General features: G+C 35.9%; 1 protein-coding gene and 1 long non-coding RNA gene across 2 annotated transcripts; one reads left to right on the top strand and one right to left on the bottom strand.

Annotated features, from left to right (window-relative positions):
* Positions 1 to 15,661: 15,661 nt before the first annotated feature.
* Positions 15,662 to 43,516, top strand: slc6a3 (solute carrier family 6 member 3). Its single transcript, XM_007254533.4, has 15 exons — positions 15,662 to 15,867; positions 16,865 to 17,243; positions 18,738 to 18,869; positions 23,678 to 23,891; positions 25,466 to 25,604; positions 27,350 to 27,484; positions 29,501 to 29,604; positions 31,536 to 31,660; positions 33,791 to 33,903; positions 34,560 to 34,688; positions 35,698 to 35,797; positions 39,639 to 39,739; positions 39,884 to 40,051; positions 40,856 to 40,927; positions 42,572 to 43,516. Exons 2-15 carry the CDS (start codon positions 16,955 to 16,957, stop codon positions 42,593 to 42,595), a joined length of 1,845 nt encoding a protein of 614 aa, XP_007254595.2. The 5' UTR covers positions 15,662 to 15,867; positions 16,865 to 16,954; the 3' UTR covers positions 42,596 to 43,516.
* Positions 43,517 to 47,902: 4,386 nt separating this feature from the next.
* LOC103025934 (uncharacterized) lies at positions 47,903 to 58,519 on the bottom strand. Its single transcript, XR_007439641.1, has 3 exons — positions 58,350 to 58,519; positions 51,841 to 51,900; positions 47,903 to 48,355 (listed from the first exon to the last, which is right to left on the bottom strand). It is a non-coding gene; the product is annotated as an uncharacterized LOC103025934 (long non-coding RNA).
* Between the last annotated feature and the right edge of the window lie 6,285 nt (positions 58,520 to 64,804).

Genomic DNA, 64,804 nt, shown 5'->3' with positions numbered 1-64,804 from the left:
CTATAAATAGCAAAATCAGAGAAACTGATTCAGAAACTGAAGTGGTATCTTTATTTTTTCCCTAGAGCTGTGTAATGGCAGATCTTTTTTTAAATGTCCTGTGTCCTTCTGTGTCAAAATCCGACTCTTATTTTAACTTTTTTCTCATTTTATAGGGGCATAATTTTCCTTCCTGTTAATTTAATTGGAGAAGCATGAACTCTTTCCTAATGAAAGGTTGTTCCCCTATGTTCTTGTGCTTGATATTTTATTTTTATTTACTGATTGGCTTGTTGAAATTATTATGTGTTATTTTGGTTACATCATGATTGCAGTAAAGTGGTGACACATGTTTCTTTGGGCTCAAGACAATTTATACTCAATTTATGCTTAGATTAAATTGCAGACCCCCCATGTAAACAGGCTCTATGTGTCTGGAACCTCTGAAGCCCCTGTACAAGTTTGAGACCCAAAAAGCCTGTTTTCAGTTTGATGATAAGATCATGTTCCTATCTTAGACATATCGTGAATGGGTTAATATCGGACTACTCAGATCACATTAAAAAGGTGTTCAGAGATGGATCTAGTTCACATTTAATACAAGTGTAAACCAAAGGCATCTTCTGTTATCAGAGTTTGTTCCCTTGCAGATTAAATAGTCCAGTTTTTCGAGACTTTTTTTTTATTCCACAGTGATGTAGAACTCCCCATCCTTCCTCTTAATCTCCTGGATTTGGTCAATTTTGACAAGGAACCTATCTAAATACAAAATGCATGTTTACAAGCCACAGTGTCAGAAACTATATAAGCAAGTCTGCTTGAGATTAGGAAATTAATATTCTAATATGAACTATTTTTAATTCAAAATAAAGTACTGATTATTTCCTTTTGCTGTGAGTATACAAGGATACAGAAAAGCCTAATGCAGCTTTAGAACATGTTTGGGCTGGTCAGCTACATTTGGGGTAAGAATAGCACTGTATAAATCAAAATCTTAGATATTTTGTGTGGTTAACAATCTCTGAGCAGTTATTTTCCGGCTCAACACGCTGGCAGAGGCTACCAGGAGTTGCAGTGGTGTACGGAACAATTCATTTCTACTACTTTTACACATTGTGAACAATCGTAATACTTTCTCAACTTTCATGTACTGCAAATGAGCTGGAGTTCTAATCTTCGGTTTTCACTTCGCTTCAATTTTTTATTCTCATTAGTGAGTTAGTGAGGAATGTTTCTCAAAGTTTATTTTGATACTGAAACAGTTAAAAGCGCAATTCCTATAAAGTAAGGAGCTTCAGAGCGTACGGTTTTATATGATCTGTTTTTATGGTCAACTTGTTTTATGTGAAAGTGATAGACTTGATTTTTAAGATATATTTTTGACTATCATTTTAACATGAGAGAAGCAGGATTCTCAGTCAATCTCAGGCATGGAAGGACGATGCTCCTTTAATGCCTTACCATGTACTGCTATTTCTTCAGCTGTTCCACAAATCATTATTATTATTATTATTATTACTACTACTACATGTGATAAATTGCTATTGTACACTTTCCTTTCAGCCCTTTTTTTTCTCACTGAAATGAAATGCTGATTGATTCATTTCTCTGCATTTCTGTAACACACAACTACACTTGGACCATGTTTGTCAATTGAAGCAATATCTCACCAACGGAAATCACCCCACTATTCTTAACCAGATTTCTTACATGTATTTTGAATATTCCTTGATGCAGGGCATTTTGTGAATTTCTGATGTACATAAGAGATTTTTTTTGTTTTGTTTTGTTTTTCGGTTCTTCTTTTTCACTGCCATGAGGATCCGTGATCTAAAGTGTTGCTTTCGGATTGTACCACTGGCTGAATTGATGGAAAAGTAGCTCACCTGTCTTTGTACATTGTATGTGTTGTATTCCTAAATAACGGCAAATGATGAGGAATTATTACTGCAGATGATGATTATGACTTCTGTTGACTGTGTTTTGAAGCTGAGAAATCAGCTTCGAGTTTCCTACTCCAGATTATCGCTGGCCTTGAATTTCAGTGTAATTTCTATGATGAAAAGTGAATGTAAAGACAATCTGTCGCAAACTCAACAATTCCCAGTGAGTCCGTCCCCGATGTGCAGGCGCTGCACGCATGACGGGACGGATGACTGCCGCGCTCATTGTGGGCCTGCGAAACACATTCATCACCATTATTTGTTGAAGTCCAAAAGAGTTTCTTTGTGCTGGCACTTTAGACTTCTTTCTTCTCTTATTGTTATTTGTTTTTTTTTGGGTTGTTTCTTTCTTTCATTCCCTTGACTAGAATGTGACTGTAGTTCTGGATTGCATTTTGTGAGAAAGTAACAGGTGTTGCTGTTTCTCTGGTTAAGCTTTCAAACTGCTGAAACAGCGCTCCAGTGAAGGGGACCGTAGGGCTGTAGGCTGTATCATCTGTTCAGCCTGCTTTTTGGAAAGGGACCCAATGATTGTGGTGCTTCATCAAATACCATTCAAGACAAAAGGCCTGTCATGATAATCATTTTTGTTTGGATGATTGTACTGGTTAAAACAGTGTAGATCAGGTCTACTAGTGCATCTAAAAAAATATTGAAAAGTGCCAAGTCCTGCTGGAAAATGAAATTCACATCTTCATAAAAGTTGTTAGCAGAGGCAAGCATGAAGTGCTGTAAAGTTTTTCCTGGGAAAACACTGATATAGTAGATGACATGACTTTCAAAACCATCACTGATCGTCAGTAAATTTTACATTTAATTAAAAAAATAAAGGCACCACAGTCTGGAGGAAGAGTGGAGAGAGTGAAGAGTTCAAGCTGCTTGAGGTCTAGTGTGAAGTTTCCACAATCAGTGATGGTTTGGAGAGTCATGTCATCTGCTGCTGTTGATCCACTGTGTTTTATCAAGTCCAAATTCAGTGCAGTGTTTTACTAGAAAATCTTACAGTACTTTATGCTTCCCTCAGCTGACAACTTTATTAGAGATGTGGATTGGTCTTCTATAGTTTTCAAATTTTCTTTCAGGTTTTTATTGTCTGTAACCAAAATCATCAATAATAAAAGAAATAAACGCTTAAAATAGATCACTCTGTGTGTAATACATCTATATGAGTTTCACATGTTGAACTAAATTACTGAAATAAAGTACCTTTTCAATGATATATCAATTATATTCTAATTTTTTTGAGATGCACCTAGTACATATTATACGATATGGTGATTATCATGACGGGCCTAAGAACACACTCTTGAAAATAAAGGTGCTTTAGGTGTTTTTTTTTTTTTTGATGGATGCCATAGAAGAATCAATTCTGGTTTCATAAAGAGTTACTGAGAGAGTGTGAAGAACCTTTTTGTTTCTTTCTTCTTCACTTGAACCAAATTAATAGTTCTTCACACATACATACACTTTCAAGAGCTACCAAAAGTGCTTCTTCTGTGGCATTCCTCAAGAAACCATTTCAAACCCTTGTATCTTTAATACACTAGCTGCTGAAATCAGGCCTGTTTCTATGGCTAGTTTATGGTCGCTTACTATTTCATTGATATGGTGCAAATCGTTCAGCTCCAACTGAGCTTTGAATAATGGCAATTCATGCCTTACAGAGCTTCAGAGTTCAGTTGTAGTTTATATTTTGGAGTTGGTGCAACTTTGTTTTTTTTTTCAGAGCAGAGAAGCAGAGCTGAACCAAAAGTTTCAGTCTGAGTCAGTAACTGCATTTTGCCTCTATATGGCCCAACAGTCTAAACAGTCTGATCTCGGCCTTGAAAATTTCAAACTACACTGCCTCCTTTCTTTTCAAGCTTTCAGAAAGCTGTCTAAAGCCCTATCCGGACAGAATTAGTTTCTCAGGGGTTCTCTGTGTTTTTGTTTTTTTGTTTTTTTTTTCCCTCCCCCGTCCAGAAAGACCATGTATGTGTTTTTCTCAGACGTCCTCAGACAAAAATAGACTGTAGGCTAAATTACCTACTGTTTTTTTGCTGAACTCTGTGATCCTCCGGAAATTTTAGTCCTGTCCGGACGCAAATCTCTGAATTTAGTCACCTCACGTTTAATAAAATGGCTATTTGTCCACTGCCACGCATCGTGATTACACTTTGGATGCGCGTTTCCACGGAGATCCATGTTCAACACAAAAGCGAGTGGAAATGGAGGAGCTACTGAACGCGATGTCACGTGACTGAGAAACCCCCACAAAAAACTCTTTGGTCCCCCCTTTTTTTTTTTTTTTTTATTAATTGCAGTCTGGGTTGCAAGAGTTTTATCACTGAGTAGAAGTGTGAAATATTTTTTCCCCAGACGTCCCCCTGAGAAACTAATCCCGTCCAATACTACCTGGTGGTGAACTTGTGAAGCAAACAGACCAAAAACAAATAAATTAATAATAAATAAATACATAAACACATATGCTCTCTGTGGAAAGGGAATCATGTCTTTTCTAAGGGGGTCCACGGTGCTACTGTAGAGATCAGCTCAGCAAGGGATGGGGGTGTTTACTAGTTTGGCTTTGGTGGTTTTGTCAACAGAAGATCAGACTCTCTGCTCTCTGTTACTTTTCTCATACGAACAGATAAAGAGGGACACACGGTTATTGTCTTCTTTATTTAAACTCATAGCTTACTTTAAATACCTCACTTAAAGAAGCTCGTGACTATACGGCGGTCCCTAAACCGTCCAGTCACGTCCGCTCCTCCGCGTCCTGCCTCTGTGGGAGGGAGGCATGCTTTCATTAGCCCGAGCTGAAGACGAGAGACTTGCTCTCTCCGATGGCTCGACCCTGTCCACGGATAGACACGCGCTTTCTTATTTTTTTTAGTTTTGGTTTATGTTTTGTTTTCTGTTTTTTTTCTGCTTTTTTTTTTTGACCAGGATTTTATTTTGTAATGTACGGAGTCATTTTTACAAGATATTTTGACCTGTCTGTTTTGACTGCTATGAAATGACTCGTCATTCTGACTCTTGAATAAAAAAAGGGACACAACTAGGATGCTCGTCTCTCTTCCTTTTCTTTCTGTTGCACTCTCGTACTCTTAAAGGTACATTTGGGTTATTAAAGAATTAGGGGTGTGCCATATCGTACGTATACAATAATATTGCCAACATTTTTGAATATAGTGAACAATATTATACCCTGAAATATTGTGCCACATCACCCACCCCTAATTATCACATTAGGGTACTGATTTTTACTGGTTTTATCAAAAGAAAAAATCACATTCCCATTATATATCTACTAGAGAAAGATTTTATCTGTTCAGTATAATTTATTTTACTTTAATCCTGGATATATGGACATATTTGGAGTGCATTATTATTATCACGACATTCTGGATCACTGGCTTCTGTTACAATCTGATAAAATTATTGTTTTTGTTTTTTTTAATATCTCAGTTAGGGGTATGCCATATCTGATATAATTTTAGGGCCATAGCACCCACCCCTAAAAAAGAATTATTGTAGGTTTTAGGTAGGGAGCTACAGAGAGAAACAGAATTAAAGAACACATTTGGTTACAGATCTTGTAAATGTGTTCCTATCCAGTCCAGTTTATTTCCAATTAGCAAATACAGATTAAAGCCTATGTACCTTATATATGATATATGTGGCCTCAGTGGGCATTGAACCTGTGATTTCATAATTGCAGGCCTAACAATTTTTTTTTTTTTTTTTAGCCATCTCCAGTCTTTCCTACTGTCTGTTGTACACCCAGATCCTCCTTAGTTGCTTAGCAAGGAAGATGCAAGTTTCTTATTTTTTTCCTAATGTGTTTTTAGTACTATATACAGAGGCATTCAAACGTTCTCATAATAAAGGGATAGAAATTGTGTTTATATTAAGTGCTTCGGTATGCCCGTTGATATCTTTGATAGTTGATTCGGATCAAGACCAGATTATGTTCTCACCACAAGCAAACCGCTCCAGAGTTCGTTTTGGGACTGGACCGAGACCACCTCCTCTAGCAGGTCTGGGTCTGGTTGTTTTGATCCACACCTGAGTGCGATTACTATTTTTACTCCTGCTTAATCGAACCGCACTAAGGGTACAAACAAACCAGAGTCCACATTAACCAGGCCAAATAGTGCTGGTGTGAAAATGCCCTCAGAGACATTTAATGCTACTGAACATGCTGAGATCATCACAGGAGTGTGTGTGATTGTGCATTTGTTTATCTCTTCTTATTTACAGAATATAGGTATGTTTGGTTAGTTCTGAAGATACAACTACAAGTGTATTATTTGCTTCTACAGGTCTGTTCTAAACATTTAACCATTCAGATGCTTTCATTTATTCTTTTTCTTCCCAAATAACTAGTTCTGACCTGATTACTAGAAAAAATATTAATATAAGTAAAAAAAAAAAATGTTGTTGAGTCATTTGTTACATTGAGATTTTAACCTTAACATATTTACAGTCACAATAAGAAGCCCACATAAAGAAGCTGTTAAATACATTTATCTGATTTTTTTTTTATTTGGCATCAGTATTCAGAAGTGGGTCTGGGCTCTTTTTTTAATAAGCAGGACTGATAAAATTTTATTACTTTAAAGGACCACATTTGTAGCTATTAATGAAAAAAAGATGGTTAAGAGTTTTAGTGCCCCTTTAATATTAATATTACACTGGAGGTACAATGAAGCATTTTTATTTTATAAATGTCCAGAAGTAAAATTAAGGGTAAGAGTGAGCCCAGAACCTTCCATTGTAGAACCGTTATCTAGAAATGAGAGAACCCTCAGTGAGTTTAAAGCAGGGGTGTCAAACTCATTTTGGCCGAGGGCCACATTGGCATATTGGCTGTCCTCCGAGGGCCAGATGTAACTTATAAATGTAATAAAATGTAACCAAATGTAATATATGTAAATGAATGTAATTACTCCTTAATGTTAAATAACTCTCAATATATTATTTATTCAATCAAATATTACAGTTGCATGGAAAAAATGTTTGCTTGTTGCTCTATTAACATAAATCCTTTTAATTTGTCATGTCATGAAATCCAAAAACTCCATCAATCAAGAACCAAACTATTCAAGTGAATAGAAATGACATCAAGTTATATTAACTTTGAAATTATTAACTGAAATAAGGCTTAATAAATATAAAATCAAAAATTGTGAGCTGTTAAGAACATAGCATTTCCTCAGATTTAGCAGTTCCTCATCCAACCACTAGTGGGAGCTGCAGCAGCAGCACCACAAGTCTGCAGTCTTTACTGAGTCAGAGCTACAGCCCAGCCACGGGCTACAGGGCTCAGCTCAGCCAGTCTGGAGCGTTTTTAAAATGTTTAAGTTCTTCTGTGTATGAAATAAAGATTTTTGTAACCGAATAATACAGCTCTCTACAGTTCATCTTTCAGCCCAATCAGCTAACAGCAGCCGTTTAGAGCATGAGTCACTGCTGGGATTACATTATAAACAGGTCAGTTATCGCGCTGCTAACCTCATGATGTTTATAACTACGGAGTTTAGTGGACACACCATGGCTGCAAGGTTAGACTGTTGAAGGCTACTGAAGACTATTAAAGGCTATTGGAGGTTATTGAAAGGGTTATTGGAGCAGAAATTAGTAAAGGCTGGTTAGATAAGTGATTCACGTCCTCGTACTTTGCTGCGGTGAAACTGCGACTAGCGCTGTCACAGTGATGTTTATTAACGTCATTAAAACAGATTGTCAGCTATTGTCTTATAAATATTTACACAGAACTTATATCTCTCCTAAAAAGCGTATATTTTGGTCAGTAACACTCTTCGTAACACAAAAGGCATACCGGTCTTTCGCCTTGAAGCACAGCCGTCCGTCTGCATCAACTTCTCTTTTTCTGGACATTATGGGATGAACATTTATATGTCTCAATTCCACCCGCGAAGTTACACCTTCCCTCCGGCAGGGTTTCCACATCAATGACTACACTGCCGTGTAGTGGCAGTAAGCCGTAACTTTGCGGGTAATACAATCGACAAGCATTGTGGGAAATGTATTTTTTGGTCAAAGAACGCTTCTGACCTATTTATTATAGACACTAAGATCTTACAAGCTCTCGCGGGCCACATAAAAAGACGTGGCGGGCCACATTTGGCCCGCGGGCCTTGTGTTTGACACATGTGGTTTAAAGCTTTTCTGCTGTTCTGGTGTTTGTCTCCCTCTGGAGGAGAAGATGGTAACTGCTAAGAGACTGACTGAATTAAGTCTTTAGGAGTCACTAACATCCTAAAACACCCAGTACATCAACCCAGCACGTTCTTCATACTGTTGACAGACCAACCAGCACATCCAAAGAAATCAGCTTGTCAATTGGCACATCCCACAGTAATTGGCATTAAAATACAGAATAAGCATTTCATGAGAGCATTCGATTTGAAGAACATTGTTTATGAGGGTTAATTTTTTTACTTCCAAGTGATAATTGTGAAGTCTGAACAGTACTGGGACAGATCTGATCTTTCTTTTTCTCTGTTGATTTGAGGTTTAGTGTGAAAGATGTAGATAATGGTTTCCTACAGTGATTACTGAAATGTCGTCTGAAGAAGCTGGTTGAACATCCAAATCTGAATTTGTCTGGTGCTTGTCTTTATTTGATTCACTGTAGCTAATGCTTGTTCGTGGTGGAACGGTACATGCTGGGCACTGTAGTGGTAAATAGATCCCAAATAGTCCTCTATATTACAAAAATCAACATTACATATAAAGAATAAGATATCACTTTATTTTACAGAGTAAAATAAAGTGTAGTTTTGAGAAGATATACCTCTCAAAGGAGGGGGTAGAGTAAAGCTATGTATATTGAAAGTTCTGTACAGTTTCACAGTGAACTTGATGTTGACTGGTGCATGAAATCAACAAGGTATAGAAGAGCACAGAAAGACACAGTGGATTGTGTGAGGGCAGTGAATCTTGAAGTGAGTGAATTTGTGAGGAATTCGGTCCTTTTTTGTTTTTCTTCAGAACGGCGTGAGAGCCTACAAAAAGCAACTTTTTAGACCGAATCCATTAGGGCTTCTTTTAAAGGCCCATCCCCAACGTTTTTCACCAAGAAGATTTTTTTTTTTTTCATTTCTTCTATTATATAGTCTCATTCATCTCACTGGCAGATATTGTGTATGTCGTAGTGGAACAACAGAACAATATAGCTGATTGAGTTAGTACAGTGGGCAATTAAAACTGAAGAAAAAAAAACATGGTTTGTTTTAGCATTGGATTATCCATCCATCCGTCCATACATCCACCCATCCATTGTAAATACCATAGACTGTATATAAGTGTGAACAGGACAACAGCGGTTGACAAGTTAACCCTGCCTATTTCTATTCATTTAAATGAAAGATGACGACATTTTTAATCTAACATTACACATCCAGTATTTATTTCTTTTTTTTTTTTGGAAGTTGGGTTCTGTACATTTTGCAAGCCCCCCTCCTATGTTAATAACCCCTAGTGTTTTTTTCTTTTCTTTTTTTTCCCATCCCGTAATACCACAGCCTGCATGAAGCAGTGTTTGCATCGTTTATGCATACTTTAATTCGTTTCCATACTTTAATTGACTCGCACGATAAAGTGAAAGACCTAGCAAGAAATCTAAAGCTTAGTGGAGGGAGGACTATTTTTTATGATGTCAAACACCAAATACAGCTGCTTGAGTTGCCAAGCAGCCACCGCACTTCCCAATTACAAACAGTGCACACAAAGTACAGCAACAAGTTTCCACCCAAAAGCGAGCTCTTCAAGAAGCCCAGCTCAAAAAGCAAAGCTGCCACCGTAGCATCATTCCGCGTGAGTCGTGCTACAGCCAAGCACAAGAAATTGTTTCACATGGAACCATCTGCTCTGGAAGATGAAATTTAGATCCTGCGAACTAGCATTTAAATGAGGTCGAGGGCCTCTGCTGGGCAGTTTTGGAAGTTTTGCTGGCTGAAGAAAAAAATCCAAACATGAGAAAATGTGCCACTTATCTGACAGCATTTTTTTTGGATCAATCTACTTATGTGAATTAGCCTTAATTAAGTCCAGATATTGGTCCACACTCACTGATGACCACTTGGAAACCTGCTTGAGTCACCAATGATATGTTTGTGTTTGTGAATTACCCCGTATTGCTGATAATATCAACATTAACTGAAGCTTTAAAAAAATGAGGCCTGGTAGATTATCATGGCCTGTCCACTGGCAAAGTAGATCTCGGGCCAGAAGTGTGGGAACCACTGTTTTGGACTGTGGAAAAACGCATGGAAACCAACAAAATGCCTGGCCGGTTCCTGCGAAACAGAAGTGGCGGTGAGGTTTGTAAACAACTTTGCGACGGTGACGCTTGAACGGTCCACTCTTTGGAAGCTCACGTCACAGGTTCCCTGGTTCCAGACCAGCAAGACTGTGGGGCCAGAAACTGTGATTTTGAGGTGGAAAAGCACAGAACCGTTCGGGAACTTGGCACCAGCACCAGCACCATGCTGCTGGAAAAGCACCCCAGACTTGAGACTTGAACCCAAGACCCTATCTGGGCTGAGAGCCAAACATGCTAAACACCAAGCCACAGTGCCATTACTACCATTAGCTTTAAAGGATGGGTTATATTTGTATTTGATACAGTGCATTGTTCAGCCTGAAAAGACAAACAGATCCTACAGGGGGAAATAAAACATATTTTACAATTGTTGCACGTCACAATGTAATGCAAATGTCTGATTGTTTTTTTTAGAGTTGCATGGCCACATATTGTATAGTTATCTGACTAAGGCCCACATGACAAATTGCTTTCAATCAGATTTGAAAAGATGTATTTTTTTTAACACAGCTCTGAAAACAACAGCTAAAAAAGCATTAGATTTGTGGCATTCCAGCCTGTAACATCTCACACATTTTTGGAGCATAATCAACATATTTTAAAGCTCTTTAACTTTAACTTAATGCTGAAATGCGTTGTGTGTGTCTATCATGGGCATTTAATATCTCACTGGGAGATTTTCAAATACGCAACATGACAGTAGAGTGAATGCTCTCCAGTCTTTTAAATCTGTAATGTGGTGTGCTATCCAGTTCTCTCTTGTTGATATTTTCTGGCATAATATAAAGGAAGTAGAGGCCTTATCTTTTAGCAGGCTTATCGTAATCACCCGTCAAGTTCTTACCCTTTAGTTGTATTGCGTTGGTGTGAGAGCATGATGAGTGTGTGCGGGGTTTGTGATTTCCTCTAAAGGGTATGCTGATAACCTGCCTTTTGATCTCCGATTCAGCGAGCTCAATCCAGACTGTTGTGTCAGCCCAACAGATGTCTGCCTCAAATGATTAATTCCTAGCCTCAGGCGAAGCTTAATGCAGATTCACCGCAGAGCTACGAAATACCAAATTACCTTTTTGGAGAAATAACAGTGATGTGAGATAAATGGAATATGTATCATTGTGAGCTATTTGGTCGCTCAGTCAGATTTGCTAAGATAATGATGACGATTGTTAATATTTGAATGAATATTTAAATTGTACCTTTCCTTTTTAGCTTTTTGCACAAATATAGAAGTAAATTCTACATTTATTAAGATAAAAATGTTGATGCAAAAATAATAATAATAATTAAAAAAAACTAACAAAACATACATTTACTTCAGCGTTTAAAAACATGGATATGGATATTTTTAACAAACAAAAATTGGTGCAATTTCCAAGATACTTTCAACTGCACTGAGGTAAAAAGACGGTAAAGGCGGTAAAAAGAAAGGTGGTGTTTCTTTAATGTCCTCAAAAAAAAAAAAAAAAAAAAAAAGAGACGCTGGTGAAACTTGTGGTTTTGGTGGTCCAGCACAGATCCCCAAGACCAGGAACTCGTGATCAGCCTCAGCCCTCACTCCTTGGCACCATACCTTCTTGCACTGATGGCTCAGATTCCTCCCCAGAGAGTGGACATTTGGAGCTGTTGGCTCCTTTATCAAGCTAAGAGAGGCTCTTGCCAAAATTGCTCAACCTGGCTGTGATTTTTTACTCTGCCAGTGTGGATTTATATGGAAGCCCATTTCCGCCACCTGAAGAAAAAAAAACGTCCTCAACTAAGTCATAATTATGAGATAGAAAAGTCATAATTATGGGATAAAAAAGTCATAATTATGAGATAGTAAGTCATATTTATGAGATAGAAAGTCATCTCATAATTATGACTTTCTATCTCATAATTATGACTTAGTATCTCATAATTATGACTTTCTATCTCATAATTATGACTTAGTATCTCATAATTATGACTTAGTATCTCATAATTATGACTTACTATCCCATAATTATGACTTTCTATCTCATAATTATGACTTTCTATCTCATAATTATGACTAAGTATCTCATAATTATGACTTTCTATCTCATAATTATGACTTAGTATCTCATAATTATGACTTACTATCCCACAATTATGACTTTCTATCTCATAATTATGACTTTCTATCTCATAATTATGACTTAGTATCTCATAATTATGACTTTCTATCTCATAATTGTGACTTAGTATCTCATAATTATGACTTTCTATCTCATAATTATGACTTACTATCTCATAATTATGACTTACTATCTCATAATTATGACTTACTATCCCATAATTATGACTTTTCTATCTCATAATTATGACTTAGTTGAGGACGTTTTTCTTTCTTCAGGTGGCGGAAATGGGCTTCCATACATAATAGCTAAAGAGGTATACTTCATGTTAAGTTCTGTTTTAACCATTCCCAGCTTCTCAGGAGCTGTAAAGGAGTTTCAGTGGCTGACAGCTGGGCTCATCACTGAGAATCCTTTCAAGTGGTTGTGATACATCCAGACAAAATAATAATAATAATAATAATCCTAAATCACCACTAAAAAACCTCCCTCACTTCTGTGTCCTCCATTTTGGCCTTTCCTCACACACATTTTTTTTCTTTCTACTTGACGTAAAAGTCCTATCAACTGCTAAATTACTTTTAAGGCTGGGTCACATTGCTGCGCACTGAATATGCATCAGACTTCAATACCACATACAGCTCTGAAAAAAAATAAGATACCACTTCAGTTTCTGAATCAGTTTCTCTATTTTTGCTATTTATAGGTATATGTTTGAGTGAAATGAACATTGTTGTTTTATTCTATAAACTACGGACAACATCTCTCCCAAATTCCAAATACAAATATTGTCATTTAGAGCATTTATTTGCAGACAATGAGAAATGGCTGAATTAACAAAAAAAGATGCAGAACTTTCATACCTCAAATAATGCAAAGAAAACAAGTTCAGAAATTAATATTTGGTGGAATAACCCTGTTTTTTAATCACAGTTTTCATGCATCTTGGCATGTTCTCCTCTACCAGTCTTACACACTGCTTTTCGATAACTTTATGCCACTCCTGATGCAAAAAATCAAGCAGTTCAGCTTGGTTTGATGGTTTGTGATCATCCATCTTCCTCTTGATTATATTCCAGAGGTTTTCATTTTGGTAAAATCAAAGAAACTCATCCTTTTTTTAAGTGGTCTCTTTTTTTCCAGGGCTGGAACTAGACTAATGGGTGTGGTGGTCTGGAAATGAGGTGTGTTCGGGTACATTTCTGGTTTGTTGCTATCTTGGCAATGGAAAAAAGTAGGTGCACCACTAACAGATTAAAATCTAGACAACTGTCACCAGTCAAGGCGTTCATTGCTATCTTGGAAATGCAGGTACACTGCACGTGCTCAACACATACACCCCCGCTAGTTACACACACACAGACAGTCAGCAGTGCACAAACCCAACTTTACCCTTGCTTTTTATTAGATTAGATTAGTAGAGTTGGGCTATTGTATTGGCCTTGATTTAAGAGATGTTTTTTTCTTTTGTTTGTTTGTAAATAGTTGTAAATTTACTTGTGAATTTTAAAACTTTTTGAGCCTGGTCCTGAATGTTGATTTATTATTCTCTAGTGTGTATTGCTGGTTTATTGGTTCCACCATTAGCTTTATGGGGTCCAGAGACACTACCAGTGGTTTCTCTGCACATAGTTTCTTTGAACCACATTAAATCAACCCATTGTGAGCTGGTCACCCACTCAACCAGGGGTTTGGGGTTCACCCGGCTTCCCCCTGAGGTCTTTAAAGGATCTCCTGCTGAAGATGTCTGTGCACATGTCAGTTGGACTGTGACTTGCACATTTGTAGGGTTTTAGCAGCTGGATGTCCCCAGAACTCTATGTTCACTGTGTGCTTCTGGCAGGTTGCAGCGGGGAGGCCTTACTTACGCTCCTAATACATTTTTACTTGTCAGAGTTTATTTAACTGTCTCATTGAGCAGCTACATCTGGGAAATGACAGGAAAAAGAATCTTGAATCTGCTTAGGAACTGTGCATTATCTGAGACTACATATATCTGAGTATGTAGTTTTGATTTTATGTTATTTATTCATTAGTAAATTAATGAATGTTATTGCAGATTATGTCTATCCAACACAGCATTTTTTGCACATTTGTTTTGGGTAGTGGTTTGGGTCTTTAAACTTAGTTTTAAGTTTTTTATTTTCATTTGACACTGTAGTTGTGTCCTCCTGTGGACACATTTGACCATTTCTTTTGAAACAGAGTGGTTGTGACATTTCTGAAATATACAGCTCTGGAAAAAATGAAGAGACTTAAGTTTCTGAATCAGTTTCTCTGATTTTGCTATTTATAGGTATATGTTTAAGTAAAACAAACATTGATGTTTTATTCTATAAACTACGGACATTTCTCCCAATTTCTAAATATTGTCATTTAGAGCATTTATTTGCAGAAAATGAGAAATGGCTGAAATAACAAAAATGATGCAGAGATTTGAGACCTCAAATAATGCAAAGAAAACAAGTTCATATTCATAAAGAGTTCATAGGAGTTCAGAAATCAATATTTGATAGAATAAACCTGTTTTTTAATCACAGTTTTTATGCCTTTGGGCATGTTCTCCTCCGCCAGTCTTACACACTGCTTTTGGATAACTTTATGTTCATGTCTGATGCAAAACTTAAGCAGTTCAGTTTGGTTTGATGGCTTGTGATCATCCATCTTCCTCTTGATTATTTTCCAGAGGTTTTACATTTGGTAAAATCAAAGAAACTCATTATTTAAGTGGTCTCTTATTTTATTTTTTTTCCAGAGCTGTATATGAGAACTGTTACATCATTATTATCCTGCCAATGAAAACCTCCCTCACTGCTGTTGTCCATTTTTTCTTACTCACCTCGATTTTCCCTTCTTCTTGAGCCCAGTTTTTCTTTCTCCTTGATGTAAAAGTTGCACAAATTATGTAAAATCATTGTTCTTAGAGTTTCTTTAACTGTTTCCGTGACAGAAAAAGATTTTTCATATTATTTATCCATATGTTAAGAGTAAATTTGTGAATATTTCACCTTGGGAGAGCATTTACAAAAAATGATAATATTATATATTGTGACTTTTTTATACTTGTACATACTCTAGGCCTTTTCACTTTTTCACTGTCTGTTCCTGGATTTTAGCATTAAACCCCACGTTCAAATCTGTCCGATGTCTTTGTTTGTTTTCCAGACTGGATATAGAGACACTGATCACCCTCAAATCATCAAACAAGGGAGGGAAATGAGAAAGAGAAAGCGAGAGAGAGAATGTAGGAGGGAGGAGGGGGTCTGGGACACAGAGAGGGGAGGAGATAAGGGAAGGCACTTGCCTCTTATATTTCTAGTAGCCCCTCACTCTCTGCCCTGGACCACACTGTTTAGTGGAGAGCACCCTCTCTTCAGCTGCGCTCTGCGTTCAATGCCAAGAATTTGGTTGTAGGTTTCTGGAAATGGCTAATTTTACCTTCCAGATCAACAATCAGCAAACATACATGGAGAATTAATTTTATTTACATTGTTTTACACACCTGGACAATTTTCCTTTTATAATTCTGCTGAAGGTAAGATGTTTTATTAGTTTTTTTTTTGGTCTGATTCTTTATAAACTCAACAGGTGTTCGTTTCAGAATGCTCTTTTTTTGGTATAATACTTTATAGATTGTGTTTTTAACTTTTGTTTATTTTTCAATTACAAAAACAGACAGTTTAAGGTTTTTGTTTTATTTTATTTTAGAATTTCATATGTTTATCTGTTTAAAATTACATTTTATTTTGTTTTTAAATGTCTTCAATTTCAAAGAAATTGTATTAGAAAGCTTAAAATGTGATCCAGTGAAGCCCTGGAGGAACGTATTCTGTTGCTTGTTAGTTATAAATGTAATCTCAGACAGAATATTTCGATTTATGTTACATTACATCAATTATTAACTTTATGTAATATGATTATAATGCATTTTTTTCCAGAAGGACACATTTATGTTTTTATATTGTCTTGTTGCAGTAGATAATTTCATGGACCATCGTTTTAAATGTACTTGAGCCCTTCCAACAGATAACCATATACAGAATCGACCATTTCTTCCTTTTGGGAGAAATCTTTTTTTGTTCTTTTATTAAATAAATTGGACAACTTGTTTTTTTTTTACATAAAATTCTAAAATCTGCTTTATTCATATGCATCTTTCTTTATTCATAAAGATACCAAAAATTAAATAAAGACAGAAAAAAGCCACAGATTTCTTTCAAAAGAGAAAAATGGTTGATATATGATTATTCATCAGAAGGACTCAATTAAGCCATAATTACAATTACAATAATATACTGTACAAGTTCTGAATTACTTAAAAAGCCCTATTTAGTTGGTCGTTTGTGCAGAAACGCAGGTGCGTAGACAGCAGTCTGTCATGTCAACGATGTCTCTGGTTGTAAATGATCTAACAACATGGCCGCCTCGCCTCGCTCCTCCTTTCCCTGTCACCTCCCTTTCCTCCCTCTATTCATCTTTCTCCTCTATCTTGTGGTCTTTTTCCCTCTCTCTCCGCGCTCGATCTGCTCTAGTTGGTTGGTTGGTTTTAGAGAGGCTGTTGAACCCTCTGCAGGAGGCACCGTCTCCGCCCTGCCGTCTCCCAAACCCCAGGCCAGCACCCCATGCTCAGAGGCAGACTGCCGGCCGCACACATGTCCTCCGTCATCGCACCCGCCAAGCCCTCCAGCAGCATGGGCCCTAAAGAGGTGGAGCTGATCCTGGTAAAGGAGCAGAACGGGGTGCAGTTCACCTCCTCCGCCCTGGTCACCTCCACCGGCCAGACTCACCCGTCCGGCGAGCAGCGCGAGACCTGGGGCAAGAAGATCGACTTCCTGCTGTCCGTCATCGGCTTCGCTGTGGACCTGGCTAACGTGTGGAGGTTCCCCTACCTCTGCTACAAGAACGGTGGAGGTAAAATACACACAGACTGAGACATCTTGACCTTTTTTAACCCTGACAGAAGGTCCAGACTTAGAAGAAAAATTTATTTATTTTTAACAAAGATGCAGAAATATTTAATTTTTTTGTCCGAATCTAAAACTGAACAAAACATGTGGACGAAGGCCAAACACTGAATACTAATCTATAATGCTGCAACTTATGATTATTTTGGTAGTCAACTAATCTGATGATTATTTTTTTCCATTAGTCGATTAATCAACGATTATGTCTAAAAATGATAAAAACAGCTGAAGATGACATTTAAAAGGCATTAAATGCATAGATGTTGTTTAAACATGGAAAGTACTGATATTTAATGAGTAAATATGTAATCTGTTGTGTTTAGACACTTTTGGAGATAGAGACTAAGCTGAGTGCAATCTGTGTGAGTGAGCCATTTACCCATCTCCCATTGCGCTTCTGTCCCCAGCACTTTTTGTAATGAGGTACCATTACAAATTAAAAATTAATCGACAACGAAATTTGTAGTCAACAAATTGAAATAATCAACATTGTCAATATATTGTTATATTGACTAATCGTTGCAGCCCTAATAAACTACTGTCTTTTTTCAATCACTGTATAAAATAATTACCCTAAATGTATTTGTCTTTCTTTTCAAAGCAAATTACAATCCCATCACTACAATTTAAAAGTATTAAACACTGAACATTTTAAACATCCCAGCAATCATACAAAAAAAAACAAAAAAAAAAAAAAAACACATAATGACTTATCAACAAAGTACAAAGTAAAACCAAATTATGTTATTATAGGAAGAACGCCTCAATTCATGCTGGTTGCATTTTGATTGTGTCATCCAAAATTTCATTGTTCAGTAAATTTCTTTATAAAAGTCTTTTTTACCTATTTGACCGAAAACACACAAAATTTAATATCTGCCTCATTTTTATATATTATATATAAGATTTTTTTGTAAATAAATAAATAAATATATATATATATATATATATATATATATATATATATATATATATATATATATATATATATATATATAGTCATTCAAACGTAACTATGCAACAGCATATTTTCCATTTTTACAGTTTTGACTTTCTCATACTTTGAAGCAAGATATTGTTATTATTTAATTTTTATTTACACAAGTATATTATATTTCTTTATGTAATGATATGTGGATCACTGTCTTCTAAAGGAATTCAGCACATTTTGTAATAATAAAATTGCAATTTTATGGTGCCCTACTTTAAAATGTGAATCTTTTTACAAAGTGTCAACATTTCTTAATGAATAGACAAATTCAAATGCTCCAATATAACAAAATAAAAATCTTATAGTAACTCAACTTTTACTGAATGTCAAGAAGGTTATTTCTTATTTTTGTAAAAGTGCTATTTTAAAGATACTGAATGCTGAGCTTTTACTGGGCAGCAACAATAAACTCTATTTTCAACTGTTTTTTCTTCTTCTTCCCTTTTCCAGGTGCCTTCCTGGTGCCCTATCTTCTGTTCATGGTGATTGCTGGAATGCCGCTGTTCTACATGGAATTAGCTCTGGGTCAGTATAACCGGGAAGGAGCTGCAGGAGTCTGGAAGATCTGTCCGGTCTTTAAAGGTAACATTAACGTGCTGTTCTCCTGATTGCATTGTCCTGTGTTCAGCTGCAGTGTAAGGCAGATTTCAGCGAGGTATCATTGTTAAGCCTGTTGGCAGTGTGTAGTGGGTGGATGAACGCAGGTGTGTGAGAATAGAGTGTTTTGTGTCCCTCGTCGTCGAAGAACGTGGCCAGTCATCCGACAGACAGGTACCGTTTATCTCCGGCTGAAAACACTCGCAGTCAGATGGGAGACAGTAAAATTGGCTTTTAGTATCAAGTCTGATCGCTGTGTCTTCTCCCTTGTTTGGTTGTAAGCAAATGTTCTGCCACTCCAGCTGTGGAAGAGGTGTAGGATTAGAATGCCTGATGGGGCGTTGGCTCCCAGCGACCTTCCCTGTCGGTTATTATCCAGAACTTGTATCAGCTTGTATCAACTGGTGTCGGTTACTGTTGGACAGGCAGATTTGTGTTTACACACTTCTTCTCTCCTGGTCAGGCTTTAAAACTGAGTCTGATCAGCCGCAGAGACAGTTAAGATTCTTCAATAGTGTTAAAACAAGGTCTGTCTTTCATGATGTCCTTAGACATTTAATAATTCACAATTTAACAATTTAATATCATGGTGCCAGTTTAAAAAAGGCTCCTTTATAAAAGGTTTATAAATAGTTTATAAAGGAGTTTATTCATGTTATTAACTAGGTTATAAACCATTAATCTGCAGTTATAACACATAAACAGGAAAGACAACAGTGGCCTGTCGTTTACCGAATAGTGATTCCACATTCATTTATACTGTTAAACCTCAGATCTTACTATGTGTGTATTTTATTTTCTCTTTTCCAAACGTCATCATTATAATTCCTGTATATATATTTTTTTATTTTATTTAACTATAAGAGCTTATTAAAATAATAAACTGAGTTTCTATATTATTTTCTTTGATATGTTAAAAAAGACATTTTCACTGTTGTTTTTTCTATTTATGTGTTGTAATTGCTTATCAATGTTTTTAAGTAACTTAATTAATAAACTCCTTTATAAACTCCTTTATAAACTATTTATAAACCCTTTATAAATTTTAAAGTGATACCAATATCATTTATATAATGATAATAAAATAGCATAATAATAAAAAAAACTAAATTTTAAAGAACAAAAATGTGTAATTATTAATATTATGAAGGAACTGTTACTGATGCATTGGCCACTGCGTTCATTCAATTTGTTGTCAAAAGGTTTTTCTACTTGTATATGTTTGTTTTTTTTTACTCAAATAAAAAAAATATATTATAAAAAACCTAGAAACAATTCATATAGTATTTTAGAGATTATTAACAGAAACAGATTTTTTTTATCCAAGACTCATGGCTTATACACAGCTTATTATGAATTCATCAGATACCTTTAGGTCAAAATTTATGGCCACACCTACTGTCAGCTGATAGCAAGCTGCATGACTTGGATTCAAACGACAATGGATCTTCCAATCATAGTGGCAGTGCTTTAGACGCTCCAGCTGTGGAACTCTTAAAACTTTATGAATATGAACTTGTTTTCTTTGCATTGTTTGAGATCTGAAAACTCTCATTTCTCATTTTCTGCAAATAATTGCCCAAAATGACAATATGTTTACTTGGAATTTGGGAGAAATATTGTCTGTAGTTTTTAGAATAAAACAACAATGTTCATTTTACTTAAACATATATCTAAAAAAAGAAAAATCAGACAAACTGTTTCAGAAACTGAAGTGGTCTTTTTCTAAGGTTGTATGTTCATTATTAATTGAATAATTTGCCCTTAATGCATTTAATTTAATGGCACGCCTCTCTGAACCTTAACTGAAGGAAACACTAGACTTACACTGATTAAAGCGTCACTGTCTGTCACTATGCAGTGAAGATGTTTCCTCACTGCAGCCACAGCAAGCTGTCAGGCAGGAAGACAGAGAAAGAGAGAGAAAGGGAGAGAGAGATGGACATGTTAATCACCAGCTCCGTGTTCTGTGCGCCTGTCACTCTGCAGGAGATTACTGTAATTACTGCTGATCAACACGTTCACTTCCTCAAGATCGATGCTCTCCAAAACACTGAAAATCACACATGTGCAGCTAATACGGGAATTCTGTCTCTATTGGCAGCAGCAGAGACTCTTCTTACAGCTAGAGGGACTGATCAACACAAGGTGTGTTTGTAAACAGGGGTCTGCTCAACTTGCAATGTGGATGCAGGGGATGATCTGGATTAAAGAAGGGATGATGTGGATGTTTTGTCTTCCATTTTCCTGTGCTTTAGGGCACCTTGATTTATCAGAGCCACTTTAAGTTAGTGATGAAATGCAGGAAAAAAGTTTAGGTTTAACGTTTAAAAATGTGAATTTTAAAGTGACGAGGTTTGTAAATGTGAAGGTATTAACAATAGGGCTGTCCCTAACGATTATTTTTTAAACGATTATTCTAACGATTATTTTTTTCGATTAGTCGACTAATCTATTTATTGAGAAACATATTTAAATAACTATTATTTTACGTTTTAAAGCAAACGATAAATTACTATATTTATATATAATAACAACAACAACAACAACACAAGCCTACTAAACCAAACCCCACACTTATAATCACTTACATGTACAACACGTTGTTTAGATCTATTACGCTAAAAATGGATAAGCTCCCATACACCACAACCGTGTGTTGTTTTCTGTGACCGCTAGATTTTGTGACCACTGGCAAGTAGTTCTCAGCAGACCGGTGCACTGGCCGATTCGAAACGTGTTCGTTTCTAATGTTTACCCCGACTGGCCAAAACGGTTCAGTTTAGGGCTGAGGGTAAGGTGTAGGTATAGAAAGCTTCTGTTTTGCCAATGAACGCTCATAACCGTGAGCACTGGTCACAAAATTCCGACGGTGACAGAAAACGGTGTAACACCGCAGCGCCGACGGCTCTAGCTAAAATAACTTAAGGCAGCTAGCTTAGCTAAACACCTGAACTTATGAATAATGCTACTGTTTCTGGAAACTGCGAAATGCCATGCACAAATATAAACCAAAAATGTATAATTTCTGCCTGTGGCAGGTTTAAAACCTTTGGTAGACAGCCTTAAGTCTTTTTAAGGACACCCGCGGAGACCCTGATGTAAACGGTAACTTACTGTGTGACTCTGTTGACATAGTGCTCCTGCATAGCAGTTGTGCTACTGTGATAGACCATCCCCATTTTGCACATATGGCAGAGGACCACATTGTTGCCCTTTTGCGTGAAATGCTCCCAAACTTTAGATGCCCGCTGGCGTTTTTTTGTAGCTGGAGATCGCTCTCCGGAGTCCATGCTCTCCACAGGCACCGCCATGTTTACGACGCGCCGACGCGCGTTATGCAAATCGATGTATTTTCGTAATCGATGACGTCGATTATGTCGACGCGTCGCCCCAGCCCTAATTAACAATAAGGTCTAAATGTAATGTTTACAAATGTGAATTTAGAAGCAAAGAGGTTTCAGAAATAAATTTGAAAGCAGTGAGGTGTAACATTTTAAAACAACAAAGCCTACAAATGGGATTTTAAAAGCAATTAGAATTTTAAAATGTGACTATAAAAGCAATTCGTTTTTTTAAATGTTATTTTAAAAGCAATTTGATTTTTAAATGTGATTATAAAAGCAATTGTATTTTTTAAATTGTATTTTAATTGCAATTAGATTTCATAAAATGTGACAATAAAATCAACTGGATTTTTAGAATGTTATTTTAAAAGCATTTTGATTTCTTGAATGTGACTTTAAAAGCAATTAGATTTTTAAAATGTGACTCTAAAAGCAATTAGGTTTTTAAAATGTGATTTTAAAAACCATTCGATTTTTTTAAAATGTGATTTTAAAAGCAATTGGATTTTTAAAATGTGACTTTAAAAAAAATCATTGCTTTTAAAGTCACATTTTAAAAATCAAATTGCTTTTAATGTGACTATAAAAGCAATGATTTTTAAAATGTTATTTTAAAAGCAATTACATTTTTAAAATATGAATAAAAGCAATTGGATTTTTTAAATGTGTCTTTAAAAAAATTCATTTTTATTTTAAAAGCAATTTGATTTTTAAAGTGATAATGTGTAGCATTGATTTGTAAAACATGAATTTTAAACCAATGAAGTTTACAAATGTAAATAAGTAAGCAATGAGGTAAAACTCTGAATATAAAAGCAATGAAACTCAAAATCAAAGAGGCCTATAAGACAGAATTTTTAGGATGCATAATTATTTCTTTAACATATATACTGTCCAAGCTCTGTAATTACAGTTTACATGTGGAAACTAAGCTGCAACACACTATGTTTTTTATAAAACAGGGGAGCCAGTGAAAACGAAACTCATTTACATACACTATCCTTAAAAACACAGTAACTAAACAGTCTATTTAAGTGATAGAGAGCGACAGAAAAAAAAATCACTTGAAAATTAGGTACAACTAAGCCTGCACAGGTAAACGTAGGATTTAGGATAAACTGCAATGAAATCATATTGTTTCTCATCAGGGAAGGAAAAATCCATTGATGGAATAAGCTGGTCTATATTCAGTATACTCAGGTAGTCACCTGACCTCGTTCTTTCGGCACATACTGTTGCAGAACCCAGACCTGACCAACTGCAGTAATTAACCCAAGATCATTTGCAGTGTAGATATACTCCAACAGTTATACCACGCTTAAAATGACTAACATAATTTTTTCCCCCATTCTGAATGAATTCTTGGACATTACCTGAAGCTATAGTGTTGGGAGTGTATATTGTAGTTCAGCACAGTGAAATTAATTTACAATACTTTTGTTTCAGGTGTGGGCTTCACAGTGATCCTCATTTCTCTCTACGTGGGTTTCTACTATAACGTGATCATCGCCTGGGCTCTGTTCTACCTCTTCTCCTCCTTCTCGGGCGAGCTGCCCTGGGTCAACTGCAACAACACCTGGAACAGCGCCAACTGTTCCGACCTGAACGCCACCTTACTGAACGATTCCCACAAGGTCACCCCCGCCTTGGAGTACTTTGAGTAAGTCAAACTGTTCAGTCACATCAGTAGGGATTTCTGTATCTGTAAGTCTGGGTATCTGCAGCACAAAATGCAGGATTGGACAGAGGATCAATTCAATTCAATTCAATTCAAATGTTTTTATATAGCACTTTCACGAAGCAGCTTTACAGAGATACTGGTCCAAGACTCTTATAAGCAAGAGGTGGTCGCAACAGCGGTAAGGAAACACTCCCTCACACTAGTGGAAGAAACCTTGGAAGGAAGTAAGACTCAGTAAGAGGGACCCATCCTCCTTTGGTCAACCCGGACAGCACACAAACAAATAACAGAATAAAAACAACTGTACAGAGAGACAATGTGGAGCTATAGCTAATGTAGATACGGAGTTCTGAGTGCAATTAGGTGAGTAGGACACATAGTGTTTAGTGTTAAAGTCCAGCCAGTTCAAGCATCTTTATGTACGTCTACAGAGTGTGAGAAAAGGATCAGTGCAGAGTTCCAGAGCAAGACTGCATCACAGCAGAGGGGAACTCATAGAGGGAAATCACTGAATCTGATGAAATCCTGCAAAAAAATTGACCCTAAAACTACACACTGACACTCGCAACTTGTGAAATTAGGTTATTAACAGTGTGCTTTAGTTTACACCATGGTTTTTGAGTAATAATAAAAAGGTAACAGTTTAGGGAAGACAAGACAAGCATATTTTCCTACTTGTGTTGGACACAAGAGTTTAGCGTACATTGAGCACATGTGCTCAGAGCGGTGGGCATCAATCACTGTGGTGCCTGGAGAGCATGAGGATTGAGGGCCTTACTCAAAGGCCCAACAGTGACAGCTTGTCGAATACGAAAAATCTGTATAAAAAATTTAAAAAAAAGGAAAAATCCATTGTAAAGTGGATCCTTTTAATGCAGGGGAAATATTGAGAGAAAACAAATTGCTCTTAATGGTTTTCTGAGTGATGATAAAGAAAACTACTACTTGTTCCATAAAGAACCACATTTGTAATAGAGATGTGTGAGTAAGAATCTATACGTCAAATGAATGCTCTTTATTACTATATTATTATAAATGCTACTATTACTACTGTATTAAAAATATGGGTCTTTAGGAACCAAAAGTGGTTTTACCAAAAAAAAAAAAAAAATATATATATATATATATATATATATATATATATATATATATATATATATATATATATAGTAGGAGAATAAACACTGATGGCATAAAAAGGCTCACAGTCCTGGCTCTAATGCTATGATGAAGTTTAGCCGATATGTTTTTGGTAGGTGTCGACCTGGCACAGAGTGACACGATGGTAAGAACCTACAGTGAGCCAAATGTGTGCCAGCACCACAGCGTAATGACATTTTACTAATATCAGGACGTCACTGCCTTCCTAGAAAATGTATGTGTGCCAAAAAAGAGAGATCTTAATAGAGATTTCTGATAGATTTAAAAAATATATATATTCATACAATGATGAATAGTATAGTAGTAGAACATAAGACACCACAAATCATATGTCAGGATTTCAGGAGCTTTCAGAAAACTGCAATTGCATTGGCTTTATTATTTCATTACAGGCGTGGGGTGCTGCATATGCAGGACAGCAGGGGGATTGATGATCTAGGTTTGCCGCGGTGGCAGCTCACTTGCTGCCTGGCCGTGGTCATCGTGGTTCTCTACTTCAGCCTCTGGAAGGGAGTCAAAACCTCCGGGAAGGTAGATATTTGTTCCTCATATTAAATATAAAACAGTCATATTGTTACACACTAACCCAGTATGTGTCCCACGACTTTTGCCATGTACCATAGAGGCTAAAGAACACTTAATTACCCTGCAGGAATATTCAATTGGGGCATCCTGCATTCAATGTGAATTTGAGTCAGACTGACTGACAGTTCTACTCGGGTGTGGCTAGTCCTGATTGTTACCACCAACTGCGCTGTCCACTCTAGGTGGTAATGCCTATGACCCATTCCCAGTACACGCGCAACACACAGGTTTTGCACCCAAAACTTCAAAACACAAAATAATTGAAATGTTCCATCCACCTGGTACCCACCATCAGTCACTTACTCAAACTTTATTAAACGCCATTGGTTTGGCAAGAGCACACCGGCCAGTGTTCAATCTCACTCACAAGACAGCACCTCATAATGTATACGGGTGTTGTGGGTGTTTTCAAGCTGTACCATGAGGTAACACTTCATGAACTGCTTTTTCAAGACATTTAGAATGTCAGTGTTGTCTTGTGTAGTGTATTCTCTATGTACTGTATGTCTGTATGTCAGATGAAGCTGATGTCTTAAAGGTGTTCTTCCACTAAAATCCACTTTTTCTTGTTATTTGTGAAATACAGTAACTCTTCCTCAACCCCCAATGACTGCAGTAGCTAGTAAAAGAAAATATTCAGAATAATGAGTCAGTCAGAAAAAGCTCTGTCTACGTCAACTTGTAAATTAGTATTAATGGCCCACAGGCAGCGCTGAAGCCAGGCAGTGACAGAGTCTCGTCAGATAGAAGCTAACAGCTTTAAGAACAACATGGCAGTTCATTCCTGTGTTATTTGCGCAAATAACACATCAGTGTTATATGCTTTGCCCAGTAATTCAGAGCTAAGGAACAAACGTTTAGAATTTGTCTATGGAACAACACCAGTGAAGCACAGTTGAGCTAGGTAGGTTTAGAACAGTTCTGTTCACACTAGTTACTTAGCTAGCTAGCTATATTGTGTAAGCAGTGGTGGGTAGTCTAGATCCAGAAAGTAAAAATCCACCTGGGGTTTTGTTCCAACTGCCTGGCGGCTCTTCTGCAGCCCAGCCAACAAAATCCCAGGGTGGATTTTTACTTTTTGGACCTGGACTTCGTGTTTTACAGAGACTCTAAGACTAGGTCAGTGGCTGAACTGCACTTAGCAGGGTATTACATGTTATTATGTTGTAAAGTAACATATGACATTGCAAAGACTGTTATTAGTGTAAAAATGGCTTTATTTTAAAGCTTTTTAAACTGTTGTCCGTCTCACTGCCTCCCGATGTCTTGCATGGTATTCATTCATACTAGAGACCACAACTAGACATTTAAAATGAATTAAACCAAAAAATCTCTAATCCCTAAATCATCACAAACTCAAAAGGAATTTGACATTGTGTCCAGTGTCTTATAGCTGTATAGCTGTGGGTGTGGCCTGCCTAGACTGGGAATTAAAACCTAGGCTGGCATTTGTAGGCTTGGCATTGTTAGTCACTGTGCTCACATTCAACCACAAACCTACAAATGTGGTATAAACTGAATGTTTTGAAACTGGACTTAATTAATATTAATATAAACATGCATTCATTACAGGAAGTTGTGCTGATTTCTGAAGGGCAACTGAAAGGAAATGTGTGCAAGTCTCAAGTTTAGTTTCTATGCAATGTGTTTTTGCCTGTATGGTGTGTGTGTGCGTGTGTGTGTGTGTGTAGGTGGTGTGGATCACTGCGACCATGCCCTATGTAGTCCTGACTGTTCTGCTGCTCCGTGGTGTCACCCTGCCTGGAGCCATCGATGGCATTAAAGCATACCTGAGTGTGGACTTCCTTCGTCTGTGTGATGCTCAGGTACACACACACACACACACACACACACACACACACACACACACACACACACACACACACACAGACACACACAGACACACACAACAGAACAATCTCCAGTGCTCTGACAGCCACCTTCATTATGCCTCCACAACATCCTACAAAAAACATGAGATTCTGAAAAGGCGACCAGTGTCTTTAGTTTAATGTAATATAAAATATATAAATATTAGATTCTCATTTGAACAATATTGAGAGGTTATACCACAGTAAGTTCCAGTTCTGCAATGGAATTGGCGGTGTCATTATCAGCCGGTAATTAACGAAGCTCTATATGTATTACTCCGCTACATACAGGTAAGTGTTTTAATATTAAAATTACTTTCTTAGGTTGTCTTCTTTCTTTCAAATGACTGTAGATATCGATGTTAGCCAGTCACGGGCCAATAATTGATATTATGAAACACTACGCTAATTGTATGCAAATTACTATTCTTTTTTTCTCTTTCATGTGCCACATGTTTTTTTATTGCTTCACCTATACTGAATTCTTCCCTTTGTCCCGTCCTTGTAATCTATGGTCAATTCAAAAATATGTACCATAGAAAAGCTTGCACTTAATTGCAGGCTCTTAATTACATACTCTGAACACCACTTGGAAAGATTATAACTCAAAGGATAATGGGAACATGCCAATAAAAAAACAAAAAGACAATGAAACTGAAGCTTAATGGGATCTGTCTTTCAGTACAGAGTAGAATGGGCAAGATTGTCCATTTTACTCTGATGCCCCAGGTGGATGATCTTTTGCTTTCCAAACAAACAAACAAACAAACAAACAAACATGACTACATATTCGAATCATGATGCTAAGATCACGATCCGATTTTATCACGATATGAAAAAAAAGGGAAATTAATATTTTTTTTCTGAAGTGTAAACTAAACAACGTAAAACGATGCACATTTCCTTAAAAAAAAGACTGCACTAAAAAAGTCCTCTGCACTTAAAAGTGATTACCAAGAACAGAGATTTAATATTGTACACAGAATGCTCTATTTTGGTTTCAGCATCTTAAATAACCAAGTGAAAATATTAAATATTTTTTTTGAAACATTTTTCTTTTTCTTTTACACAAAAAGACTCTTAGACTTATCTGCAACTAAAAGAATGAAGACCTATCTTTAAATGATGCTACTGCAACAAAATATGCTACTGTAACAGATAAAAAACATTACATACTGCAGAAAGTGCTGCTGCCACATGGATGGCTTAAATAGGACTGTCTGTATGTTATCAAATATACACTGTGAAACATGATATGCGTAAAAATGAGGAAAGAAATGTATTATGCTTCTGTAATAGTAGAAGCTTGCCCAGTTGGTAATTATATGTTAATCACATTACCAAGAAGGAAAATGCAAGGGAGGCTTTGTAATGAACACGTAGTCCTTTTGATACATTTTGCAGATTGTATTGAGAATAAAATGTGCAAATTTATATTATTTCAACTTAACCCCGTAAGGAGCCGATATTGTACATTCCTCTTTTGATTAATTGGTTTATTATCTAATAACAGCCTAATTCACTTGTATACGACCTATCTTTATCCCTTCTAATTAAACACACAGTGCTTTTATGCTGATGTGTATACTGCATCAATTAATTTTTTTATTATTATTTTTTTTTTTAATCTGTGTGTATGTGCCTTAGCTTATTTTATTAAGAATAACACACACTACGTAACACACCAGTATAACGCTGTTAAACTACTGATAAGGACTTCTGAAGTTGCCGTTTGTCGTAAGTTTCCTAGAATCACTGTTGCTCCACGTATAGACGCCACATTGCAGAAAGGCCTCAAAGCTGCAATTTCAGAATTAGATTAGGCACATGCAAGCAGCAGCAATTTGCAAAATTACCCTGTATTCACAAGTGCCTTTCATCTTTCTGTTGAATGAGTTTCCTGCAATTATCTCTAATGATAGGTGTTGTGCGCCGTCTTTTGTGTGGCCGGCCGAACCGTTTGTTTCACAGGTTTGGATCGAGGCTGCCACGCAGATATGCTTCTCTTTAGGAGTGGGGTTTGGTGTGCTAATCGCCTTCTCCAGCTACAACAAATTTAGCAACAACTGCTACAGGTAAGACAAGCTCCAACCCAGGAGTCTCCTTCACTCACGGGCACACACACACAATTATTAAGCAATACTGTGACGCTGAGTAATACTCAGTCTTCCCTGGACAGTAGAGACAGTTCCTCCTAAACGAAACATAGAGTAAACTCTGTAATTCCCTTGATTTTGGTAGCAACACTGAATGAGCAGGTGTCCAAATACTTTTGTACACATAGTCTATTAAATAGAAGGGTGAAACCTCCTATTTGTTTTAGGGCTGATCGATGTATTGTCCGTCAGTAAACTGTTTCAGAAGAGAAACTGTTTCTCCTCTGAAATATGAAATTAAAATGTAAAATATATACTCGATGTGCCTGTATATCTACTCAATCACAAACATCAATCTGTAAAATATACAAAGAATTGTGCAATATAGTAAAACATCCACTGAAAGGCAGACAAAAATGCCATGTTTTTTTTTTTTTAAAGAGGTCAGTGGAGAATGGCCACTGGAGAAGGGTGGGTGATATGGCTCTAAAATTATATCATGATTTTGCATGGCATTTTTGGATTAATGATACTCTTGGCAATATGACAAAACACTGAGAACATTTTTTAAATATTTTAAGAATACACTACTGCAATAAAATAAATATTACATTTTATTATTGTATACGAAATGAAATGGCACACTGAGATATAACAAAATTACAAGAATTTCATCAGATTGTAACAGAAGTTAATGATCCATAATGTCACGATACTAATAATGCACTTCATATATCTCCATATATTCAGGACTGAAGTAAAACCAATAATACTGAACAGAAATACAACCCTGTAAAAAAAATAAGAGATCACTTCAGTTTTTGAATCAGTTTCTCTGATTTTGCTTTTTATAGGTATATGTTTGAGTAAAATGAACATTGTTGTTTTATTCTATAAACTACAAACAACATTTCTCCCAAATTCCAAATAAAATTTGTCATTTAGAGCATTTATTTGCAGAAAATAAAAAATGTCTGAAATAACAAAAAAGATGCAGAGCTTTCAGACCTAAAAATACTGCAAAGAAAACAAGTTCATATTCATAAAGTTTTAAGAGTTCAGAAACCAATATTTGGTGGAAAAACCCTGTTTTCATGCAGCTTGGCATGTTTTCCTCCACCAGTCTTACACACTGCTTTTGAATAACTTTACACCACTCGTGGTGCATAAACTCAGCAGTTCAGATTGGCTTGATGGCTTGTGATCATCAATCTTCCTCTTGATCATATTCCAGAGGCTTTCAATTTGGTAAAATCAAAGAAATTCTTCCAGAGCTGTATTCTGTCTCTAGTAGACATATCATGGCAAATGAGAACAGTGTGAATTTTCTTTTTGTTGAAAACAGCAAAAGAACCCTGGTGTGATGATTAGGGGTGGGTGATATGGCACAATAATTCAGGGTATAATATTGTTAACGATATTCAAAAATGTTGGTGATATCATTGCATATGCTACAATATGGCACACCCCTATCAATAGTTTTCTAAAAATAAAAAAATAAAAAAAAAAACACATTTTGTATTTTGAATACGCAAAATGGAGGTGCTCTGAAAAATCTTTATGAATTGATATCCAGGAATTATAATCAATGCCATGTAAAATTGAGGCTGTTTCGAGAGCAAACAGAGACCCTACCCAGTATTAGCATAGCCTTCTATATAAAGGAAGCCCCTACTTTAGGGTGGCCTACTGTACACACACTTTCATAGTGGTCAGACCCTACTATACTTAAAGATATCAGCATGCCATACAGAATCAGAAACCACATAAAAACTCCAGTGCAGATATAAAGATGCAAAATTCCATCCCTAGACAATGACTATCTTTATGGTAAACTAGTGGTAGAGTAGAGTAGTGTTATTTATTTTTCTGAACACCTTTGTATTTGTATTGTGTTTTGCTTTCTTCAGAGATGCCATCATCACCAGCTCCATCAACTCCCTCACAAGTTTTTTTTCTGGCTTTGTCATCTTCTCGTTCTTGGGCTACATGTCTCAGAAACACAACGTGGCCCTCGATAAAGTAGCTACTGATGGTGAGTGTGGGGTTGTGTTTGTCCCTGTCTCCAGTTCACTCTGTGCATTCTGTAACTTTACCGTAGCTGTCAGGCCTAATAAAAGAGAAAAGAGACAATGCAGTCAGTATCTCCAGTAAAGCAGGTGCTCTATGTTTTGTGCATTCCGATTTTGTGGTTTTAACCCTTGAAAAATGAATAGTTATCGATCCTCAATCAATAGATCAATGCCTGTTATACTCTGTTAATATTCATGGGGCTGTTGACACTTTAATTGCAAATACAAGAGTCCAGCAATGCGCAGTGAATTATGCCCCTTAATTCTGAAAGAGAAATCCATATCTGTCTGTTCAGATATAGACAACAAATGTCTGTCTTGTCCTTCTGAAAAATACACAACACTGAATAGACGTTATGAGAAGAGGATCAACATCATTCAGGAACGAATTTGAAAATTAACCATATTCCTGTCAGTTAGTACTTTTAGATTTATAGTTAAAGCATTTCACTTCTTGTTGTACTGCATATGAGTAAATATAAAAAGCACTTTTCTCTTAGTAAACCAAATCATTATTTAAAAACATTTGGTCATATGTGAAAAAGTAATTGTGTCCCAAATTAATAACATGTGAATAACCACACTTTTTTGAAAAAAAAAAAAAAAAAAAAGCTGAATTCAGTTACTAGACACTAGGCCTGATAAGTACCAGACCTTTAGAATTAAGGAATATTTCACTAGAAACTGTCTGACAACATAAAGCAGCTAAAAGATCTCAAAAAGCAACAAATTGTGCCCCGATCTAAAGAAAATACACATAAATAAAACAAAGTCATTGATTATCTATCAGTTAAATGCTCATTAAATGCTCATTTATGTTTTAATGTTTACTCAGGTTATCTTTATCCGATATTAAATTGTGTATGGTAAAAATGTGTTGTTAAACACAATGATAATAAATGAAAATGTGTTATTGTAAGTAACATATAGATAAAACCATAATTCAGACAGAAATCATCTAGCTTTAAAGGTTTAGTAGTTAAGAAAACATATAGATACATATTTAGAGACTTGAGAAATAGAATTAGCTTTGCCTTTCACCCTGATAACTTTCCACTGCTTTCTGTGATACATTTCACAATACAATACTGTACTTTTACTTTCAGTACTTGAGTAGTAAATTTTAGAATAAACTACTTGCAAGACTAAGGAACAGAAAATGTTAGATACTACTAATAGTACTTTCACTTATGCATGTAGCATAAAGAACATCTTAACTTAGACTCAAGTTACTTTTTGATAGAGTAATTGTATTTTTACTCAAGTCTGGGTCTTTAGTACTTTATACATCTCTGGATTTGACATCTCAAATTTGTGAGGGCATTTAGCACTCCTTATCCCACACTGTCGCATGTGTACTAGCAATACCCGTCATGCAGGAAGGAGGAGAGGATGAACTTAATTGCAGGTTATAACTTTTTTATAATATAAAACAGTAAACTACAGCAAAAAAAAACCAGAAAGCAAATACGAGAAAATGCAAAACAAGAAAACAAAACTGGGATAGCTAAAATAAAGACGAGATCAAGGAATAAACAAAACATAGAAAACAAAACCAGGATATCTACAATAACGAAGACGAGATCAAGGAATAAACAAAACTTAGAAAACAAAAAAACTAAATAACTGAAGATATTACTGGGAACAAAAACAAACCTAGCACAGCACAGCACAGCATATTATTAACAAGGGTTATAAACAAGACACAAGGTGACAACACTAATGACTAGGGCAGGGCTAGGGTGGAAACAGGACAATAACAAAACAATGCCATGTGCTTAAAAAAAAACACATGGCTGGGGACACAAGTCAGGAAAACGGAGGGCAGAAGCACATTGAACCAAAAGAGGAAAAAACACAAGACAGACATAAGCTAAGGTATGACACTACCTAACAGAAGGCATTAATTACCATCCACAGTGAACAGTGCTAATGATAATGACTGTAACTAGTGACATCTGGCGACAATTGTCCGTGTGAGTAGACTGAGTAGAGATTTTGGCAGACATCGCCAGATTTCTTGGAGTGTACAAATCAGGAAATAATAGTTTTTAAGCAGAAAGTATGTGCTAATATTCTTTTCTTTTATCCAGGTCCAGGACTGGTGTTTATCATTTACCCTGAAGCCATAGCCACACTGCCGGGCTCCTCTGTTTGGGCTGTCATTTTCTTCATCATGCTGCTCACACTGGGAATCGACAGTGCGGTAAACACAATAGAACTCACAGCTCTGTTTGAACGCGCATGTCTTGATACAAATATTTTTTTTTCAGAGATTTTTGAATTTGCTATTATATGTAGCAGCAATAACCAGTTATTTCTGATTACACAGTTTTTTAAATAAGTAGTTAGAAAAACACATTTCATTGTTGCACTAATGGCATGTTGGATTTATTTATTAGAACTAAGTAATGCAGCTCACAAAAAGTGAGAACACCACTCTTACATTGTTTGTAAATATTTTGTTAAACCTTTAATGGCAAATCAGTGACGAAATGACAATTTACTATAATGTAAAGCAGTAAAGCGGCTAATGCTAATGCAGCTCCAGCACTGCTAGCCGGGGTTAGCAGCAAGCTAAAGGCAGATAATATTCACCTCTGAAAGGCGAAATAGCCTGCGCTTAGCACGGTAAGCAGCTAATGTTACTTCTGCTGAGGAACTAAAGTGAAACTCCAGTTTAATGCTGTACTTCAGCAGAGTGGCTTTACTGCTTCTTACTGATAAAATTCATATATAAGGGACACCGAACTATAAGGAGCATTGACGATTTGTGTATAGTCTATATAGAGATATAGTTTATAGACTGTTTGCACTTGCAGGACACTGATGTAGTAAGATATTTTTATTTGTTTGTCGTAGATGGGTGGTATGGAGTCGGTGATCACGGGACTCATTGATGAATTCAAGTTCCTGCACAGACACAGAGAGCTCTTCACACTCTTCATTGTGGTCTTGACTTTTCTAATCTCCCTCTTCTGCGTCACTAATGTAAGCAATACAGCTTTATTGTTTATTTCGTTTATTGTTGATGATTATGGCTTACAGCCAATGAAAACCCAAAAATCACTGTTTTAGAAAACGTTAATATTATATAAGACCAATTGGTACTTTTGGCAGTGTGCCAAGTCCTGCTGGAAAATGAAATCTGCATCTTTATAAAAGTTGTCAGCAGAGAGAGGCATGAAGTGCTGTAAGATTTTCCAGGAAAACTCTGCACTGACTTTAGACTTGATAATAAAACACAGTGGATCAACACCAGCAGACGACATGACTCTCCAATCCATCACTGATTGGTGGAAACTTCACACTAGACCTCAAGCAGCTTAAAGTGTGTGTCCCTTCACTCTTCCTCCAGACTCTGCTCCTTAATTTCCAAATTTACTGATGATCAGTGATGGTTTGGAGAGACCATCTCTTATGGAGATGCAGTTTTCATTTTCCAGCAGGCTTATATTCATTTAAATTTTCTGAGACACTCATTTTTGGGTTTTCATTGGCTGTAAGCCATAATCAACAATAAAAGAAATAAACACTTAAAATTTATCTATCTCTGTGTTATACATCTTTTGAACAGAATTACTGAAATAAAGTAACTTTTTTTTTTTAAATGCATCAGTATATAAAATACAGGTTGAAGTATGATCATGTACAGAAAACTTAACAACATCAATTAAATACAGTAAATATTTCTTACTGAATAATCTTTCATGTCACACTGATCCAGAATTTACAAACAAACACCATTACTGTTATCAAGTGCTACATATTATTTCTGAGTAATGTCTTAATAAGCCAATAGAGCTGATGTTATGTCAAGTTTAACACTTTAATACATTAAATTTTTGTTTATAGGTAATATAAAAATGTGATACATATGTAACACATTTTAGTCTAAATAAAAAATTTGTAAAAACATTTGTAACTAAATAAAAAAAAAAAAAACCCTCTCCATAACTCTTCTTTCTATCTGTCTAAACCCTTTGTCCTCTGTCCCCAGGGAGGCATCTACGTGTTTACTTTGCTGGACCACTTTGCAGCAGGAACATCGATTCTCTTTGGAGTGCTGATTGAAGCCATTGGCATCGCTTGGTTTTACGGTGAGAGCGTGTGGCTCCCCGGCATGGCCGGGGAAGCTGATACACCATTAGGAAAGTGATGGCTTATCAGGCAAGAGATGGACAGCTGTGCTCTGCTGCGGCTTCACCTCATTACTGAGCTGACTGGCATTACACAGCAGGAAGAGTGGGCTTTAGCTGTGGAATTCTGAATTGTTTACCATGAGCTCTGTGGAGTTTTATGCTTCTTTATGATCTTTTACCTTGTTGTGCCAAGTAGTTCCTGTGGGTGAACTGAGTCATGCCGTTCTAGAAAATCGGGATCAGGACATACAAACTGTGTGCAAATGTGATGCAATGACTGCTAAACACTAAACACATCACCAAGCACCACAAACACAATTTACCCTTGAGTTGTACAAATCAAAGCAAACTGAATAAGTTTGCATTTTTACCCCTGAAATTCTTGACCTGAGCTTGCACCAAGGTTCATACCAAAAATTGTACATATTTGGTTCTGGTTAGTTTTGGTTTTACATTTCAGCTCTCTACACTCAATATTTATTGGTTTGTAGAATGTTAGTTATGAGTTTGGTGAGTTGCTTTGCCAGGTGTTATGACAAATTGTAGCTCTCTGTCAGAATCAGACTCCCCTTCTTGGGAATGCGCACCTTGAAGATGAATAAGTGTAGAATATTATCCTCAGATTTCTTTTATTTCTGTTTACAAATAAGGATTAATCTACTGTCACAGTACATAAATATATTCTCAGTTTAAGCTATTGTGTCCATACTGCTGTAGGGAGTCAGATTTCGGCACACCAAAAATTCTTCTGTGATTGGTCTGAAAGTTCGAACCATCCAGAGAAGTGTTTTTATACTGCAGAAGTACTGGACCATGTTTAAGTAGATCCGAACAGAGATAAACACTTTTGGTCTGACCAAACTCTGGTTATTCCAAACTGTGTCTAGAAATCCTTTAGAAACAATTCAGTTTTGTTGTTAAAAAGTGAAAATACATACAGTCTAGAGACAAAAGTATGGAACACCTGCTCATTCATTTTTTAACCTGAAATTAAAGGTATGAAAAAGTCTTATGTTGGAGTAAATGTCCATAAAAGTATTTATAGTAGATTTTCTAATTCACCCCCAGCTCTCCAATTCATCCCAAAAGTATCAAATGAAAAACAAACATTTAAGAAAACAGTTGTGCTGTGATGATCCACTAACCGGAGGTGCAAGATGACTAAGGAAACTATGCTTTCCAATAGCCAGGCTAAAGTCAAGGTGTGACTGTATACTGATAGAGATGTAGCCAGAGCTCATGAATTGTACAGATTGTGTAAGCAAAGTCTAGGGGCAAATATTATTTTGGGAAACTGAGTGGTAACATGGAAAACGATTTTAGATACATTAATCTGATTTAAGGCTAAAGACCTTTTTGCAAATCTGTGTAATGTGGTTTGTACTGGTAGGAACGCTTATTTCAGATATAAGCCCAAAAATATTTACTAGTAAAATTAGATATACAAATCTATAAAGCCATTCTGAATAGATATATCACCAGCATGACATATATTTAATGCATTTTTGACTAGTCACACTTTATGTTACAATAAACATGAAAGACCACAGGGACAGTTCTTGTTAAGCCCAGACGTGGCAGGCCAAGAAAAATATCAGAAAGGCAGAGAAGAAGAATGGTGAGAACAGTCAAGGACAATCCACAGACCACCTCCAAAGAGCTGCAGCATCATCTTGCTGCAGATGGTGTCACTGTGCATCGGTCAACAATACAGCGCACTTTGCACAAGGAGAAGCTGTATGGGAGAGTAATGCAAAAGAAGCCATTTTTTGCAAGCACGCCACAAACAGAGTTGCCTAAGGTGTGCTTTTCAAAGAAGTATTCAAATCAATAAAATGATAAGGGTGCCCCATACTTTTGAAAATTTTGGTTTAATGCATATTGCACATTTTTGTTAGTACAACAAACCTCATTTCAATCCTAAAATATGACTGTGTCCATCTGTTATTAGATATATCAAACTGAAATGGCTGTTGCAAACACCCAAATATTTAGAACTAAAAATTATTAAGATTAATAGGGGTGCCCAAACTTTTTCATATGACTGTATGTAATTACCTTTGTCTAAGTTTAAAATAAATGTTTTAAGATATGTACAACTGTAAGTCTTACATGCAGTACAAAAGATATTGTTAGTATTTAGATCTCTGTAATGTAATTTAGACATCTAAAACTTTAACATTCTAAAACTAGCAACTCACTTTTACTACTCAGAATTAAATAAATTTCTAAAAAAAAAATAATAATAAGTTTTTACTGGCAGAGTTAGGAGTTGTATCACTTCTGTGATGTTGTGCCATAAATCCTAGATCTAAAACACAGATCTTCCTGGAATGGAAGTGAGTTCATGGAGTCCTACAGATTGAATCAGGGTACTCTGCACTGGAGAACCATACCTGTCAAGTCTCCCGTTTTGGCCGGGAAACTACCGTATTTTACTCCTCTTTCCCGCTGTCCTCCCGTATTAGTATTTTCCCGTAAATTTCCCGTATTATATTAAAATAAAAAAATATATATTATTGAGGAGACAGGGAGCTGACTGCTCTGTGTCTCTTAACCAATCGTGCAGCCGGTTCAAGGAGAAAGTCCCGCCTTTCAGGAGAAACAGCCAATCAGCTTGCAAAGGAGGGTCAGTGTGGGGAAGCCATAGGCAGCTAGTCGGAGCAGCTGATGTTAAAACATATCTGGATATACAGCGATTTTTCTAAAAGAAAGGGAACGGTAGGCTAATCATTTAAACTGTGATGAGATTTTTCTGATAGCTGCTTAAAAATACTCGTCTCTGAAATAAAACACACAGATTAAACCTTTAAAAAAAAAAAATACAGCTTGAACTAGAAATGTTAAAAATTAACTAAACTGATCAGGGGTGGAGTGATCAAAAGATTCAGTTTGCAGAATTTGTGCACCCTTTGTTCAATTTTAAATCCATTAAATAAATAAAAAATATATTATAAAAAAGAGTGCATTTATGCCAAAAAGACATGAAATCTTAACTTTTAAAAAAATATTTGGAAAAGTGTTTTTAATTTGGCTGTATTAAAAGAATGACATATGTAGGAATGTCCGCAACATTTCAGATTCTGATAATCTAATTGTGTGTAAGTGGTTCACATGTCATTATTTTAGATTTTTTTTGTAAACCTGTCTTAAAATGTAAGGGATACTGAACCTACGTTGGGCTGGTGGGACAACTTTAAGCGGACAGAGGAAAATATCCCTTATTTTTTAATCTAAAATTTGACAGGTATGGAGAACTCATTCCTAAAGATGAAAAGTAGGTTCTTGTCTGAGGAGGCTGAACTTTCTGAATATGGCCCCTGGGCAAGCAGGACTGAGAGAAAGACCTGAACTTCAAAGAGCCTACAGCAGATCAGGATAAGCAGGGCAATCAGTTGGCTGTGAGATGAATAGGGGGAGAATACTGATTGCTCTTTGACCACAAGGGCTGGCAGGTCACAGGCTGTGTCCCCCAGTGCTGGCTTTTGTTTGGGGCAAAACATACAAATCTAGCCTGAGGCTTCATGGCCTTTTAGGAAAGCCCTCAGTGGCGGCAGTCACCCGCGGCTGTAGCCCTCTGCCGCCGACACAGCTTTGCTCTCAGTAGGTAGAAAGTCTCTACGTATTTCTGCTGTGAGCTTTGATTAGTGCCTCGCGGGCAGCAGGCTAACGAGAGCAGTTTTCTGAGCATGGAAGATTTCGTACACATTTGAGTTTACTGTCCTCGTTTGTTCCTATTAAGGGTTTTATGTGAAGTTGTTACTTTTTTTTTTATTATTGTTTGCGTTTATAATTTCAGGAGTGGACCGTTTTAGTGATGACATCCAGGAAATGATCGGTCATCGGCCAGGATTGTACTGGAGACTCTGCTGGAAGTTTGTCAGTCCCTGTTTCCTCCTGGTATGCCCACTAATAATCAATGATCCACTGCAGAGGACATTCACAATAAAGCATTATTATTATTATAACGTAGCTCTTAGTAACAAAACACTTAACTAAATATTTGTGCGTATTCTCCCCTTTTCTCTTTTCCTTATGGTCTAGTTCATGGTGGTTGTCAGCTTTGCAACATTTAACCCTCCGAAGTACGGATCCTACTATTTTCCGACTTGGGCCAACATGGTTGGATGGTGTTTGTCCATCTCCTCCATGATCATGGTGCCGCTTTACGCCATCTACAAGTTCTGCACCCTGCCAGGAAGCTTCTGTGCTGTAAGTCTTTTAAAATGCTTCCTTGAAGCTATACTCAGAGGTCATTTTTGCTTGACAAAGTTCCTCGCAAGCCAGGTTCATTTAAAAAATTTAAAAAATGTTATATTGCGGACAGTATGGACTCTGGATGGATATTTCATGTTTTTTTTTTATCATCTTCACTTCATCTATACAGTACATCTGCTTCTGCTTTCAGACCTGCAATACATTCCAAAAAATGTTGGGGTGGTAAAGCTTTATTATTATTCGATCAGAATTTTCTACAAACCTGTAGTACCTGTACGCTCTTCTCCTTCTGCAGCCATGTCTTTGTAATGTGTGCAGCATGTGCTTTTGCATTGCCTTGCTGAAAAATGCCTGGATGTCCTTGAAAAAGATGTAATTTTGAAGGCAGCCTATGTTGCTCTTGCTCTCAGTGTACGTTTCTGTATTTATGCTGCATCAAAGAGTTGTATTGACATCCCCATACCATGACAGACCCTGGCTTTTGGACTCATTTCTGCTGGGAGCCTGGATGGTCCTTCTTCCGTTTGGTAAAATGCAGAAAAGAATGTACATAATATGAATTTGATCAGACAAAACATTAATTATCTTGAGTTCATACTGTCTGCAATGAAATAAAAGTCAAAATAAATGTTCTCATAAAACACAAAAGTCAAAAGCAGAAAAAAATAAGACAAAGTTGTTGTTTTTTTTTGTATGACAGCAACAATTTTCTAATTAGTCTGTAACTCATTTGCATGCATTACTAACAGGTTGTATGAATAAGCTACATAACACAGTTTCCATTTTTTCTTGTTGCAGAAACTGGCGTACGCCATCACCCCAGAGACAGAGCACCACTTGGTGGAGCGTGGGGAGGTGCGGCAGTTCACGGTAGGGTACCAGAGTTTTAAACAAATAACTCAAATAAGAAACAGGCAGCTATTTTCACCAAAAGAGGACAGTTTACATAAATTTTATGGGTGAACTTTCAATTATGCTAAATATGATATTTCTACCGCAGCACACAGAAAAGGCTTTTAATGGCAGGCTGATTCTAACAGCTGATATGATGTGTTATTCTTGTTAGATAACACTGATCAAACTGTTATTCATTATGACCATAGTCATAGCTGAAGAATGTCATGTTTTAATTTGTTATGGCTAAGGTTTTAGACAATGCTAAGCTGAAACATGCACACGTTACATTGATTGCATTGTTTACATAAATAAAATTTCAAGACAATTAAAAAAAAATTGCACATATGCCTGGAATTAAAAATGCCAATATATTCATGTTTATCTGCTTCAGAAAGACAGAGACATGAACCACTGAAGTTCTGTCATTCTGTTGTCCTTGTTATTCCCATAGTTGGCACTCAGTTGGCATTCATTTAAAATGTATACAAAAAAAAACTGATTACGACATGAACTTAAGTTGTTTCTCTGGTAGACAGACAAATAGATTTAATTAAATACCACAAATGTCAGAGACAAATGATCCTAAAAACAACTCAAACCCCCCCTCCCAAAAAAATGTAGGAGATGGGAAAAATAGGAGATGGCCAAAGAATCTCATAGCCGTAATTTACTCACTATGAGGCTAACTTAAAATCCTTTAATTTTTCCTTTAATCTTTAAATTCTTATAATCCAGGGCGTATTATGTATGATTTTTACCAGTCAGGTTGTAAGGAGCAGTAAAGCCACTCCGTTTAAGTGTAGCGTCATACAGTAGTTTCAGTTTAGTTCTCCAGTACCGAGGGGAGTATTATCGGCCTGTAGCCTGCTGCTAACCCAGGCTAGCACTGCTGGAGCAGCATTAGCATTAGCCACTAACCACACTAAGCGCTAGCTCTTTAACCGTTATTAGTATATCGGCCTGTAGTCTGCGTGTCTACCGTTTTAAAACAAGCTACATGGGATGAACCGCTAGCTAATATCGCCCTGGGTTACCGAAACACTCAGGGTTCTTCAGTGTAGCGCTGCCGGGCAGCATTAGCCGCTAACAGAGGCTAGCACTATCACTTTTAATGGATAGTGCTAATGCTGCTCCACCTAGCCTTAGTGGAAATCTAAGCTTACTGTAAATAAAGGGAAGCGCTTTACTCACCTAAATAAACAGTTTTAAGAAGAGAAATCTGTGTAGATTAACATCCAGCGCTCATATGACTTTAAAAGAAAATGTTTTACATTTTTACAAAAATTACAGTTTTGTTTACTTAACTTAGCTTTGCAGTCCACCCAGCAGCGAGGCCTGCTAAATTAGAAGGAAAATATGACTACACTCTTGTTCTTTACTAGTGTTGCATACTGGGCTTTATAATCCAGTGTACTTTATGTATGAAAATAGACAAGAAAAAAAGTCACCTTTACCTTTGTGCCTTTTGAAAATATTCTACATTTATTTACTGAGCTGAGTAACCCATTTACAGAGTGACTGATGTATTTTCTGTGCATTTTATAATGCTAAAATTGATTGTAGCTATTGGCTGGTCTGATACCTGCTCATAACCCTTTCTTCTTTTTTGTTTTAAAGCTTCATCACTGGCTGGTGGTCTGAGTGCAGCACCGTTCTCTGAAAGTGAAGAAACTCTGCCAGCTCTGATGGGGTCAGGCTGCTGTGTGCCAAACAAACCGTAAATCTAGTCGTTTCTTTCTTGCGTAATTGAACATGTGGTTGTAACGTGATTTCTCGATCACAACATGATTGACATTCTGTCAATATCAGTTTAAATCTCAGTATAAAATGACTGTTACGATGGCTGATGTTGTCTCCCGATGACTGTTTATTGTTTACTGAATTTTACTTTTTTGTGATTAGAGTACAACCGAGCCTTACTGATCAATGTGATTGAAGTGATGAAGCTATATACTGAATACGAATCTAGAACACATAAATGCTTAACTAGTGATATTACATGACACACACATGTGCACACAGAAATATGTATGTAGGCCTATAATCTTCTGTGTTAGAAAAAGGTGAAATTTTATGAACAGCACATTTCAATACAAATAAATCCCAATAGGGTTCAAGTCTGTGAAGCCATATATTCTGTATTAACTCTGTTGGGAAAATAGGATGCAGCACACTCATGTTCTGGGCCTTTATTTTATTTCTGTTACAAATGTTTTCTGACCTCAAATGTTTGGTGTGATTTCTACAGAAACCAGACACCAAAATCATGTTAAATAAATATAGAAATCTGTAACCTTGAAGGTTATAAAAGGTATTGGTACTTTTGCAGCTGTTTTGTTTTGTAGAGTACAGTGTTTTATTTGAAATCATAGCGCTGCTAACGTAACTTGAACGGCCAATGGAATATATCAGTATACACAGTATAAAAATATATATTTATTCACGAGAACAACTTCTGTTCTTAACATGTTTGAAAGCTCTTTATTTATCCTCTATATTGAAACCTTTGAGTGACTGCTGAAATTTGCCACTCACTGTAAAAATATTAATAAAAAGTTAATGTATAAACAGTTTTGAAAGCATTTTTTTTTTCATACTGGTGTATCTATTTTTTATTCTTTAAGAATGTTCTGCATTGTAGATTAATACTATATTAATACATGTTATTAGTTAGTGAACATAAAGTGTTTTATATTTTAGATTCTTAAAAGTAGCACTTCTTACTTAGATCACAGCTTTGCACATCTTGGCATTTTTTCAGTCAGCTTTATTCACCTGTGATGGCTTTTAGTTAACAGCTGTGCCCCATCAAGAGTTAAGTATTTGAATTTCTTGCCCTCTGAATGTGTTTGGGAGCATCAGTTGTTAAGTTGTGAAGAGTTAGAGTTGGTATACAGTGAATAACCCCATTTAAGTAATGTTCTAATCCATATTATGAACTACTCAACTAAGTAAAGAAAAAAATAGTGTAAGAAATGAAGGTCAGTCAATCAGAAAAAAATCAGTGCAGTGAAACTTGTTAAATGATTGTTTTTGCTGCTAAATCTAAGTTTAGGAAATGATTATTAACAGCAGTTTCTGACTGTAAAGCTCTCTTCGACATTTATGTTGTACAAAAAGTGTAAAATTCTAAATGTGCATATAAGCCTCTAAATTATCAATATCAAAAGTTATGCAAATATTTATTCATTTTAAAAACTCAGGTGTTTAAAAACTTCAGCAGTACTGCTGTGTCTGATTAATTTGTAACAGCACAACCCACACACTAACACCACCAACAAGCCGGGCATTACCCAAATAATACCTGCTACGTGGGTCCTGGCCATTGAAGAACAGTGTAAAAGGAGGACAGAAAGAACAGAAGGACTGCAATCTGTAAGTGCTCATTTATGCTTAGTGGAGCTGAAAAAAAAAACAGAATGGTTGCAGAAACTGTTACATGAGGTGGTCATAATATATATAAATAATATACAGCTCTGAAAAAAATTAAGAGACCACTTCAGTGTCTGAATCAGTTTCTCTGATGTTGCTATTTATAGGTATATGTTTGTGTAAAATGAACATTGTTGTTTGATTCTATAAACTACGGACAACATTTCTCCAAAAAAAAATCCAAATAAAAATATTGTAATTTAGAGCATTTATTTGCAGACAATGAGAAATGGCTGAAAAAAAACAAAAAAGATGCAGAGCTTTCAAACCTCAAATAATGCAAAGCAAAGTTCATATTTATAAAGTTTTAGGAGTTTATAAATCAATATTTGGTGGAATAACCTTGTTTTTTTTATCACAGTTTTTATGCATCTTGGCATGTTCTCCTCCACCAGTCTTACACACTGCTTTTGGATAACGTTATGCCACTCCTGGTGCAAAAATTCAAGCACTTCAGCTTGGTTTGATGGCTTGTGATCTTCCATCTTCCTCTTGATTATATTCCAGATGTTTTCAATTTGGTAAAATCAAAGAAACACGTCATTTTTTAAGTGGTCTTTCATTTTTGTCCAGAGCTGTATATGCATTGGTCAGCATTACTGGGGAGCAGTAAGAGTTAGAGGCTTTGCTTAATTGCCCAACAGTAGCAGCTTGCAGAGCACAGGAATCAAACCCACAGCCCTGTCCTGAATAATCTGTTTCTTTAACCAATGAGCCACCACTGCCCTATTTTAAGCCATTTCATTGAATCAAGAACATACAGCAATAAACGTCTTTGCTGTCCTTACAAAAAACATTCATACACTACAAATGTAAAAATAGTCCTCATAAACTCATTTGCACCTTAATCTCCTCACTAATAAAGCATGCAGGCTAAAGAACATACTGGAGTAAAGAACTTCCACTGCTATGGGCTGAGCAGCATATCACAAAGGCACAGATCTAACTGTGTTAAAGTAAACAGTCTGCTAATCTCTACTGCCTTTCAGTCCCCGGCCTCCTGCTCTCTGAATTCGGCTAATTGAACCACCAATTCTCAGAAAGAGGCACAATAAAGCAATCAGGGAAATATGCACAGAGTGAACTGCACAGAGGTCAATGTGTCTGTGCAAACACACTGACTTGATAAATGTCCATTTACATTATACAGTGATGTTAAGCACAAACAAGTCTGATATAAAGCAGCATACCAGCTGCTTGTCCTTTTGCTCTCTTTCTATCTGAGATGTATTTCCTTGGAAGTGAAGGGAGCCAACAGCAGTCTGCAGTGTGGGAACGGCTTGCACCTTCTTGATGTTATCACGTTCCTAAGTTAAAGTAAACTTAATTTATCCAGCATGTGCATAATGTACATGTACATAATAAACAAAGCATGTCACACTATATAGCTGAGAAAAGTCAGAAACAAATCTTGAAGGCTGCTGTTAAATGTGAATGCAGTTACATTTTGGCAGATATGTAAATGATTACAAAAACGCTTTCTATTATTTTTGGGTAGTGTTCCTCTTGGTGAAAGATTGTTGAGGGCTAAACATGCCTCTATGACCCAGTCAAAGACCTTTTTCCCAGCTGACTTTAAGAGGGGGGCTGTATTACCCTATACTTATGTATTACCCTATACTTACTTCCACTATACTTCCAGTGGTGTCATGAATGAGAAACTTCTGGACTGCTATAGACCAGAATCATATTGTTTTTGGTGAAGAATCCAGGCTCTGATGATGATGATGATGATTGGGTTAAATATGAAGGCCTTGTGGATTGAATATAGACCAGGTTATTCCATCAATGGATTTTTTCTTCACTGATGACATGGGCATATTCCAAGATGACAATGTCAGGATTCATGGTGCTGGAATTGTGAAAGAGTGATTCAGGGAGCATGAGATCATCATTTTCACACATGGATTGAGAGTTCACCACAGAGTCCAGACCTTAACCCCATTGAAAATCTTTGGGATGTGCTGGAGAAGACTTTGTGCAGTGGTCAGACTTTACCATCTTTAATGCTAAAAGATGGTAGAGATCTTGGTGAAATATTAATGCAACACTGGACTGAATAAATAAATCTTGAGACATCGCAGAAGCTTATCAAAACAATGCCACAGTGAATTTGTGGTGCAATCAAAGCTTAAGGCGGTCCAGCGAAAAATAAGAGAGTGTGTGACCTTTTTTTTTTTTTGGTGACTTTTTGGGGGGGGGGGGGGGTTGGCAGGCAAGGCAGGGCTTCAACTAGTATTTTTTTCAGAAGGATAATGCTCGCCCAGACACAGCAACAGTTTTCCAGAATTTTCTGCCAGACTGCAACACCTCCTTGGTCTCCTGTCACTAGATTTATCAACAAGTCAAATATTTATGGCATGCCAGAATTAAAAAAAAAAAAAGAGTAAACAGGAATTCCTTCTTAGTGCATCTTCTTTTTTAAAAACTAGAAATCTAAAAAATGCCAACTTTACAGGAGAAGGAAGATGCATTCGTAGCTCTGAGTGAAAAAAAAAATAAGCCATTTGGGGCTTTTTCTATTGGTCAAAAAATAAAAGGATTTTTACAACACCGATAATATCATCCTGCAGGCTCTTTCAACAGAGACATAGTCAGAATGCTAATCTCTGTGATATCATTAATCATTAAAGCTTACATTAGAAAAAAACACCATCAAGTATCAGTAAATCACCCTCTCACAACAACAAATCCATAGCTTTAAATCATCGCTTTGATATATGTCTGTACACAGAGCACGCTTTCTCGCAGCCCCCTCACTTGTCAATAAACCCATCTGACCAAAAGGCTACATTCTTACATAAGAGCATGCTTCCCACTTAATAAAAAGGGAAGCCGTCGGCTGGAGTGGCCAAATAATTTGAGTTTCAGCCACTTTCAAGATGGCCCCCGTGCTCCTGAATGTTATCTGCTGATTACAGTGAGGGAACCCAATCTGAAATGTGTTTGGCAGCCCCTGACTGGCACCTATAGGCTGTTGGGGGGGTGGGGGGTTGGAACACCTGAGCTCAAGCAGGTAAATTGAATTACCGAAGAGGTGCAGGAGAGGCGACGCTGAGCATTAGGTAAATAAATCGAGCAAAGCTGGCGCATTAGGCCCATTAGGGCTGTTGATCGAATCCTATCTGGGGCTGGAGACACCTGACACAGACGCAAACTGCATCCGATGAAACGAACAAGCAGCGATGCCTGCTGAATGTGGCTCGCTTATCATAATGTAGCTCAAGGGATGGGGAAACTTATCTCGTCTGACCCATAGCAAGACCACATCTGAACCACATCACTGTTGCTTGGTATAGATCTCTCATTTTAGGTAAAATGTAAAATAGTTCAGTATAAATACTATAATCAAAAACATCAAAAACCAATAAAAATACATATTGCGATAATATTGGTACTCTGTCTTAAAAGCAGTCTGTTTTGTATATTATACAAAATACTCTTTATACATTAATATACATTAATTTTCACAAGAAAAGACAAAGGTTTTAAATCTACTTGTTTCTACTCAATGTTGGAAATGTTTATATTTATTTTAAATACAACATTTACAAAGTGATATGTTGATTCTAGATTTATTTATCATTCATTTTTCAAGCTGTCAACACCAACATGTTAACCCATGCAGTTAATCGGATAACTTTAATGCATTCATTTTTAGAACGCAAACTAATCACTTGACAAAACTCAGAGTGGTGATACATAAGCAGTTTTATTTGGAGATATAAAAGAGCAATGCTTGCTGAGTTAGCTGAGTTCAGGTGATAGATTACCTTTATTTATGTTTAAATTTATGCTCTCCGTCTCTCTCTCCGTCTCTCTCTCTCCGTCTCTCTCTCTCCGTCTCTCTCTCTCCGTCTCTCTCTCTCCGTCTCTCTCTCTCCGTCTCTCTCTCTCCGTCTCTCTTTCTGTCTGTGGTATATGGAGCTACACTAGCGGTTATTTCCTCCATTAAAACTCAGTTGGACCCTGTAACCCAGCACATTACAATGTTCTAGTTTAAAAAGCATCAAAACTACCCTAAGATACAGCTCTGGAACAAATGAAGAGTCCACTTCAGTTTCTGAATCAATTTCTCTGATGTTGCTATTTATAGGTAATATGTTTGAGTAAAATTAACAATGTTGTTTTATTCTATGAACTACAAACAACATTTCTCCCAAATTCCAAATAAAAATATTGTAATTTAGAGCTTTTATTTGCAGAAAATGAGAAATGGCTGAAATAACAAAAAAATATGCGGAGCTTTCAGACCTCAAATAATGCACAGAAAACAAGTTCATATTCATACAGTTTTAAGCTTTCAGGAATTAATATTTGGTGGAATAACCCTGGATTTTAAGCACAGTTGTCATGCATCTTGGCATGTTCACCTCCACCAGTCTTACACACTGCTTTTGGATAACTTTATGCCACTCCTGGTGCAAAAGAAATCAAGCAGTTCTCCTCTTGATTATTATATTCCAGAGGTTTTCAATTTCGTTAAATCAAAGAACCTCATCATTTTTAAAAGGTTTTTAAGTGTTTCCGAGTTGTATTATAATACAGTAAAAAAAGATAATGTCAGGTGTAAATCACACTACACCATTATTTTTGTCCCCTTCGCAAAAACACAGTTTACTAACAGCATTTTTTTTTTAATAATCATGATTCTATCCATGATTTACTCACAAAATATTGTGTGATTAATACTAATTTTTAAGATTTTAAATAATACTATACAATTTAAGATTTTTTCACATTTGTATTAATTAAATTACAATAGTACCTTTAATTTAGATTTTTTTTAATAGATTGACAATTATTTATTTTCTGCAATAATATCATTACTGCAAAACTACCACAAAATTTCGTAATCTTATTTTAGGGCCATATCAACCACTCCTTATAACCATACATTCAAGTTTAAGAAACAGCAGCATTTCACAACAGACCTCACAGTCCTGTCCAGTATTAGGTAATTAAATGAAAATGCTTGGTCATGGTGTGGAGGACGAAGGTGATTATTCGTCCCCTGTTGCCTGTCTTTTCAGGTGGTGTGTCCTCAGTGCCTGTATTGTCAGGAAGGCCCAATTATGAAGCACTTTAAGCTACGCAAGGACACGGTGTAAACTCAGTCATTACTACAGTCAATAAACAACAGCAATTACCTGTAATTTCAGGTCTCTTGCAGCAATTGAATCTAAAAGCATACACACAAAGGACATAAACAACACCTCTCTGTCTCTCTTGCTCTCTCTTTTGCCCTCTCTTTCTTACTATCACTCTCCCTCCTGCTCTCTCTCCCATCTTGCTCCTGGTCTCCCCCTACGGGGTCAGTCCTGCTTTGACAATCTAAGAGACAAAACTAACTGAAAGATAAAGCAGATTTGAAACTTGACTGAGGCAGTACAGTGCAATTACAGGGTTTCACACTAATATGACTCAGGAAACACACATAATTCTGCTGATCTATCAAGTGCTGTCCTGCCCGATTCACCAGAGTTACACAGTGCAGTTAGCAGCATGCTAATCCTGGAGTAGCAACAATACAGAATGCTATTTTCCTTTTTAGAAATCAGTGGAGCAACTCAATGATTCTGAAGCTGTTGGTTTAATAGCCGTATAGCATGCAAATATTTTTTACAGTACTTTATAATTGTAATAGGAAGAATGGTGTCTGTCACTGTGGAACTGAAATGCTGCTAGTACACTTGGTGAAGCTGCATGAGATCTCTCCTGAGAACAGTGTAATTCTGCAGAAATTTTTGTTACATACCATTCCTTTGCAATGTCACCGAAGGTTAGAGGGAGCTTATAGCATTATGTGTATTTATGTGACTTACAAACACACATGTACTTGACCAAAAAAAATTTTAGGCTTAAATTGTGACTTTAGTGCAGTGTTCACACCTATATTCATTATAACGTCAATCAAATACAGCATTCTACAATAAGGTGTAATTTGCTGACATACATTTTAAGAAACGCTTAAAATACCCATACTCTAAAACTAAAAAAAAAAAAAAAAGCCTTAGACATGCCCCCGCACCAAGCCACAACCATTGCCAAAAGGTCTATAAAACCAATAAAACAGAAAATATGTTTGTTGTTCCTGATTTAACTGTATGGTATTATTAAAAAAAATTCTGAGCAACTGCGGAAACTTGACATCAGGACATCATTACTGTCAGAAGCAGAATCTTTGGACCAGAGCTTCATGGACTCTAATGTACAAGGCTCTCAAGAACACAAAAAAATACTGCATTCAATTCCTTATTAGAATATGTGTAGTACATGCTTGCTTTTGGGGTTAATGTGTAATGTATCTTAAAACCAGAAGTGTCATGTAATGAAGTGCAATACTTTTTTTTGTTGTTGATTATCTATACTTTACTGGAGTAATTATTTTTCAGACGACTTTTTACTTTTACTTTTTATTTTTACACAATTATCTGAACTTCCTACTCCTTACATTTAAAAAAACATTATTCCTTGTTATTTCATTTCAGATTGTTTTAGTTTCAGAATGCCTTTGTTCAATAAATAAATAAATAAAATAAAAATAAGTAAGTAAGTAAGTAATAAGTAAATATATAAAAAATAAACAAGAGACTCAAGAGAACTCCAGCCAAATGTCCCAAATAAGCTTCTTTAAAATACAACTCAGGAAAAGAATTAAGAGACCACTTAAAAATTGAGTTTCTTTAAATTTACCAAATTGAAAACCTCTGGAATATAATCAGGAGGAAGATGGATGATCACAAGCCATCAAACCAAGCTGTTTGAATTTTTGCAACAGGAGTGGTGTAAAGTTATACAAAAGCAGTGTGTAAGACTGGTGGAGGAGAACATGCCAAGGTACATGAAAACTGGGATATTAAAAACCAGGGATATTCTACCAAATATTAATTTCTGAACGCTTAAAACTTTATGAATATGAACTTGTTTTCTTTGCATTATTTGAAGTCTGAAAGCTCTGCATCTTTTTTTTCATTTCAGTCATGTTTCAGTTTCTGCAAATAAATGCTCTAAATTACAATATTTGTATTTGGAATTTAGGAGAAATTATGCCGTCGTTTATAGAATAAAACAACAATGTTCATTTTACTCAAACATAAACCTATAAATAGCAAAATCAGATTAACTGTTTCAGAAACTGAAGCGGTCTCTTAATTTTTTCCAGAACTGTACTCATCTTGTATTAAAATGCATTATTTTTCAATGGGCATATATGCGACTGAAACAGGTAGCCTAGTGAATCCCAAATTTTTCAACATTAATACTTTTACACTTTTACTTACCGTGAGTAAAAAGCTTGAGTTAATACTTCAGCTTCTACAAAAGTATTTTTAAACCCTAGTATCTATACTTCTAGCTAAGAAATGTTCCTTAGTTTTAGTTTACAAAATGTATATCTGATTTGGGGTACAGTAACATGACTGTATATATAATAAAGTGAGGTAAAGCTTAACCTTAGTCACACTGGCCCAAGTTTGCATGCTCATCAACTGTGACTCGAGGTGCAGCTACTCCTAGAAGAGAGTAAATTACATTAAACTCAAAATATTCTTAAATCAAAGAGAACACTTTTTTTATTGAAAATTTCCATCACTTTAAATTAAATAGATAATAATAAATAATACCTTATTTTTAAATAGCGCTTTTCTAAAGATAAAACTGATGCCTATATCTTTGCTGGGCTTGTTATGTACTTATATAATGTACCTACAGCACAATGAACATTACAGTCTATTTTCCCAGTGTTTAAAATCTTCTCATTACATGAGAAATCATGCCATCTTGTGGTCATATGCTAAACCACACACTTGGAAATGAGTACAACAAAAAAAAAAAACTAAATTAATCAAGAGATTAGGCCTAGCCTTGCACTACAGAGGATTTTAAATGGGATTTTGTCCTGAAAGGAAAATACAATGTACAAACAGACATAAAATGTGTATGGGAACATACTGGCTGGACTGTTATGCTACTTACACCAAAGAGCTACTGAACAGTTGTAAACCTTATAAATTTTACAATAAATATGATAACACATATTAGCAAAATGAATATATATTTTTTTCATTTTAAGGAATTTTATGTGAGATTCAATGATTAAATAATTGTATAGTGCTTGTGCATGTTCCTTAAAAAAAAATAATTTCAAAAATATTTAGAAGCTGGAAAAATGCTGAAATGGCCTAAATATTTCAAACATAAATAAAAATCAATGTTTTTAATAAAAAGTCTGCATATTGGCTCATTTTTAATGGGCTCTTGTCACTAAGTAAACATAACAGGGTCAATATTAAGGTCAATAAAAATGATTAAGTTTATACATATCACTGTCCACTGAAAAACAAGTATCTCCAAAACAGCAACTTAACAGGAGAGAAAAAAAAACCTTCTGAACTTTTAATGGAAGTCAATGTAAAAAAAAAAAAAAAAAAAAAAAAAAGATTATTTCATTTTGTCATTTAAAGTATTTCTATTTTTATATTCATCAAGACATTTTGAGACAGTGTGAGGGACAGTAGGTCTGTTCAAATTATGTAGTAAAACTAAAAATTGAAAAAAATGTTTTTCATTAGACAGTGACAATATATTGTACGATAACTCACAAGCATAATTATTATTTTAGAATTAAAAATCCATTCTATTGCATTCTATAGAGCAATAGGTTGTAAAAAGCTCTATATTAAAATTGATGGTTCTTTAAAAGATGTGCAAGTGTTAACTTGTAAACTTTTTAAACCACCTAAGAGCCCCACACATGACTGTCAAAATCATTTTGTGACCAACTTATTATACAATATATGGACAAGACCTCAATCAATAAATCAATAACCAGTTCATTAATAACAGTGCCTCCTCAACAACAGTATAAAATGTATATATCTCCCAAACTGTGATGAATTAAGAAATCACTGCCCTTAAAATGGGACTTTAAAATATTGTGATTTTATATTATTATTATTATTTTAATAGCAATATGAATAATAAACAATGATATTGTCCAAAAATAAATAAACCGTTATCACGACAGACCTTTCCATATATTCAAGAATGATTTAGTATATTTGTTTAGCTGTGTTTAAGAACAGCATGGGCTCCCATTCCCAAAACCCAAAATATGCTCTGACAATGAGACTCAATAATATACGCTTTACATCACACTGACATTTTTTTCACTAGTTTTCTGAGAGATGTGAAGCACTCTCTTCAGCTCTTAGTTTGCTTTTGCCTCCTAAGCAGCTCTGCCTGCAGCTGAGCAACTCTCTCCCTGAGCGCCCACAGCTCCAGATCACTGCGTCTTTAACCCACCTGCCCGGCCTCCGAAGACCCACACTGCACCTTTTATTTATTTATATTTATTTGCACCAATAAAAACAATAAACACAAAATGGAGATAGCAATAAACAAAATAGTGCAGGTAGAGGCAAAAACCTAACATGGGCTTAAAAAATGTCTCTACCTAAATAATATCAAAATCTATTATAACAAATATAACATCAAAACAAACAAACAAAACAAAAAAAAATATCACAATTTAAACATGTAACAAAAAAAAAATATATATTCACAATACATTCATCAGATGATCTTTTAAACATCTTTTATAATGTTTTACAGATGTACATTTTTTTGCCAAATGATTAAAATTATTCCACAGTTTTGTCCCCCTATATCTGATTGAATACTGACCTCTACAAGAAAGAAATTTAGGAAGATGGAGATCTAAAGACTGACGGGTTGAATACTTATGTATTTCTGCATTTGTAATAAAATAATTTATAAATTGTTCTGGGAAATTTTCCTGATTCGAATAAATTTTAAAAATAAAGATACATATTTGGAATATATTAATATTATAAATAGAGAGAATTTGAAGTTTCTGAAATAAAGGAGCAGATGAAGTATTTAGATGTGATCGTGTTGCAATACGGACAAATCGTTTCTGAAGAACCAGAATTTTACTAAGACTAGTAGAATATGTACTCCCCCAAACTATATTACAATATGAAAGATATGGATAAATAAGACTATAATAAAGAGTAAGAAGACATTTTGTGTTAACCAGATAACTAACCCTCCTTATTATACCAATAGATTTATTTATTTTTCTACTAACCCAGTCTATTTGCTCTTTCCAACTTAAGTTTTCATCAATAATGATTCCCAAAAACTTAGAACTTGACACTTTAGGCAATGCCATAGATTCAATTGTAATTTTTGATAAGCTTTTAGAATACATTTTTCGTCCACTAAAAATTATATAATTTGACTTTTTTATATTTAAAACAAGTTTATTTAATTTAAACCAGGTTACATAAGCAGCTAAACCAGTATTTGCATCCTTAATCAATGTATCAAAATTTGAATGGCTATTTATTAGAGTTACATCATCTGCAAACATTATTGGGGAAAAATATGAAACATTAGACAAGTCATTAATATAAATAAGAAATAACAATGGTCCTAGAATAGAACCCTGTGGGACACCACAAAGCAATTCAGCTCTACTAGAATAACAACCATTTACACAAACAAACTGCCTTCTATCTGAGATATAGCTTTTTAAAAGATTATATGTAGTATCCTGAAAACCATATTTATGTAACTTTTCTAATAATATATGATGATTAACTGTATCAAATGCCTTTGAAAGGTCTAAAAAAATACTACAAACAAATTTACTTTTTTCTAGTGCAGAGGTAATTTTGTCAGTCAGATGAAGCAGAGCCATATAAGTAGAATGATGTTTCCGAAAACCATACTGATGTTTGTAAAAAACTGAATTAGAATCTAAATGAAAAATAATCCTTTTATATATTATTTTTTCTAATATTTTTGAAAAACATGGCAAAATTGATATAGGTCTATAATTGTTAAAACAACATGGGTTATCTGCTTTAAACATTGGAATAACTTTGGCAACTTTTAAATCTGATGGCACAATACCAGTTTTTAAAGATAATGAAAAAATATAAGCTAGTGGCTGCAATATTTCATGCTTCACCTGTTTAACCAGAAATGCAGAAATATTGTCATGACCAGCTGAAGATATCTTTAATTCATCAATTATATCACTTATTTCTTGGATATCAACAGATTTAAAAGAAGATATAACAGGAAAAGTTCTGGTTATAAAGTCCAGTGGGTTACCATAACAATAGGGAATGTTATTTACTAATTCACAACCAATATTTGCAAAAAAACTGTTAAAATGATTAGCAATATCAGATGGATTATTGAAATGATTTTCACCATCTGACATAACTGATGGTACCTCTATAGCAACTTTCTTCCTTTGTAACATCTGATTTATCACTTTCCATGTTGCTTTAGTGTCTTGTGAATTAGTCATAATTTTTTTACTGAAATATTTCTTTTTCGCATATCTAATAAAATGAGTATACTTGTTTCTATAGTTTTTATAAGTACTATGTGTTAAAGGAGTAGGATTTACAACATATTTTCTATACAAACCATTTTTTTTCCTCAACATCCTTAGTAAATCTTTAGTAAACCAAGGCTTATTAAAATCATTACTGTTTTTCTTTGTAGAAGTACAAATTGGAAAACATTCATTAAAACTAAAACTAATCACATTCATAAACTTTTGATATGCAAATTCAACATTGTTTTCATAATATAAATCACACCATGATGTACTAGTGAGCATGTTCCTAAATTTACAAATGTTTGACTTACTCATAATTCGTTTATTAATATTGTTCTTAGTATCTTTAACTTTAATAGAATTAACTAAAGAACACTGAAATATCGGAAAATGGTCTGATAGATCTGCCAACAAAACCCCAGATTTAATTCCTTCATTAAGAGAATTTGTTAAAATATTATCTATCAAGGTTGCTGAATTTTCGTTAACTCGTGTGGATTTATAAATAAGAGGAAAAAAATAATTTGAATAGAGAACATTAAGAAAATCCTCTACTTGAGTATCTAATTTATTTTTTAAAAGATTTATGTTGAAATCCCCTAATATATAACAAATTTTGCCTTCTACATTAATCAAGCCAAGTGACCTCGACAAACTTTCATTGAAATCTTTGACAGCTATATCAGGTGGTCTATAAATAGCACCAATAATTACATTTTTCCCATTAAAAGCATCTAAAAGTTCCAAAAAAACAGATTCCGCCTCAAACCCATCTGACTTTAAATTAAGATCATTCCTAATTTTAAATTCATAATTTTCATGAATGAACAGAGATACTCCACCTCCAGACCTATTATCTCTAATATAATGCATATAATTATAACTAGGAAATTTAAAAATATCTTTAAGATCCTGAGTAAGCCATGTTTCTGATAAAGCAATAACCGAAAATTTGTGTTTAAGCGAAGATAAGTAGTGAATAAAATTATCATAGTTACTAGAAAGACTCCTTATATTCAGATGAAATGTAGAAAATACCCTAGAGGACATAGAAAGACATAAATCATTAAATTGTATTTCATTATAAAAACTGCAGAGATTAGAAACATCAACTGATGAAAAAAAATTTAAATCTGGATCAAGATTCAAAGTATAAGAATCAGTTGTAGCATGATCAAAAGGTTCAAAGATCTGATTTTCAAAGTCACATTTACAGTTCATAATTAAAAATTATGATATAAATATGTAAATTAAAAAAGTTACTGTCAATATTTAGTGAAGAATCAGTAAGCTAATTTCTTCTTTTTTGCTGTGATGGATTTTGAGGTGGATGGACAATGAGTCTGTCATATCTCAAGTATGCAATGTCACCTCTTTCTCGAGCTGCCTTCATTTCTGGAACCAGTTCTTTTCTTCTTTGTCGAACAGCTTCAGAAAAATCCTCATTGATAAAGATGTTGGAACCTTTCAAGTTCTTTGCTTTATCCAGAACAGCAAGTTTATCCTTCAGCCGCAGGAATCTGACCATAATAGGTCGAGGTTTTTCTGACGAGGACAGTAGTTTCCCTGTTCTGTGTGCACAATCCAGTTCTATCTTCAGCTGATCCAACTGTAATTTTTCTCTGAAGAGCTTTCTCACTTTTTCTTCAGATTCAGATGCCTTCTCTTTAATCGACTCTTTGATGCCATGGACAACAATATTGTGTTGCTTTGATTGGCCCTCTAAAGAATCTGTCTTATCTGAGAGCGAGATCATGCTTTTGCATACTGTATCCAAATCTGCTCTGGTTTCATCACTGTTCTTAGACCAAGTCTTACACAAAACTTTAAAATCATCAAACTCCTTTTGAGTCATTTCTAGACTCACCTTGAAATCATAAACTTGCTTTGATAGATCATCAATCCTCCTGTTTGAAGAATCAACTATGATCTGTACACAAGCTTTAAAGGTTCTTTCCTGTTGTTCAAGCAAGGTTCTGTAGAAATCCTTCTGCTGATCCAGTAATTCACGCACTTGAGCCATTGTGACGTATTCCTCAGTGTTGTTTGAGGCTTTAGGTGGCATGGTTTGGCACTCAGCCTTCAAGGCCTAGTAGGCCCAAAGTTCCAGCCAAACAAAGGTCTAAATTTACACAAAAAAACGCTTGCAATGTCCACAATTTCAGGTGACAAAGTTTCTTCAGCTCTTCTTATTTCAATAAAGAACAAAAAGACTTGCAATTATATACAGGATTTCTTAGATAATCATTAGATTGTAGAAAGAGACACTGTCGTTGCCACATCTACAACAGGAAGTACGTCTATGACGTCTACTTCACTGGATCTAATCTTCTCCGGAGGATCCAGTTTACCAGCTCAGGCAGACTGTCGCTGTTACTCCTCACTTACTCCTACTTATTTCAATGCATAAAACTGCGATTCCCGTTTCTTCTCCCTCTCAGTTCAGGTTTCTCTAACCACAGGAGGGAAATGTGTCTGCACTACCAAGAAAGCAAGTCAGACACATCTCATGAGCGTCTTCATTATCTGAGGCAGGGATGTGGGTTAGTAAACATGTACATTATGTATGGTAAGTACCTGTTGTCAAGCTCTCACAGGAACCTGGAATCCTGCCAATCTGCTGCTAGGGGATTTCTGTTGGTGCCTTTTTTTATCTGTGCATCTCGTCCCCAGTGTCAAATGAAGAGTACAGCAGTGATTCCCCAACTCCTGTCCTGTGGTCCACCTCTACTGAACAGATGCATGTAGTACCTAATGGAGAGCAACAGGAGTGAACAATGAATTAGGTATGGTTGTTCTAACAGCTGAATACAGGTTGCATAAACTGTAGCAGTTAGTAAAAGAGTGTAAATCATATTGACCAATAGGGTTGTGTATTGTCAAGAATAGAATGTGTAACAATACAGGGGTTACGATTTAATATTATATTTATAAAACCTAGTAAACATTCACAGTGGGATCTGTAGACAGATCTTAATACAGCACTGCCATCTAGTAGTAGAGGATTAAACACAAAACACAATATTGAACATCAATCTTTACATGTTCACGAATAATTAGAAATCAATAATGTATTTCTGAAAATGTATATACAGCTTTGGAAAAAATATTAGACCACTCCAAAATAATCAGCTCCTCTGAATTAAATATGTATAAGTATATGTTTGAGTAAAATGAACCTTGTGGTTTTATTCTATAAACTACTGATGACATTTCTCCCAAATTTCAAATTAAAATATTGTAATTTAGAGCATTTATTTGCAGAAAATAAGAAATAGGCAAATTAATGAAAAAAGGTACAGTCCTTTCAAACATCAAATAATGCAAAGAAAACAAGATCATATTTATTTAGAAACAACAACAATACTATAGTTTTATCTAAGGAAGAGCTCAGAATCAATAATTGGTGGAATAACCCAGATTTTTAATCACAGCTTTCATGTGTCTCAGCATTCTCTCCACCAGTCTTTCACACTGCTTTTGGATAACTTTATGCCACTCCTGGCACAAGAATTCAAACAGTTCATCTTTGTTTGATGGCCTGTGATCATCTTCCTCTTGATTACATTCTATAGGTTTTCAATGGGGTTCAGGGCTGGGGATTGTGCTGACCATCTTGATCTGGTGGTCCTTCATCCACAGCTTAATTGATCTAGCTGTGTGGAATTGAGCATTGTCCTGCTGGGAAAAAAGTCCTCAGAGTTGGGGAACATTGCCTCTACCTTGTATGCGGCTTGATTCATGCGTCATTTGCAAAGACCAAACTGCCCAATTCCAGCCTTGCTGAAGCATCTCCAGATCATCACCGATCCTCCACCAAATTTCACACTGGGAGCAAGTACACCTCTGCAGATCTCCATCTAAGAATTGGACTTACTCCAGTCATCTATAGTCCAATTTTTATGACCTTTTGCAAACTTCAGCCTGGCTCTTCTTTGCTTCGTATTGAAGAAAGTCCTTTTTCTAGCTTGAGTCCTGCCTTTAAGAGATTTTATTGAACTGTTCTTTCCATGCACTTCACCCCAGCTGCCATTTGCTATTTTTCTTATAGGTCTCTTGATGCCTCTTGATCCTGTGGTTGCCGACTGATGTTCAAATAAGTTGACAGTCAATATTCAGACCTGATCCCCATTAAAAAAAAACCTCTAAAAGTAATCATGTAAGTTGGTCACAAGCAATCAAAAAAAGCTGAAGTACTTATAATTTTGTGACAGGAGTGGAATAAATTCACCCAAAAGCAGTGTGAAAGACTTGTGGAGATCCTGCCAAGATGCATGAAAGCTGTGATTAAAAAACAGGGTAATTCCACCAAATATTGATTTTTTAACTCTTAAAACATGATATGAACCCGTTTTCTTTGCATTATTTAAGATTTAAAAGATTATGTGATTAAAACAAAGCGTCCAGAGCATATTGACAAGCTTACTGGTCAAGCACAGTAAAGGTAATGTCATGGACTGGACTTGCATGACTGTGTCAAGAACAGGCTCTTTAATTGTCATTGTTGAACTTTACTGATGATGGTAACATTGCAAAGGAGACTAAACTTGCCAAAAAGTAATACAAAAGAAAAAGCGCAATTCTTTTTGGTTTGGTGTCAGCATGTGCAATTATTGCAAGTAGCTTTCTCATTTATTTTTTTTGACTATACTGTACTTTACAATATTTATTTTTAGAACTACTTTGTCTTGTTAGTGTTACAGGCAATTACTACTAAAGATGTCACTCTTCTGTTCCTAAACCTCAATGTACTTAAACTTTACACTCTGTTTCATCCACTGCTTGCTTTCCCGTTCCTCTGTGGAATACCCAGCACATACTGTAGGCATTTATTCCTCAGTTGTCATGCAACACACCTACACACAACAAACATCAGGCACATGCAGGTCTGAACAGCATAGCTCTTCTTCCTGCACCTGGTCCCTTAGTGTCCAATTAGAGTGAATGGAAGGCTCAAACTCATCCTGCCTGGTAACACTTATACCATACCGACCATTACTACAACAGTGATGCATTAATACAGAGAAATGAAAGTCAATTATTATTATTATTATTATTATTATTATTATTATTATTACTATTATTATTAGGGGTGGGCGATATGGCTAACAATACTCTTGGTGATATGACGAAACACTTAATTTAAAAAAAAAGTATTTCAAGAATATACTACTGCAACAAAATGAAAATTAAGTTCTATTATTGCATACGATAAGAAAAAAAACACAAGAATTTTACCAGATTTGTAACAGAAGTCAATAATCCTGAATATCGTGATACTAATAATAATGCACTCCAAATATCTCCATATATCCAGGATTAAAGTAAAATAAATGATACTGGACAGATATAATCTGTCTCTAGTAGATATTAGGGATGTCATGATTTCGAGATTTCATCGAAATCGATCGAAATTACGTCATGGTCTCGAGCATCGAAGTCAAAAAGACGATTGACGATCCCTCCCGCAAAAGGCCCAGCGCGCTACGCAAATGGGGCAGCACACTGTAGCTCAAAGAGCAGCCCTTTCTCCAGAGAATGTGGACATTCTCATCTTCTTAAAGAAAAACTTGAAAATAACAGTTGTTTTGTCTAGCCTCAAATATGTTAATAGTTTTGGAGCATCTTTCTCTCAGATAAAGTTAATAATATATCTTTGTTAAAGAAAGAAACTTGTCATTCTCAGGGACCGAGTCTTATTTTTTATGTTTAACTGTTATAGTAGGATAGAGTTCAGATTGTTAAGGCTCTAATTGTTCTATTATTTTTTTTCCTGTATTTTTTTATTATTTATTTTAATAGTGCACACTGCTGCTACCAAAAAAGCCACTAGTTGGCATTACAAATATATCTTAATTAAATTATTTAAATTTGACAATTAGTGCCTAATGTGGTGTATTATAGATCACTTGTATCACTTTGCATCACTTATATCAAGCCCACCTTTTAAAATAAGATTAATCAAACCAATGAATGACCATAGACTAATCTAAAACTGGCATAGGCCTCTCTGCTGTACAAAAAAGAAAAAAGAAAATCGAGAATCGAATCGAATCGTGACCCTAAAATCGGAAATAAAATCGAATTGATGATATAGAGAATCATGACACCCCTGGTAGATATATAATGGAAAATGAGAAGAGTGTGAATTTTTCTTTTGCTAAAAACAGTAAAAAACGTAGTACCCTGATGTGATAATTAGGGGTAGGTGATATTGCTCGATATTTCAGGGTATAATATCGTCTGCGATATTCAAAAATGTTGGCGATATTATTGCATACGATACAATATGGCACACCCCTACCAATGACCATAATTAAATAATAAATCTGCAGGGCAGCGCTACTCCTGAACCAGGACTGAGAACCACTGAGAAGCTAATGTTCACTTTCTCTCCTTATCTGCCTTTTTCAAGCTCTAACACACTAGTTACACTACACTGCTCAACATAATCAGATTTCCACCTCTCTAAATACTCTAATAATGATCTTCTGTGACAAAGGATAATCCAAAACTTGATCCGTGTGGAATTCGCCAGTGTTTTTCTTTTTCCGACTCTTCAACAATCTCGTAATTCAGAAGATCCAGTGATGTTCAGAAGTAAAATGTACACAGAATAAACTATATAGGGCTCTGAATATATTTATTTACTACAGAATGTAATAGAGGTGTTTTTTTTAAAAGATCATTCATTTCGGCCATAGACAAATGTAGCTTAGATACAGAACCCCAAATAGGGCCATTAACAACATGTCACTGCCTACAAAATGACTACACATCTGCAGTTGCTCTTTTCACGGGGCCGCCATTTTTAATTGAAAGTGAGTCTGTGATGGGAGGAAGTAGAAGTACACTACCGTTCAAAAGTTTGGGGTCACATTGAAACGTCCTTATTTTTGAAGGAAAAGCACTGTACTTTTCAATGAAGATAACTTTAAACTAGTCCTAACTTTAAATAAAATAAAATACACTCTGTACATTGCTAATGTGGTAAATGACTATTCTAGCTGCAAATGTCTGGTTTTGGTGCAATATCTACATAGGTGTATAGAGGCCCATTTCCAGCAACTATCACTCCAGTGTTCTAATGGTACAATGTGTTTGCTCATTGGCTCAGAAGGCTAATTGATGATTAGAAAACCCTTGTGCAATCATGTTCACACACCTGAAAACAGTCTAGCTCACATGTGTCAAACACAAGGCCCGCGGGCCAAATGTGGCCCGCCACGTCTTTTTATGTGGCCCGCGAGAGCTTGTAAGATCTTAGTGTCTATAATAAATAAGTCAGAAGCGTTCTTTGACCAAAAAATACATTTCCCACAATGCTTGTCGATTGTATTACCCGCAAAGTTACGGCTTACTGCCACTACACGGCAGTGTAGTCATTGATGTGGAAACCCTGCCGGAGGGAAGGTGTAACTTCGCGAGTGGAATTGAGACATATAAATGTTTATCCCATAATGTCCAGAAAAAGAGAAGTTGATGCAGACGGACGGCTGTGCTTCAAGGCGAAAGACCGGTATGCCTTTTGTGTTACGAAGAGTGTTACTGACCAAAATAAACGCTTTTTAGGAGAGATAAGTTCTGTGTAAACATTTATAAGACAATAGCTGACAAAATCTGTTTTAATGACGTTAATAAACATCACTGTGACAGCGCTAGTCGCAGTTTCACCGCAGCAAAGTACGAGGACGTGAATCACTTATCTAACCAGCCTTTACTGATTTCTGCTCCAATAACCCTTTCAATAACCTCCAATAGCCTTTAATAGTCTTCAGTAGCCTTCAACAGTCTAACCTTGCAGCCGTGGTGTGTTCTAAACTCCGTAGTTATAAATATCATGAGGTTAGCAGCGCGATAACTGACCTGTTTATAATGTAATCCCAGCAGTGACTCATGCTCTAAACGGCTGCTGTTAGCTGATTGGGCTGAAAGATGAACTGTAGAGAGCTGTATTATTCGGTTACAAAAATCTTTATTTCATACACAGAAGAACTTAAAAATTGTAAAAACGCTCCAGACTGGCTGAGCTGAGCCCTGTAGCCCGTGGCTGGGCTGTAGCTCTGACTCAGTAAAGACTGCGGACTTGTGGTGCTGCTGCTGCAGCTCCCACTAGTGGTTGGATGAGGAACTGCTAAATCTGAGGAAATGCTATGTTCTTAACAGCTCACAATTTTTGATTTTATATTTATTAAGCCTTATTTCAGTTAATAATTTCAAAGTTAATATAACTTGATGTCATTTCTATTCACTTGAATAGTTTGGTTCTTGATTGATGGAGTTTTTGGATTTCATGACATGACAAATTAAAAGGATTTATGTTAATAGAGCAACAAGCAAACATTTTTTCCATGCAACTGTAATATTTGATTGAATAAATAATATATTGAGAGTTATTTAACATTAAGGAGTAATTACATTCATTTACATATATTACATTTGGTTACATTTTATTACATATATAAGTTACATCTGGCCCTCGGAGGACAGCCAATATGCCAATGTGGCCCTCGGCCAAAATGAGTTTGACACCCCTGGTCTAGCTCATTACAGAAGCTACAAAACTGACCTTCCTTTGAGCAGATTGAGTTTCTGGAGCATCACATTTGTGGGGTCAATTAAACGCTCAAAATGGCCAGAAAAAGAGAACTTTCATCTGAAACTCGACAGTCTATTCTTGTTCTTAGAAATGAAGGCTATTCCATGCGAGAAATTGCTAAGAAATTGAAGATTTCCTACAACGGTGTGTACTACTCCCTTCAGAGGACAGCACAAACAGGCTCTAACCAGAGTAGAAAAAGAAGTGGGAGGCCACGTTGCACAACTAAGCAAGAAGATAAGTACATTAGAGTCTCAAGTTTGAGAAACAGATGCCTCACAGGTCCCCAACTGGCATCTTCATTAAATAGTACCCGCAAAACACCAGTGTCAACATCTACAGTGAAGAGGCGGCTGCGGGATTTTGGGCTTCAGGACAGAGTGGCAAAGAAAAAGCCATATCTGAGACTGGCTAATAAAAGAAAAAGATTAAG

This window comes from Astyanax mexicanus, chromosome 6 (assembly GCF_023375975.1).
Source record: "Astyanax mexicanus isolate ESR-SI-001 chromosome 6, AstMex3_surface, whole genome shotgun sequence".
NCBI classification, from domain to species: domain Eukaryota; kingdom Metazoa; phylum Chordata; class Actinopteri; order Characiformes; family Acestrorhamphidae; genus Astyanax; species Astyanax mexicanus.
The sequence above is the reverse complement of the archived record's forward strand: the minus strand, read 5'-3'. Positions and strand labels throughout refer to the sequence as shown.

Excerpts from the sequence above, each read along its gene's own strand:
- slc6a3 (XM_007254533.4), top strand. The coding sequence starts at position 16,955 with ATGCTCAGAGGCAGACTGCCGGCCGCACACATGTCCTCCGTCATCGCA. Across the intron at positions 39,740-39,883 it reads TCAGTCCCTGTTTCCTCCTG|TTCATGGTGGTTGTCAGCTT; the intron begins GTATGCCCACTA and ends CTTATGGTCTAG. Across the intron at positions 40,928-42,571 it reads GGGAGGTGCGGCAGTTCACG|CTTCATCACTGGCTGGTGGT; the intron begins GTAGGGTACCAG and ends TTTGTTTTAAAG.